The sequence below is a fragment of the Panthera uncia genome, assembly GCF_023721935.1.
Source record: "Panthera uncia isolate 11264 chromosome A1 unlocalized genomic scaffold, Puncia_PCG_1.0 HiC_scaffold_17, whole genome shotgun sequence".
Lineage (NCBI taxonomy): Eukaryota > Metazoa > Chordata > Mammalia > Carnivora > Felidae > Panthera > Panthera uncia.
This window is the reverse complement of record NW_026057577.1, coordinates 27,363,595-27,433,612: the sequence shown is the minus strand read 5'-3', so window position 1 is coordinate 27,433,612 and position 70,018 is coordinate 27,363,595. Positions and strand designations below refer to the sequence as shown.

The 70,018-nt window shown below is 50.4% G+C and overlaps 2 protein-coding genes across 9 annotated transcripts in view; one reads left to right on the top strand and one right to left on the bottom strand.

The window, feature by feature from the left end:
* SKP1 (S-phase kinase associated protein 1) overlaps positions 1–9,422 on the top strand; it is a 15,983-nt gene extending 6,561 nt beyond the window's left edge. For all 3 annotated transcript variants that reach the window (XM_049649180.1, XM_049649181.1, XM_049649183.1), the window contains exons 3-6: positions 2,338–2,411; positions 6,240–6,383; positions 7,856–7,996; positions 8,692–9,422. In XM_049649180.1, coding sequence (XP_049505137.1) covers positions 2,338–2,411; positions 6,240–6,383; positions 7,856–7,996; positions 8,692–8,727 — 395 coding nt within the window. In that variant the 3' untranslated portion in view covers positions 8,728–9,422. The remainder of the gene's footprint in view (positions 1–2,337; positions 2,412–6,239; positions 6,384–7,855; positions 7,997–8,691) is intronic.
* A 5,987-nt stretch (positions 9,423–15,409) lies between these two features.
* TCF7 (transcription factor 7) lies at positions 15,410–48,117 on the bottom strand. 6 transcript variants are annotated; one of them, XM_049649174.1, is made up of 12 exons: positions 47,718–48,112; positions 47,477–47,543; positions 46,847–46,971; positions 25,027–25,138; positions 24,088–24,178; positions 22,553–22,645; positions 21,140–21,259; positions 20,376–20,538; positions 20,170–20,277; positions 19,596–19,644; positions 18,729–18,801; positions 15,410–17,620 (listed from the first exon to the last, which is right to left on the bottom strand). In XM_049649174.1, the coding sequence occupies exons 1-12, from the start codon at positions 47,967–47,969 to the stop codon at positions 17,170–17,172; spliced, it is 1,704 nt and encodes a 567-aa protein (XP_049505131.1). In that variant the 5' UTR covers positions 47,970–48,112; the 3' UTR covers positions 15,410–17,169. The 6 variants fall into 6 exon arrangements, with proteins under 6 accessions (XP_049505131.1, XP_049505132.1, XP_049505133.1 ...); XM_049649175.1 differs by lacking the exon at positions 22,553–22,645 and having other exon boundaries at positions 47,718–48,115; XM_049649176.1 differs by lacking the exons at positions 47,477–47,543; positions 47,718–48,112 and adding an exon at positions 47,193–47,261.
* Between the last annotated feature and the right edge of the window lie 21,901 nt (positions 48,118–70,018).

The window sequence follows — 70,018 nt, the reverse complement described above, 5'->3', positions numbered from 1 at the left end:
ATCCATCTGTACAGGAAACTAAGATAATTTTTCAGTCTACTCTCATCTTTACCACTCCACTGGAACTGCTTGTTAAGCTCAGTGACTTCCATGTTGTCAAGTGCGTGATCTGTTTCATTTCTCATCTAGACCTGTTGACAGCATTTGATCATCCCCTTCTACATTTGACTTCCAGGATACTTTACTTAGTACTTACCTCACAGCTTTCTATCCTCTCATTTTTAAATATTGATTGATTGATTGATTGATTGAGACAGCATAAGTGGGGGAGAGGGAGAGAGAATCCTAAGCAGGCTCCGTATGGTGACTGCACAGAGCCTGATGTGTGGGGCTCGAACTTAAGAAACTGAGATCATGACCTAAGCTGAAACCAAGAGTTGGATGCTTAACTAACTGAGCCACCTAGGCACCCTTCTGTCTTCCCATTTTTAAAGTCTGTAGTTCCTCAAGCCTGGCTTAATCATTGGATCTTTTCATAATATATGTACTCCTTGATTCCCTTGGTCATCTCATCTAGTCTCATAGTGTTATATGCTGTCTGTACACCAGTTCCCCAAACTACCTATGATTCTGATCTCTCTTAATTTTTACACTTGACATATTTAACTGGTTGGTCTACGCTTGGAGATCTAATTGGTACCTCAAAGTTAGGGAACTAGACTAACTTTGTCTAGTTAGTTAGACAACTAACTAGATTGTTCTTATTCTTAATTCCCTGCCCTTCAGAATAACACTTCTCTGACATATCAGAGAACACTTCTCTGCTCATATCAGTTAATGGTAACTCCAGTGGCACTTTCATCCATCCAGTTCCTCATGTCATAAACTTTTGTCTTCCTTGACTCTTAACTCTACTTCCCATCTGTTGGCAAACCTTTTTGCCTCTACCATCAAAATACATACAGAATTGGGATCATTCTTCCATAGCTGTAAACCTGTACAAGCCACCAGCCTCATAGTTGTTTTCCTTCTTTCTCCTGGTCTCTGCCACCTATTCCCAATACAGTAGCCAAAATGCACAGTACCCAGTTACTATCAGGTCCTCTGTTGTTGGTCTCATCTGCTTTCACCCTTGCTAACCCTGCTCTAGTAATACTGGATCCCTTCTGTGTTATTAGAACATGCTAGACCTTCCTATCAGAAGACCTTTGCCTTTGCCATTTCCTCTGCTTAGGTGTTCTGTCTCCTTTAGGGTTTTACTCAGGTGTCATCTTTTAAATAAGACATGTTTGAGCAGTTCTATCTAAAATTGCAGCAATTCTTTGCATCCTCCTGTGTTCATTGCTGACTCTCCATTGCCTAGGACGCCTGTTAACTTATCAGGAACTGAAATGATTTGATTCACCACTGGCCATGTCAGCATAACTGATTCTTTGCTACAACCAGTATAGTGCTGAAGTAACTTTGGGACACTAATCTTGGTACTTGCTAACTAGTAAATAACTTTGGCCGTTCTTTTAGTCATGTAGAGACTGAAGGATGGACCCATTTGGCATGAAAAATACTCTTATTTAGAATCTTTAACGTAGGGATTTTATTTTTAAGGTTTTTCCGTGGAGTTCACCAACTACTTTGAGAATCTGAAAGTTAGGTGTTTTTACCAGGACAACCTGTAGATTCAAAATTGTAGGTAATATGTACGTGATGAATAACTCTTAACAGGTATACACTGAAACTGAGTCCCTCAACCCACATTCTTGTTAATTTCCCTACACAGAATATTGTTAATACTTCTGTATTCCTGTGAAGATATTTTAAATCTAAATATCTAAGTATATGCCCATTTTTATTCAGATAACACTTATTTTCTTACACCTGGCTTTTAAAAACTTTAATCCTGAGATCATACCAGTACATAAGGAGCTGCCTGCCTTATTTTTGTCAGTGGTTGCATGATTTGTGTGTGTATATATACATCTTTGGGCTTCAGATTTTAATAGATGGAGATTCTGTTACTTGAATACTTTTTCCTCTGTCTTTCTAAATGCAGCCCATCTAGAGAGTTTGGTATTAAGAGTAAGGCTAAGGGTCTGGCTTTAATTTTTTACTAAATGGCTGACCAGTCATCTCAGTCCCACTTATTAAGTGACTTTTCTTTCTCATTAAGGATCCTTTTTGTGTAATAATCCTAAAATTGTCAATTCCCACAACTTTTTATAGTTTTGGGTGGTTTATGGACCTGTTGGGAACCACTAACTTTAAATGCTCATAAGAGAACTATTTTTAGTAGAGTAGTTTGCATAGTCATAGACAGCGTCTTACAACTTACTCATTTGAGACATAGCCTCCTTGGTATAAATAATGGGAATAATGGCAACTCTCTTCTGGTTTTCTTAGATTTGGGAATGGATGACGAAGGAGATGATGACCCAGTTCCTCTACCAAATGTTAATGCAGCAATATTAAAAAAGGTAACAAACTATATATTTGTATATATGCTTTTGTTTTTTCATTGAACATCCTTGTGATCTTATTGTACTGCTACATAGATCGCTTCCTTACATCGACTGATTATGACTCTGAATATTTGTTATGTTTATTTAACTAGGTCCTGTGATTATTTGTTAGATGCGCTGCAAGGGGAGCTTGAGAATAAATATACCCACACCATTGACCACCTTACCTTGTGTCTAAGCATAAAAGGCTCTTCACACTGAGTAGAATTTTAGCATTTCAGGGTACATGGCTCCTTAACAGAGCCAGCCATTTAATTGGATGCTCATCTGAAGAAATAGCACTGAATTTTATAAAGTGGAGGAAACTAGTTAGGCTTAGAGATGAGAATGGTTGGTTCCAGTTGGCCTTTTGCTCAGAGATTTTCAGAAGTCATTGGCTATATGCAGTTTCATCTTAATGCTTTCTCTTGATCCTGGTGTGAGATACAGCTGTGCTGCGTATTTTTCCATATCCTACCACAATTAGTGATTAGCATTTCTTTTAATTGCCCTAGACTGGGTAAAAAGTGATTCTCTAAGCCTGAACATTTTTTGGCATGTATTATTGGCCATTTGTATTTTCTGCTTGGTCTGTTTTCCTTTGCGTGTCTTTCTGGTGGGCTTTTTAAAAATTGTTGTAGGAGCACCTCGGTGGCTCAGTTGGTTAAGTGTCTGACTTGATTTTGGCCCAGGTCATGATCTCATGGTTCATGGGATGTAGCCCTGTGTTGGGCTTTGTACTACCAGCACGGAGCCTGCTTGGGATTCTCTCTTCTCTGTCTCTCTGTCTTTCTGTCTCTCTTTCCCTCCCTCCCTCCCTCCCTCCCTCCCCTGCTAGCATACGTGCATGTGCTCTCCCTCTCTCAAAATAAACTTAAAAAAATTGTTATGAAATACACATAACAAAAATTACCCTTTTTGGATGCCTGGGTGGCTCAGTTGGTTAAGTGTCTGATTTTGGGTCAGGTCATAATCTCGCATTTGGTGAGTTTGAGCCCTGTGTTGGATTCTTTGCTGACAGGTCAGAGCCTGGAGCCTGCTTCAGATTCTGTTTCTCCCTCTCCCCCTGCCCCTCTCCCACTTGTTCTCTCTCAAGAATAAATAAATAGGGGCACCTGGGTGACTTAGTCGGTTAAGCGTCCAACTTCGGCTCAGGTCATAATCTCACGGTTCATGCATGAGTTTGAGCCCTGCGTCAGACTCTGTGCTGACAGCTCAGAGCCTGGAGCCTGCTTCGAATTTCGTGTCTTCCTCTCTTTGCCCCTCCCCCACTCGTGCTTGCTTGCTCTCTCTCTTTCAAAAATAAACATTAAAATTTCTTTTTAAAAATTGCCATTTTAACTTTTTTAACTGTACAGCTCAGTGGCGTTAAGTACATTTGCACTGTTGTACAGCCACCGCGACTCACCATCTCTAGGAATTTTTCCTCATTCCAAACTGAAACTCAGTACTTCTTAAACAATAACTCCTCAATAACCCCTTCCAGCCCGTTAACCACTGTTTTCTGTGTCTGTGAATTGGACTGTTGTGGGCACCTCATATAAATGGGATTATACAATATTTGTCTTTTTGTGTCTGGCTTTGCATAATGTTTTCAAGATTCATCCATTTTGTAATCTAGTGGACTTTTTATAGGAGTTGTTTATGTGGTGTTTCTATCACTTTGCATTGACTTAAGTCAGTTAATAGTGTTTTATGGTTTAGAAGCTTTATATTTTATCTAGTTAGATTTTTTTTTTCTGGGTATTGTCTTGCAATAAACATTCTGTTTTATCCTAATGTAAAATGCATCTAAAAGGACTTTATTCAAATGCCATTTTTTAGGTGTTGGAGTTATAGCAGTAACCAGAGACCAAATGTCTGCCCTTAGGGAATTAACATCCTAAAGGTGTGGGGGAAACATACAAGATAAATAAGTCAGATGAGAAAGTTGTGGAGCATAACTGGGTTGGTCGATGGAGAGTTAGCTATTTTTAAAATAAAGGTGGTTAGGAAATGCCTTACTGAGAAGTCGATCTTTGAACAAAGATATGATTATGTGGGGGAATAGAGTTCTGGGCATGGGGAGCAAGTGCAGTGACCCTAAGACAAGAGCATGTTCTACTATGAGGAAAGGTGGGAAGGCAGCAATTGTGATGACTAGAGCATAATGAACAAGGAAGGAGTTAGTACAGAAGATCAGAGTTAATGGTCTGGGTGATACGGGGCCACTTCAGAGAATAAGTTTTTTAAGCCTATTCTTAGGAATATTTGAACTTACATACTGAATAACTACTGCATGATCCAAAACTGCAAAAAAGTATATGGTAAAACCTCTCATCCTTGGCTCTGTCTAACCTGCAACCCCCTCAAGTAATACTAGTCAACATTAGTTTCTTACATATACTTACCAGTTTTTTTAATGCTTACGTAAGCAAATACTGCTGTTGTTTTCTTATACAACTGGAATACTTAAAAAACTATTGTTTCTTTCATTAAAACTCCATAGCTTGACTTTCCCTTCTAGAAATAGTTCTTTCCTTTTCTTACATCCTGGCAGTATAGTTTGTCAGTTCTGCCATTTTTTCTCAGCATTGCTTATTCCTCCAGTATTATACTGAATAAATTTTAATCATACAGAAAAGTGAAACTGTATAGCAAACACCCATTTACCACCTAGATTCTGTAGCCTATAACTCTTTCAGTGTTGATTTTGGTCTTTATGATGGTACATAGAGTCTAACCAACTCTCTGAAACTTTATATGTGTTTATTCCCCTTCTAAGGGAACATGTGGGTTTTTCTTGCTTTGTTCTTATGCCCAGTAGTCTTGTGCACATGTCACGGATGTTTAGAATTTCTTGGTGATAATGTGTGCACATCCTCATCCTCACTAGTATTTGATAGATTACTTTCCAAAGGATTTTTTTTTTAATTTTTTTTTTTATGTTTATTTAATTTTGAGAGACTGAGACAGAACACACGTGGGGGAGGGGCAGAGAGAGAGGGAGACAGAGAATCTGAAGCAGGCTCCAGGCTCTGAGCTGTCAGCACAGAGACAAGCGACGAGATCATGACCTGAGCCGAAGTCAGATGCTTAACTGACTGAGCCACCCAGGCACCCCTCAAAGGGGTTATTACCTCACTCTCCAGTATAAAGGTTCATGTTATCCTCACACTATTGCCAGAGATTAGTATCAAAATCCTGAGTTTTTTTTTTTTTTGTCAGCCTCAAGTAGTAACTGTAGTATTGGTTTTGCATCTAATAAGACTGAGCATTTTCTCCTGAGATTTCTTTTGTGAATAGCCTGTTCATATCTGTAGCTCATTTCTTTAGTGTTTTTTTTTTGTTTTTTTTTTTTTTTTGTTTTTTTTTTTCAAGTAAGCTCTATCCCCCGTGTGGGGCTCAAACTCACTATTCTGAGATCAAGAGAGAGACACATACTCTACTGACTGAGCTAGCCAGGTGCCCCACTTTGTAGTGATTTTTAAGATTTATATTCTAGAGGGTAATCCATTGCTGGTTGCTCATGTTGCTTGTATTTTTTAGTCATTGTCGTGTCTGACTTTATGTATTTTTTGCACAGGAACTTTTTAGTGTGGTCAAGTATAATTATCTACATGTTTGCTTTTAAGATCGTCTAACCCCTAGGGTTATGAAGATTCCTCAAGCTTCGGTTTTGCTTTTCAAGTTTGACTACTAACTTGGTTATTCAAGTCAACTTCTAGCTAGTTCTTAGCCCAGTGTAAAAATAACTTTGCCCCAGTAGTGGAATGAGTACCTTGTGATGTAATGCCACAGAGGAATAAACTGTCATTGTTACAGGTCATCCAATGGTGCACCCACCACAAGGATGACCCCCCTCCTCCTGAGGATGATGAGAACAAAGAAAAGCGAACAGATGATATCCCTGTTTGGGACCAAGAATTCCTGAAAGTTGACCAAGGAACACTTTTTGAACTTATTCTGGTATGTTCTTAATACATTCTTTAAGATATTTCTAGCACTTCTAATAGTTAAATTTGTTAAATTCATTGACACTGAATTTTAATTCTCTATATACTCCAGTGCAGTGCTATATTTGAATTTATATATTAAGAACCATATTAAATAAGTGATCAAATGTAAATGCAACAGAGGGTGGAGATGGTCACATTGAATTTTTAAGAAGCAAAATTCAGCTATGCTGTGTCCAAAACACCCACTTTAAAGAGACAGATTTAAAGGGTGGAAAAAGATTAAATTATGATAACAGTAATCAAAAAAAAACTGCAGTGACTATATTAAAGTAGACTTCAGAGCAAAGAATATCAACCAGGATTAAAGAGGGTTGCTACATAATGATGAAGGGATCAGTTCATTATTAGGGCATTATAGTCCTAAGTGTTTATTGCCTAAAAGAATTTCCAAAAAGTGAAACAAAAACCAGTAGAACTCAAAGAATGGATAGACAAATCCACAATCCTAGTGATTTTAACACGTGTCTCTACTTCATTGATAAAACAAGTAGAGTCAGTAAGGATGTAGAAGCCATGAACGACACTATTGACTGACTTATCCTGATGGACATTTCTAGTATGTTAAATATAATGACAGCAGAATACATACTCTTCTCGAAAGTATACTACTAAGATAGACCTGTTAATGGTAGGAAAAAAGTCCAAATTTTTGAAAGGAGTCAAGGCTTGAAAGGAGTCAAGGCACATACACTGTGTGATCTGATCACAGTGAAATTAAATGAGAAGTCTGTAACAAAGCTATCTGGAAAATCTAAATATTTGAAAACTTAACACTTCTTAGTAACCCATGAGTCAAAGAAGAAATCAAAAGAAAAATTAGAAAAGAATTAAAAATTGTATGCCAGAAAGTATTTTGATCTGAATGGAAATAAAACCCAACACACAAAAATCGCAGATGCAGCTAAAGTAGTATTCAGAGAAAAGTTGATAGCACTAAACCACCTGTATTGGAAAAGATCACTGATCTAAGCTTTTACCTTAAACTAATGAAAGATGAAATTAAAGCCAAAGAAAGGGAATATTGAAGGTAAGAGTAGAAAATAGAGAAAACCAAAGAAACCAAAGAAATTGTTTGAGATCAGTAAAATGTAATGCTATTACTGCTTTTGCCTCTTTAAATATTTTTGTCAAGATTTGACATATGCTTGTGCACCCATGAACACAAACATACACGCCCATAAGTAGCGGCTCTTCTCTAGCATTAGAGGTAGTGTAGTTCGCTTAAGGCAGCAGCAGGACTCCATATTATAGAAGGTATAACAGAAGAACTTACAAAAATATTTCACAAAAGAATCTGATTTATTTTCCCTTTAATTTCATAAAATTAGCATTTTAGTTAATTAGATATGGATTGGCAGTCACTACCTTTAGATTTAGGTTACAACCTCAAATAATTCTTTAATGAAAACAATCACTTTACAGGCTGCGAACTACTTAGACATTAAAGGTTTGCTTGATGTTACATGCAAGACTGTTGCCAATATGATCAAGGGGAAAACTCCTGAGGAGATTCGCAAGACCTTCAATATCAAAAATGATTTTACTGAAGAAGAGGAAGCCCAGGTAGGTTGCTCACAGCTTGTTCTTGATCACACACTTTTTAAAAAAGAATGAAATGCAGACATGCTCAGAAAAGATGTGTGTCTATCAGGGAATCTTGACTTTTACTTGAGGGTTAGTAGGTACCTTCTGTGTTATAAAAATACTCGTTTTGAGAGTGGTCTGTTAAGTCTAAACACTTGTACAATACCACTCTTGCCTAAGCATAAGAACGATTAGTTTTCAATCATAGGTGCTCTTTGATATTTACTCCTTTGCAGTTACTAGTTTTGGCACCTGGGACCTTACATGTAAGCAAGCCATAAATATTTGACTTCAGAAAAGCAACCCCTGTGGATGGTGTTAGGCCAGGACACTTATGAGCATCTTAGTGAGTGGGGGAAGAAATGAATGCAAAGATCAGAATGTTGACACAGCTACAAACTGAAATAATGTGCATGAACTGTTTGAATTTGTTGTCATGTCTGGTGACTGAAGCTTTAATGCCCATTGCCTTTGCTTTTTTGATAATTTCAGCAGGGTAGAATAAAAACCTGGGGAGGCAAAGAAGGATAACCAGGAAGTGTACTTGCAACCTGGTATTTTTCCAGTTTTTTGTCTGTCCCTTTCTGACCCTCTTCATAGTCTGTTGATGAATAATTAGGTAGTAGTCTGAGGAAAGACTTCTTAAGGTGCTTCCTTATATCTGTCTCTTCTAGGTACGCAAAGAGAACCAGTGGTGTGAAGAGAAGTGAAATGTTATGCCTGACACTGTAACACTGTAAGGATTGTTCCAAATACTAGTTGCACTGCTCTGTTTATAATTGTTAATATTAGACGAACCGTAGACAAACGCAGCAGCAAATCAGTTGTTTTAGCAGAATATTGTCCTCCTTGCATGTGTAGTTTGAGTACAGATTCCAAACTTATGGCTGAGTTTCTTCCAGTATGATCAAAAGTTTTTGTTTCTTCACTCTGAATAAAACTCAACTGTGGGTTCGCTATAGAAGGTGGCATTTTGGGATTTCCCTCTCTGTAAAATGTTTTCCACCTAGTTTATTGTCAGTTAACGTTAGTTTAATAACCTTTTAAAAGTTGGCATTGTAAATAAAACAAGTTGCAAAAAGTTTTCTGAACTAGAATTAACAACGTATTATCTTTATTCATGAGTTGGAAACTGGAAAAAGGCTACTTGAGGTAAATGTTTTGAGTGGGATTATTAGGATGTCTTCCAGCTTCCTGGAATCAAAGAGTGCCACTGGTATTGATGAGCCTGTATGTAGCAGGGCTCCTTTAATTGGATCTAAGGACTTGTTTTTGCATTTTTAATCCTCAGCTTTGACTATGTTGGCTAGAGAGTCAGTTACTCCTCAGTTTGTGGTTTTGGGGGAAATATAACTAGATGGTCTGTTAGCTTTTCAATTAAAAAGGACAAATAACCTGTGTGATATGTCATCTTTTTATAATCAGTGATCCCATGTGGGGGAAACGTCACACTACTTGCATGTAAAAATAATTTAACCTTTAACATTAAAATGTCTGGCAAAACCTAGAAGGTATCCATCATGAATGCAAGATACTTTCAATAAAAAGTAAGTTACATAGTAGATGGTAAATGGTTTGCTTTTGTGTACTTAACTGTGTCTCTTCACTTGTTATTAAATGAGTTAAATATACGAATGGTTTTGTAGCTGGAGACAGCTTATAGTCAGTTTGTGTCCTGACTCACTGGAGGCTGCTCACAAAACAATTGGGTTCTGGTAGGCTTGTGTCTTTTCTGATTGCCAATGACAGGGTTTGCTAGAGCCAATGCTTTATTTTTTATTTATTTTATTTTTTGCCAGTGCTTTAGTTCTTAATCTGTGTACATGGCCACACAGGACTGCATGTCCTGATCTTGTTGCCAGCCTCTGCCCTACAGTAGAATGTTTTCTTGATGGCTTGAGATGGCTCACAAATTGTTTTATCATCTTTTTTCTTTCTTCCCATGTGCTCCCTTTTTTCTTCCTTTCCCATTTAGCATCACCTGTATTCACATGTAATCTTCCTGCATTCTCTTCATGTTTACTGTGAGCTTTTTTGGCTCAGATTATTTGTTGACAGTAATTTGCCCTTATACTTCACCTCTCATTGCCCAAAGTCTGTCTTATTTAATAAAGTCCCGTATGCTGTGTTACATGAATTCCTGTTCGTTGCCTGTACCAGAGATTGCAAGCTACAATCCATGTGTGGGTGAAATCCATCCCACAGCCTGTTTTTGCAGTCTTTGAGTTGAAAATGTTTTTTATGTTTTTAGAGTATTGTTAAAAAATCAATATAGGAGACTGTATTTGACCAAAAAGCCTAAAAAGTTTATTCTCTGGCCCTTGAGAGAAAAAGTTTGCCAACCTTTGTGACTACTTCTGGCTCCCTGGCTCCCTTCATTCCAGGGATCAAACTTGTTTTCCATTTGTCCTAGTTTTAATTGGGAAGGTGGCAGAATTGAACCCTAGCTGCAGTGTCTCCTCTGCTAATTCCTGCCTGTCAGTTCTTGTAAAAAGCTTAATCCCACCCCCCATTCTATCCCTAGCAAGATTATGAAAAACAAAACTCTTGAAAGTTCAGGATTGTTAGCACATGTGCCATGTTTAGTTTGGGAAGGAAACATACCCGCTTCTGGGAAACAAAACCTGTTCTCAGTCTGTATAACCCCCAAGAATTGTTGGAATTACAGGACTAAATAATACCACTACCCATATTTAAAGGACACTAGGATCTTTGTGAATAGGTAAGACTCGAGTAGACAATATAGTAAAGATTTTTGCCGCCTTCCTGATTTTGTGTAGATTATGGCCCTAGGCTTTAAACAAAATATCCTGATAATGTTAAACTCTCAGGTTTAATAGAAGTCTGACAGCTCATCCAATAGAAAATAGGCCATTTGTGGACATTGCGTGCCCACAGAAGTCATAGGTATGGTGTTCAGAGGCACTTCAGGCTGGCTGCAGCACTCGGCCTACCTTACTCCTTCTAACCTGCTGTCCACTCAATAAATATTTCTTTAATATGCCTACTAAGAGTTTCTGTGCCCTTACCTTACGCAGGGAAAGTAAGTGGCCCTTTCTCCTTATCCACAGTAACCAAACCTATCTTCAGAGATACACTCTTTCCCACTCTCCCAGCTTTTCTAAACTAAAACTGTGGAATAAAGTCATACTGTGAGGCCGGACCCCGTTTCTGCCTCTTAGTGCCTACCTGTCCTTAGGTAAGTTCGAAATGGTAATTTCTTTGGCTTCTCAGCTTTTCATTGACCGTGTTACTTAGGATTGAGAGTAAACCAAACTACTTCTGAATGTTCGCTTACTCCTTTTTCCCTGACATAGCCATGGATTAAGGATATGCCTCCTCAAACAGATTCTAATAATTGTTGTATTGTAGAAGGAAGTTATGTCATTTGAAGTGCTGCTATATTTTATTAGCTTGCCTTCATAAATCTATCTTTAATACAAAAGGTAGGTGCTGCTTTGCAGTTTTTATGTTTTTCCAAAGATGCACAGAGACATCCTAACATTGTTACAGATTGAGTGGCATTATAGCTGTGATTTGTTTATTCTGCAACTGTTTGAACACATTAGCTCCTGGAATTAAGATTTATACTGTAATTTGGTGCACTGTTAGGACTGCAGCCCTGTAATATGAAGTTAATGGTAATGCTGAGCTTAGACTGGAACTAGCTGGAGGAGGAGGAGAGTAACAATGAATTCCTCTGAACATGTGACTCAGAGCGGGCAGATATTCCAAACCACATGGTCTCTTAGCTTACTTAAAAACTGGCCAGTCCTATAGCTGGCTGATCCAGGGTAAATTAAGAAATTAGGGGGTGCCTGGGTGGCTCAGTCGGTTAAGCATCCAACTCTTGGTTTTGATTCAGGTCATGGTCTCCTGGTTGTGGGATTGAGCCCCTCCACACCCAGTGTGGAGCCTGTTTGGGATATGTTCCCTCTCCCTCTCCCTCTCCCTCTCCCTCTCCCTCTCCCTCTCCCTCCCCCATCCCCTCCCCCTCCCCCCCTCTCCCTCTCCCTCTCCCTCTCCCTCTCCCTCCAACTTAAAAAAGAATATATACCATATCTGAAAAAAAATGAAATGAGGTATAGGTTGCCTAGACTCTTACTAGGGCAGTTTATACAGGGATAGGAAGTGGCTTGCAAGAGGAAAGAACTGAGAGAACAGCAGTACCCTCTACCATATCCATGGCCTAAGAAGCTTTCATCTTTCCAAGCTTAACTTGTGCCACCACTTCCATTTGAAGATCTTTCTAGTCTTTGTTGTTCTAAAGCTCATTATACATTTAAATGGAATGGAATCAAACAAATGTTCTCCCTAGAAGTTACTTGAGCTTTATAAAGATGGTAATCTTCAGTTATCTGGTTTGTATGAAAACTGATTTCACGCTAGGACAGAAGAGAGTAAGGGAGAAGACTGCAAGTAAAGGGAAAACATATGAAATGATTGAATCCCTGAAGTGTAGCCTCTGGCTTCTCTTTTGTAGGAAGTGTAAGAGATGGTTGCCCTCTTGGGAGCTTTTGGCGTAGCTCATGAGGCAAGGCATAAATACTGCTAGGAGGGGATGAGTAACTATTAAAAATGTTCCTGTACAGAACAATATTAATGAGTAAATGGGGGCCCCAGGGCTGGAAGAGTCTACGAAAGTGCTGTGAGAGAAACTAATTTGGTTTCAGAAGTTGTTTTGGTTGGGAGTGGAGTGATGCCAAGGTGAGGGGAAGGCAGTGTTCAGTGTGGGACTACCAGCAAAAGGTTGGGTGTCAGTAGGTCTGCTGGAGAATATAGGCTGAAAAGAGACATGAGGGCTGACAGAATTTTGTGATACTCTGGGAAGAGTAGTAATTAGACCCATGTCAGGCAGTGCAGTTCTTGAGTATTTGAACGAAAACATTTTTTTAGTATTGTACTAAAGGATTGTGAATTTGGGAGCTTGACAGTCCTACTTGATGCTTTGTTTACTGTTAAAAATGACTCTTTGCAAGGCAGAGTGAGAACGAGATGTGCATATCAAGACTGATGGTGTGGGAAGTTTAGAACATAATCCTTGGCCCAACATAGTGCCTTTTGGACATCTAAGCAGTATAGACTGAATGCTGTCCTTACTGTTGAGCTGTCAGTGGATATGAGCCTTATTGGTGGCATAAAAGAGTTGGTCAGGATGCTCTTATTGGATGGAATTCCAGTGTGGGACTTGATTTGAGTGATAGTTTATGTAACTCCTGGATGGTATACTTGTTGCCTTGTAGTATTTTACACCTTGGCTACATCTGATCTGTGTCCCAAAACCGAGAGGCATTTTGTGGGAAGCATATAGAGTATCTATTTCTACATTCTGTGGTTCCCATGAGTTTTTGACACTGCTTAACTTAAAAATTTCAGAAGTACTTACTGAGCACCTTTCTGTGCTGAGTGTGCTTTTCTACAACTTCTTTTACTTATTTCAATTGCTTTGCAGATAATTGTGTCCCAGGAGGCTGTTAGGATGGGTGGGAATACAGAGAGCTACACTGTCACAAAACTGTATTTAAGAGGAGTTTCCAGAGTGGCCTGCCTTTCCTTCTCTTCCTTCATTTCCTACTCTTTACTCCCCCTCCACATTTCTCCCTTTCCCTCACCCATACCCCAGAGATTGACTGTACATGCTCAAAAGAACAAGTCTTCAGATAAAGAAATGAAAGAACATCTGAATGGAGAAGAAAGACCTGGTCCTGAGCCCCAGGTGAACTTGAAAAATGTGTCAACTTGAACTAGTAACTATTTGCTATAGAATTCATAGCTGATGAGATACCTCTTACCTTGTATTGCCAGTGACTGAATTCTTGACAACTGCTAGTGATAGGATAGTTCCTACCCCTAGCACAGAATTTGCTTTTTCCAGTTACTTCTGTGCCTACACTAGCGTTAATTTCATAATCTGTCCTGCCTTGAGCTAGGCTTTTATTCTAGCAAACTGACTATGGGAATATCCCCTTCTAACGTCTCTCCACTGTCTTAATTACATCAGTTAGGGCTCCTCTCAGACCCCTCCTGCCCATTGTGTACAGGTAGACCAGTGAAGGTCCATTAGCTGCCCTGGGCCAGTAGAGAGCCCAAGAGCCTGAGTTAGAGATCTGGGGGAGTTCCTGGGAACCAGGGTCTCCTTGGGTGGTAAGCTCTGAGTAGACCTGAGAAAGTCCTGATAAAGTAGCCTTTCTAACTTGAAACAAAAGCCAGTCAGCTTTTTTTATTAAGGAATTAGTTTTTGGTCTCAAATCTTCCTTGATATATAGACCTGGCAGGTCTTTGTTACCTTTGCCCTTTCTATGCTGTTTTTTTTGTTTGTTTGTTTTTTTGTTTTTTTTCCTAGAAATGCATGCAGGAACCAATTTTATTTCTTCTTTGGAATAATGCACAGAATCAGTCTGCTGCCCGGCACTTGTGGCTTTCCTAGCCAGACTTCCTGTACACTGCATAGAGCAGGGCAGTAGTGCTTTGGGGACATTCAAAACACACAGCTAGAAGAGTATAGCCACAGGGCTTTCTCTATAAAAAGGGGAAACATGTTCAAACTGAGAGACTTGGGCAGGTCTTGCCAGCTTGCTGAGCTGAGCCTTCACCGTATTATGAGCACAGGAGGGGCAGCTGAAACATGGGAAGGGTCAGGATCTGTATGCCAAGCCCGCTTGCTTGTTTTCTGGGAAATGTGTAAGGGAGGTTGAGGTATCTTGTCTGAGGTCTTAAAAATGACTAGTTCTTGGCTCGCAGTGAGATGGAACTGGTATGCTATTTGAAGTTGAATTTAGGGCTTCACTCTCAAGTCACCTGTGGCCTCAGGAATTTGCTGGTGTGATCTGGGAGGATTTGTTTCCTCTTTGAAATCACTTCTTTTAAAAGGCTGGTTTGATTGTAACAAAGTTGCCAATGCCTCCCCTCTTCACCCTCACATACACAAAGGGTGCATTGTTCCTGTACCCAGTGTGCTCTAAATAAGACACCAAATCAGATGCAGCAACCCAGTCTTGCATAAGCCTTAAAATGTAGTTTTTGAAACAACTAGGCCATTAGCCAGAGTGGAATTCTTTAAATGGGACAGATGTCGAGAGAATGGTTTCTTCTAACTCTTTGGAGAAAAAAGCCCATCTGGGATTACAGCTTCCAGTGGCCTACTTTAAATAGACACTACTCTGGAAGATTACTTTATTTATAAATATTTTCAAACATAAAATCCCAAAAATAGAACTCAGTGAAAAGTACAATGCATGATCATGGCCCAGTGGCTGGCTGTTGTGATGTTCTTGTCCAGCATTTGTATCTAACAGTTGATTGACCTATTGAGGTGGCTTTATGACACCTTTTACATTCATATTGGGTTTTAGGAGTTAGCTGTATTCTTAAACATGATGGAAACTGCTGTATAAAAGTCTGTAGATTTAGCAAACTGGAGAGGCTTTGTATAAAAATACCAAGATATCTCAAGCACCTTAATAGTTTTGGGGAAGAAAGGGTGCTGTTAAAATGCCCTTTTGAAATTTCTGATCCCAAATTATAGAAGACTCCTGTTCTGGTTTTCCTTGAAATAGGATGTATACTTGTGTTCAGTCTTTGTGTGGAAGGAAAATGGAGGGGAAGATGGAGCCTGGTGGTCATGTGGGTCCGTGGTGGCAGTTTCCAGCGCAATCTCTTGTGCAGGCTAGCCTGCACCTGCATCACTTGTGAGGTCCGAGGATTGGGGAGTTAGGACCAAGGCTTGGATTAGTTAACACCTAGAATGAGCTTAGCTCTTGGGGTTGCAGCAGGGAGGTGAGGTGGACTGAAAGTCTTTAGAATGTGTGTAGCATAATAGAGAATAAACCCCAAGTTTTATGGCTGTGGGGAAGAAAAGTAGTCTGTATGCTCTGTTACTGAAACAGCATATTCCTCAGGGTCAACTTTGAAAAAGAAACCCAGTAAAAAGTATCTTTATTCTCATGTTAAAAAAAGTTTTTGTATGATGATGCATTAACAATACAAAAATATTTTGAACACTACAATAGTCCTTTTCTTTTTCTCAAGACTTCTTGCAACACTATACTAGAATATATGATCTTTGGATTCTGAGAAGCCAGTGGCTAAAGTAGGAACTATGAAGGCTTTTGTTGAGGGGTGTGTGGGTATAGGAACAGCCCTTTTTCTTTGGGTTCAGGCTATATACAGTGAGGAGGAGACAAAAAAGTTAAATTAAAAGTTTGTTTTTTAAGGCTCAGGCTTGAAGCTTGGCTCAGAAATGGGTTAAACTAGGTGGTGGTGAAAACCCACTGACCACCACTAGAGGTTCTCTGGGCTCCTTGCTTGGATGCTGATGGTCCTCCTTCCTGCAGCCCCTTTGGGAAAGTGAAGCTGAAGCTATTTCAGTGCTGTAAGGTGAGCATTGGGGGTCATGAGGTTTGGTTTGCCCTCTTAAAACTGCCCAAGAGCTGGCTAGACTGACCTGGACAAGCAGGAGCTAGAACTGTGACAGAGGCTCTTGGTGTAAGGGAGGGATGCATGCTGGATTTGGGGCCATAATTTCTTTTGAGTTCAGTCACTAGTAACAGGCATGGGACCTTGGTATCCGAGCTTCTTGGGAGGTTGAGTTGCTCTTGGAAACATATCCAAGTAATACGAACTAGAGCCAGATACCTCTCACTGCCCATACTTGCCTGATAAGGTAGTGTCAGGTTATTCCTACTGCCTGTGGTAATAGGCCTAAACTTAACCTGTTCCATTTCCTCCTAGTCTTGTAAGCTCTTGAGGACAAAAGGCTTACTCTGGTCCAGTTTATGAATAACTCCTTTTCTGTCAACAGGGCTTCTCCAGGTTAAGAGAAGCATTATTGTCTTGAGCATGTGGTTGTGACCATGCTCACATGTGGTTTTGTAAACCAGCTCATTCTTGGTCCTTGAAGTGTGTGGTATGGGGAGGGCGTGGCAGTGATGGGACCAAGGAGGTGTAGGGTGGGGAAAGCAGCTGGGCTTAGTCCAGCCTATCTGTGACCTATAGTAGAAAAGCAAGGGAGGCAGGGGCATCTGGGCAGCAAGATAGAGGGTAAAAGGAACAGATGCAGGCTGCTGTAGGCACAAGGGATGCCCTTAATTAGATGACACAATGCAGATCTGATTCCCACCATTTGGCGTAGTTTGAACTGATGGCCCCGGGGTTCAGGCAGAAGTTGTGCAGCCTCGGAAGTCTCCTGGGCCCGGTCCCTGAGAGGGAGGTAACAGGGCCTCTGGCCAGTTCCCACGTGCTTTGGGGCTCTGTCGCTTCCTCTCAGAGGATGAGCCCCTGGTGGCGGCCACGTGTCCTGTACATGCTAGGCTGCCTGTCTCTGAGATTCCTGTCGTTGCAGCTGTGTACTCTGCAGGACGCTGTGGGGGGCCTGTTGGGGTCCAGGGGGCTGGGAGGCTGAGAGCAGCCGAGAGACCTGGTGATGTAGGCGCCGGCTCCGCAGGGCTAGCAAGCAGTTCTGTGGGAAAGTGGGGTAGCAGGAGGTATGAGGGCGAGTCCTGGGGGGCTGGGGACCCGGGGCAGCCTAGAGCACTGTCATCGGAAGGAACTGGGCTGGGGCAGCGGCCTTCTCCGGGTAAGTACCGAATGCATTTCTTTTTCCTCCTAGGAATAGTGAAGAGAGTTATCTGTAAACAGAGGGTGAATTCATAGTCATACACCACAACCAGAAAATGCTGTCTTTGCACAGGCCTGACCTCTTGTCCCCTCTCCCCAGGACTTGGGTGATATGCCTGTGCCTTCACACCTAGTAGCACTGTGATTCTGCTGGGCCTGGCCCAAACCTGGAACAGGTGCAGTTCCCAGCGCAGCCACAAGGTGGCCCAGGAACCTTCTGTAGGCTAGCCCTGTGGGCTCCCTCCTGTTTTCCAGGGGAGCCATCTCCTAGTTTGGGCCTTTGAGCCCCTGCTTCACGTGTTTGTGGGGCTCATATCTGCATTAAGGCAAAGGACTGCAGTGCTCATAGTGGTGCTCAGGCAGAGCAACACAAATAGCCTCCCGACGTGTGTACATACACACACATACTCCCCAAATTCCTTTTTGCCCTTGGAGAGGAGCACGTAGGCACTTTGAGGGACTGGACAATATTTCTTAGAGTCCATGAGGAACTACCAGGCCTGGCCTCAACCAGGCAAACTTTTGCCATGTGGTAAGCATACCTTCTTTTCACACAGGCATTTCTCTGTTGTATGGCAAAACACACATTTAGTGCCCCAGAGCCTGGTATGGCCCTTTTGATAGGACAGCCCAGGTGTACCCCTGTTCCTGTCTCCCTGCCTCTCCCATCCTTTGGTCTCAGTACAAGCCAGGTGGTTCTCTACTATAGTCACCTTGATTTTCTTAGATTTAAGCGTTCCGGATAATACAAGCAGGAATCCCAATTTGAAGAAGTGAGGGAACTGGTGGACCATGGTGAGTTCTAGGCCTGGTAGCAGGGGCTTAGGTCACCTGAATGAGGTGGATGATAAGGCCTGCTGTGGATATGCTAAGCTTAGCGTCAGACCATCATTAACAGAGGACTCCAGGCACTAGGCACCAGAACTACCTTCTTGAATCTGTCTCTCCACCTCATCCTCCGGAGGGCAGGTGCTCCCCAGTGTGTGGTATGCGATGGGATGGGGTACCAAATGAGGGCTACAGGCCTAGCAGAACATGTGCAGAATCGGGGAAGCAGCTTGAAGCAAAGGGAGGATGGTGGTGGGGACAAACCCACCTGCACGGACCACACCAATCCGTCTGCTGGTTGAGGCCAAAGCGAGCACGGCATTTCTTAGGCGAGCCAGGGTCTGCTCACAGCCATGCCAGAGGGGCAGAGCAGGGCAGAGGGCGAGCAGGCAGGCAGCAGGGCAGAGCAGGGCCCAGAAAGAAGAGGTAACATCAGTGTCAGCCAGTCACAGATACCCCATAGGTCCCATGGGCACAGGGCCTTGCCATGGCACAGCCAGCCCCGGTGGGAGCCCCGAGACCCAGAGCCAAGGTATCAGGAAAGGTGGACACCTAGCTAGGCGGTAGAGGCAGTGGGAAGAATGGTGGAGGTGGGGGAAGGAGGGGATCCTATCATGTTGGCTCCTCTCAGGTTGCAGCACAGGAGCAGTGGGAGAGGAGCCCAGGGAGGCCCACGGTGATCCAGCCTCTTCTGCCTCACTGCCCCCTCCCCCAACTCCCTGCGCAATCTGCCTGACCCACATCCCCCTCCTGCTGTAGCTTAAACCTAGTCTACACACATTTTCAGATGGAAACTAAAGCTGTGTGACTTCTGGACCTAGACATGGCTGCACCTCCACCCATACAGACTGCTGCCCATTGTGGCAGAATCGTAGAGTCCATTTCTCCTAGCAGCGCTAGCAAAGGTAGGAGACGTGTGGCAAGGCAGTACACCAGTGTTAACTCTGGTCAAAGAACTCGGTACAGTTATTCTTCACAAGGGTATTTGACTTACGAGAAGTTGGCCTTGTTTCCAAAGGGCCCAGGCCTTTGAAGGTATGTGGCTCAGTACTCTGTCCCTCCCTCTGGGCCAGAGCAGGGTGCTCATGAAATGTGGGCCTGGAGGGGAGTGTGCACTGCTGAGGGAAAGCCTCACCTGTGTTGGACTCCTGGTGCTTTTCTCGTGACCGCCTCTTTTTCTTCCCCTGCAGGGAATAAAGGGAGGGATGCTTGGATCTGGCAGGTGGTCCTTTTATAACTCCATTGAGTGAGTGGTTGGAAGACCTGCAGCCTTGCTTGCCTGTTGCTGAGATTCTGGGTACATGATCCCTTCTACATGGAAGGCCTAGTATTTGACTGCAATTTTTACCAGGGTACCATGGGAGTTAGAGACGACTCCTCCCTCTCCCATGCTGGTCTCCATTTTGAATGGAGAAGACTTACAGGGCCCCATACGCCCCTCCTGCCTTTGTGGCCAAATGCTGTGCAACAGCCCTGAGGGGGAGTATGTCCTAGGTGGAAAAGAGGGCATGGGCCTGCCTTTTAGGGCAGCTTCCCTTGTTTAGCTGGCTTTGGAGCTGGCCAGGTGAGGCCTTGAGCCCTATACTGTACCTGCCCTCTGTATCTGTGCTTTCAGGACAGTGGTCTGCCTTTCCCCGTTGAGACTGTGGCCCGGGGCATGGCATCTTGAAGGTTCCCCTACCCATCCCTGTCTATCATCGGACACTCACATAGTTGTCCCGCGCCGACCAGCCTGGATAGAGCTGCATGTGCAGCTGCCTCTCTTTTCGGGCCAGCTCATAATACTTGGCCTGCTCTTCCCGAGACAGCGCGTGCCACTGCAGCGGGAAAGGAGGGGTAGAGATGGTGGTGCATCAGGGAGTCAACAGGCAGCACCAGGGGACAACCCTGCCAGCCCACCTGCCCGTGGCCTCACCCTGCGGCCCAGGATCTGGTTGATGGCAGCACTCTCCTTGAGTGTACACTCTGCAATGACCTTGGCTCTCATCTCCTTCATGTACAGCATGAAGGCGTTGAGTGGCTTCTTGATGGTTGGCTTCTTGGCCTCTTTCTCTGCCTTGGATTCTGCCTGTGTCTTCCTGAGAGGCACAAGTCCAGATCACACAGGAGCCCCCAGTATCCAGCTAAAGCTACTACCTTCTTCTAGCATGTGTCCAATGTGTGTGCCAGTGCATAGAAACTAGGGTTTTGTAAATGGTATCTTTGTTAGTTACTCCAAAATGGGTGATCAAAACTAACTTCCTTACAGAAATACTGCACCTAAGTGAGAAAAACCTGTTTAAGGACTTCACAACCCCTCCCCTGTTGGCTCAAACTAAATCTTTGTTCCACACCCCATCCATTCCCTCCTGCTTCTAAGGATCAAAAAACACTGGTCAGGGGCACCCGGTTGGCTCAGTTGGACGAGTGTGTGACTCTCGATCTCAGGGTTTTGAGTTCAAGCCCCACAATGGGTGTAGAGATGCTTAAATAAATAAACTGAAACAAAATAAAATTCTGGTCAGTGGCAAGAACAAGATGGCTTGACCAGAGGCCCTCTCTGGCAGTCCCTGGAGTTTCTAGGCAGCAGACATGGAGCCTGGCAGGAGGAATGTTTTCCCTGGCAGATCAACAGATGGGAGCCTGAGATCTGCTCGCGTGTTCCCCTCCCTCTTCCACACTGTGGGCCTTTTCACTCACAGGCTACGGTCATATGGCTGCAGCTCCTGCTTGCCTGAGGGAGGTACGATAGCCGGGTGGGGGATGGCTGCAGGGTGACCAGGCACACCGGAGCCTAGCATCAGGGATGGGTGGGTGAACCTACAGGCAGAAGGAGAGTTAAAATTGAGCCAGGAATGTAGAGTCCAGAGCTTTGGACACACGGAGCCGCCTGCACAGTACACGATGACAGATGAACAGACACCCCACCTCCAGTGGCTGGCACACGAGTACACAGATACACACCAACACAAACACCTGCTTCCAGAATGTTACAGACACCGCAGAAATCTGTATACATGTCATTCAGGTGGTTACTAAGTCCTAAATAGCTTTGAATCTGTTCCCTTACCTTGTGCTTTCACCAGCTCAACCTCCTGAACCTGTAGCTACCCCGAGAGCTTCCTTACTCTCCTGCTTGAGCCCTGCAGGCCTCCACACAACTCCCAGAGTGACCTTTTAAACACTTGAGTGCTCTTGGCCCCTCCTGCTGAAACTCCCCCCGTTGCTCACAGAATAAAACCCAGGCTCCTCCGAAGGACCTGCCCTGCCTTGAATGAACATCTCTGCTGACACTTCTTAGCTCCATCTTTTCCCCTGTTTTCCATCACTTTCCATTCCTAGCCATCCCCAACTAGTGCTGTTCCCTTTGTCCCCTGTGCTCAGATGTCATGAAGTTCTTCCAATCTGTGTCCCTGCCCTGGCTGGGGTCTGGTTAGGGTTTTCCCATCTCCCAGATAGCCCATTCAGCTGTCAGTGCTAGGTCCATACCTCCCACCCTGGGCTGTAAATTCCAATAGGGCTGGAACTGTCTGCTGAGTTCCTTATTCCACACCAGGTCTGAGTCTGTTACTGAGGGAGTGTGCAAAGTGAAGGGACACAAACGTATACACACATACCTTTTACTTCACTTTTTTGTTGTTCTGTGGAAACCACCCTGCCCTTGCTCCTTTCTCTGAGCAGGCAGTCCCCAAGGGCCTACTGTCGCAGACCCATGTAAAAGGTGATGCCTCAGCTTGGGCAGAGCTCACGGAATGCCCAGGAGAGTTGGCTTGTCCCGCCCTTCAGCAGGGATGCACAACACAGGTGAGTGCACACACACCTGCACATGGGCTGATTCACGCGTGCAGAGGCAGGAGCACAAGCATGGGTGTGCACTCACTGGCCCTGGCTGCTCTAGGGTGCTCGGCTGCATGGTCTGACCTGGGCTGAGGCCTCTGGCTCTCCCACCGGCTTCATTCTCAGGCACAGGGCAGCAGGGGGCTGCAGAATGACAGACGGACGGATGGACAGACAACTAGCACAGGGCAAGCACGGGCCTGGGCACGGCCTCATGTGGGCTCTGAAGCCTGGGCAACAGGAAGCAGGAGCCTGGCTGCAAGGTATGGGACTCACCTGGGGTAGGGGGCGCCAGGGGCTGCAGTGGGGGCAGGGAAGTGCTGTCTATATCCGCAGGAAGGGGACAGGGGGTAGAGAGGAGGGCTGGGCCTGTGGTTGGGAGAGACAGCTGTTAGCAGTCTGGCTACTGGCCAGATGTAGGGAAAGACTTCCCCACCTTGCTTGACCCATAGGGTATGGCAATTTGGCCTCCACTAGGACTCCTCCAGCATGTATATGAAGCATCTGCCACTAGAGGGCAACCTGTGCTGCCCGTACTTCCCTCTACAGACTTGTACTGGTGCTTAAAGGGCAGAAATGGCAGTATTCTCCTGGGCCCCAGCCCAGTACCCCCCCCCCCCCCCCGCCCCGCCACCTCCCCTACCTCCAGCTCACCTCCAGCCTTACTTCCTAAAATTTCCTCATCAGCACAGCATTGATACCTGTCCTAGGGCTTTTGCAGTCACTGTTGACACTGACTGTTCTGCCCGCTTTGTTCCCTTTCAATCCTGGTCTTTGTTCAGCTCTTGCTTGGCTAAATGACTTTTTTTCCTAAAAGCCCTGGAAATCCCAGGCTGGATGAGGCACCCCTCTGGGCTCTTACAGTCCCCAATAAAAGCACTGCTAATACTGCCCTGTAATTGTTGGGTCCCTGACCTGGGTAGTACACCCAAGGATTGGCAAACCCCAATCCTGGGAGTATCTGTGGGTATACTCCTGACTGGTACTGAGGATGGACCACTGTCCAAGGAGAATCTGGGAATAGAAGAGTGAGCTGAATATGGATAAAGAGCAAGTGGAAAAGGGCAGGTGGGCCTCAGGTTGGACCTCTGGGCTTCCCTACCTTCCCGGGAAACCAAGATTTCCTGCTGTGGGGTGCTGCCCCACCCTGGAGAGGCTAGAGACGCATCCAGAACACACTGTGGTTGATGAGCAAAGGACCAACCAGCCCGCCAAGACCTGGCTCCAGCTCCAGACCAGCCCTCTGGCCCACACCTAGGTCTACTGACTCGAGGTTCAGGCTGGCTTTTGCTGGCCCAGCCTTCACTGACCCTCTAAGCAAGCTTTTCAAGGAGCCGGCCAGGGGCTTGGAATCAGGCAGGCACCAGAGGGGGCAAAGAACACTGTTCCTCAGGAAGCTCAGCCAAGGGACCAGTCCCCAGTAGGCACTGGGATGAGTGTTGTATCCCCCCTGCCCACCAGGTGGCTGAGAGGCAACAGCCTCTTGGGACCATTCATAATGCCCCTCCCTGCTCAGGTGGGCCTGCCTTTTCTTCCTTACATACTCTCCTAACCCTGAGTGGCTTGGTGCTCCCCACCCCTACCAAGTCTCTCAGACATTGAGGCAGATGTTGAATGCAGGAGGTCTCGACCAGGAGCCAAGGGCAGCGTGCTGGGCTACATGGGCAATGAACAGAGCTGCCGGGCAGCTCCTGGTACAGACGCAAGATCTGGCAGCGGGGTGCTGTGAGAAGGACGGAGAAGGAAAAGGAAACGGCAGGTACGGGTTTCCCCAGCGCAAGGTGCCCTCTTCCCACTGGGTTCACACTCACCAGCTCACAGTGTGGGGAAGCTGTCCCATGCTGCCTGAGGTCAGAGAGTAGAAGCCAGAGAGGTCAGGGGTCTGCAGAGGCCTGTGAACTCCTACAGTGGAGAGGGGCCGAGTAAATGATCTATCCTGACCTGGAAGCCACTTCTGCTAGTTACTGCCTCCTAGGCCTTCCTGTGGGGCCTCTCCCACCTCCCATTAGCTAGAGGACCAGACATACTGGTTTGTTGAGGACTGTTCCAGTGTGATAATGGTACCCCGTTTATAGGCTAGGGAAGCAAGGGCAGAGTGGCAGGGTGACTAGCCTAAGGATACAGGCTGCCAGTGGGAGAGTGGGAGAGTGGGAGAACTGGAGTCACTCAGGAGTGGGATGGCTGGGCCTCATCATGCCCTGGCCCGCTGCTGGTCTTCAGCTGGAGCCTCTAAGCTGGGGGCTCTGGCCTGGCTTTCTGGGCAGGAGGCAGGCCCCCTGGCCCGGACAGCCAGGGTTCCACCCGCCCCCTTTGGCTCCCCAGAGTTGAGTCAGCAGGTTTCCCACAGCCGACAATGGCTGATTTCAGAATGACTTTCCCTGAGGCTGAGGTGAATCAGCCATCACAACCACCACTTTCCATTTTCTCATTGAGGGGGGTGGGCAGGGAGGGAAGGATACAGGTTTTACAGTCTTCAGTTTTACACAGATTCCTGCTCCCATATACTGGCACTGGGAGGTCATTCAGGATGTGGGCTCCTACCTCAACCCGAAACCTTCCAAGTTTGACCTAGTACCACCTGCTCTCAGGCTCCCAGGCCATCTTTCTGGCATTTTTCTTGGGGTTTTGAGTTTGCCCAGCCCCAGGCTTTCCAGTTGTTAAAAAGGGGCTAACCCCCCTGGATCCAGAAGCCTAGGACTTGGCCCCTAGGCTCTGGGACCGGCAGGCCCCTCCCCTTCCCAGATCCATACCTTGCTTCTGGCTGATGTCGGCTGGTGCAGGTGTAGGGTGTGGGCTGCTGAAATGTTCATAGAGAGGAGAGAGCTGTGGGACGCTGTGGGCTGGCTGACTGGCCTTGTTGTGCTGAAAAATGAGGAGGGAGGGTGTGAATGTGGGGAGACCCGAAGGAGGAAGGCACAGGGCTGGGGGCATACATATAAACAGAGCCCCTTTTAGCTGTGTGGGTAGCCCAAATGTCAAAGGAAAGTGGGGGTGGTTAAAACCACAGGCCTCAGGGGAAGGGGCACCACTCAAGACATCCTATGTCTAGTGGCCCTGCCCACAGCCCCCCAGACTTTGCTCAAGCAATCCCATCACCTACAGAGTCTCTTGGTTTCTGTATACTCAGTTCCAGGAGGTGCACCTCTCCTGTCCAGGAAATTTCCTGCCTCTAGGTCTGAGACCACCCCCCACCCCGCCACCATTTCTTTGAGGCCCTGTGGCTTGTATGGGGGCGCTTCTCATACCCTCCAGCCCCAGACACCAGGTAATGGTCTGAAGACCTGGCTTACCCCAAGACAGCCTGGAGTTCTTTTTCCTACTTCTCCACCCCCAGACTTGGGGGTCCTAAGTCTGACCCTCTGTTCCACCTCAAGCTTAACAGGATTTGTGGGCACAAGGAAGGTTCCCATTAGCACTCTAACTCAGAGCAGGTGGGTCAGGTGGGGCCAGGCTTCCTCCAGGGCCGACCCACCCAGCCCCCACACTTCCTGTCTCCTCAGCAATACAGGACTCTTACTTTTCTCACTAGTCACATGGATCTGTCAGGAGATGACTCATGCTGGGAAGGGGGCTCCCTGTACGACCCAGCCACAGGGAGGTGCTGCTTGGGGCCAAGGCACAGCTCTGCACATCCCCAGTGCACATCTGCACAGTCCAGGACCCTGGAAACATCATCTACAATTGAGGCTCAGCTTCCACTTGGAAAAGTTCACCTGGGGGGATTCTGCTGGCTAGGAGCACAGATAAGTGTCTTGACTCCTGGCACAGAAGAAACGGGACAGCTTTGGAGCACGACAGCCATGAGAGGTTGTGGCCTGGGCTCCTTCCCATCCTGTGGGTGAATTTAGCCAGACTCCTTAACATCTCTGGGCTTCAGTTTCCTCTCTTGTGTAATGGATGGGGTTCACGCTCCCTGCATCACTAGGTTTGGGGAAGCTTAGGGTAGCTTATGGTGAGGCACAGGTCCCTTGGGTTTGGCAGTCTGTGGTCCAGGGTGAGGTGAGAAAAGGCCAGGTATGAATTGTGACTCAGCCAAGGTGTGAGGCTTCAGGGGGATACAGGCTCCCACACTTCCTGGCAACTGCCCTGGCTGCCCTCTTCCCCACATTCCTGCCTCCAGGGGAGCTTGAGGCTGGGTTCCAAGCTGCAGCATCCCTCCCGGCAGGGCTTGGGGAAGTTACCAACACCGCCCACCTGTTCAATCCCGAGCTCGTTCATCTGCCCACTGAGAACCTTACATACCAGGACCTTCTGTCCTCAGACAGGGGTTGGTGTCCCAAAAGCAGTGGCAGCTTTGTGGTGGGCATGGATGTGTGGCACCACAACCCCTTCCTGAGCACCTCTCCCTGGAGCCTTCTCTTGGCTTCCTGGGGCAGCCTAGGAAGGAGTCCCCACTGTGAGCCTGAGGAGGAGTCAGCTGACCACGTTTAGATCCTGGTTCTAACGTGTGTGGCCTTTAAGAACTTACTGTAATACCGGAGCATCTGTTTTCTTGTCAAATGGAGATGATCATAGGGTTGTTGTAAGAGTAAAGCCACGGGATACCCAAGAGCTCTATTACCCAGGTGTAGAGTCATGAGGAAGGGACGTTCAGGAAGCCCCTTACCTGCACAAAGAAATGCTACTCACAGTCCTTCCCTGGCCCTGTGGTGCTAGCCTCACATGGGCCAGACGGTTTTGGTCTGAATCTACCGGAGGGGATTTGCCTGGGGACGGAAGACCCACCTGGTAGCCTACTTGGCAACATCACCCGGGGAGGCCATGGTGTCTCCAGGCCCTGGGTACTGGGACTTTACTGCTCCTGTTCTAAGGTTTCCTGAGCAAGCTGAGAGGCTCATGCCACACTCTGGCCTTCTTTATCCCCAGAAGTGACCGCAGAGTCAGAGTCAGAGTATGTGTAGGAATGGAAGGTAGAAAGTAGGATCCTCGGGCTGGCAAGAGTGGGTTCGAAAGGCTGTGGGGTATGTGGACACCTGTGGAATCCTTCACGTGTTGACTGCCTGCAACCTGTGAGGTACTGTGCCAAGCACTTTGCAAGCCCAGGCTCATTCCCACTAGGGTACCAACAGGCTGCCATTTCTCCCATCTGTAAATCTTCATCTTCCTCAGCCACCACCTCATGTCTTGCTCCCTTTTGTTGCAAACCTCAGGAGAGCCATCGCCATCCTCGGCTTCCTGTTCTTAGTCTTGTGCTCCTGTCAGCCTAGCCAATCCCCTGCCCCATCACTTCACCAAATGGCGCTTGTCAAGGTCCCCAGTGACTGCCACGCTGCTGAACTCAATGGTCAGTTCTCAGTCTTCCTCCTACCTGACCTCTCAGCAGCACTGGACACAACCGATTTCTCCCTCCTCCTTGAAAGACTTCCTTTGCTTGGCTTCCAGAATGCCACACTGACCTATTTTCTTCCAAGCTCAGAGGCCATTCTTTCTTGGGCTAATTTCTGGCTCCTCATCTTCTTCCTGACCCCACCCAAGATGGGCCCTTGGCTTTCCATGTACCATCCTTTCCAGAGTGTTCTCATCCAGAGTGGTAGCTTTAAATGTCCTCATCTGATTACTGACATTTCTATCTCAGCCCCTACTTCCCCTAGGGAACACCCCTCCCCGAATGCATACTCACCAAGTCTACCCAAAAGTCAGAAATGCTGCCCAAACCCATTATGGCCAAAGCAGAGCCTCTGGTGTGCTGCACCAAATGCTCCTCTCCGTCTTCCCCAGTTACTGGCAATGCTCTCCTTCCAGATGCTCAGACATCTTGGAGTAATCCTGGACTCTCTTCTCTCACACACGTCTCCAATTTGTCAGGCAATCCTAATGGCTCTACTTTCAAGATAATTGAGAGCCCACCACTTCTTCCTATCCCCAACTCAGTCCAAGCCCCAGTCGCTTCCCACTCAGACAACTCCAGTAGCCTCTTGCCCTTCGCCATTCTTCCATCCAGCAAACCCGTGCCTCAGATCACACCATTCCCCTGCCCAGAGCCAGAAACAGCCTTAGATGACCTACAAAACTGTGTGTGGTGAGGCCCACTCTCTCCCTAACCTGAATGCCTCCCTCTCTTCCCTGCTCACTATGCCCAGCATTTCCCATGTGTGCTTCAGCCTCCAGCCTCCAGCCTCCTTCTCCAGTTAGTGTAAGGATACGTATTTTTAATTTTTTTATTAGAGAACACATGCACATGCAAGTGGGGGGAGAGGGGCGGGGTGGGAGAGAAGGGAGGGAGGGTGAGAGAGAGGGGGAGGGTGAGAGAGGAAGGGAGGCAGGGAGGGAGAGACAGAACGAGAATGAATTAATCTTAAGCAAGCTCCAGGCTCAGCATGGAGCCTGATGTGGGGCTCAATCCAACGACCCTGGGATCATGACCTGAGCCCAAACCAAGAGTCGGATGCTCAATGGAGCCACCCAGGCACCCCAGTCTAGTGATAATTTTTAAGTGAGCCACAATGAAGTGGGCTGGGAAGCCTAGCTCTAAGGCTCCCTGACCTTTACATCAACTTCTTCACTACAGAATCCTGGGTCATTATGCCCCTTGAAAAGCGATGAGCAAATCAGCCCTGATTACCTCACTGATCACAGATGCAAAAACTATGTTAGAATTTTGGAGAGCAGCAGCCTAAGGCCTAGGAAGCTTCCTGGAAGCCTCTGGGACCAATTTATCCTGATAGGCAACCAGGACAGTAGTAGCCAGACAGCATCAGCCCTGACCAGGCCTTGGGACAGGGAGACAGGTCAGAGACCGTTCCCTCAAGAACCTGGGACTCTGGTAGAAGGCATTCCACCATTTGCCACGCCTGGAGCCCTGGCCCATTAGTTGAAATGAACTTCTTCCAAAGATCCCTCCGGCCTGGGGGCTTTTGAGTGTAAGTAAGCTCCTGCTTCAGAGAAGGCCTTGCCATCTAAGTCCCGGTTCTGGCTCTTTGGCCCCCAGGAATGTAAGCCTGGCTGGGGAGTGGGACCGTGGGAAGGAAGTCTTAGAACCGGAGCCTGGGGTCCAAGGTGCCAGCTACAGGAGGACAGTCCCACTCTGCCCAGGAAAAGGGTGGTGGGGGGGGGGCGGGTGGAGGGAAGCCTGCTTCCAGGCAGGAGAGGGTACCTCCACAGTACGTTTCTCAGCAAACCACCCTTCTTGGGGAGGGCTAGCTTTGGCCAAGAAACCATGGAGAGCCCCCTCACCTGAGGGAGGACCAGAGCTGACTCTCCTTGGCCAGGCTGGTTAAGCCCCAGGTTGCAGCACAGCCAGGCTTGGAAATCTCAGAATCCAGCTCAGCCTACGGTCTCTGGCCTGGGATGAAGGCGGACAACGGGTATGGAGGGGGTGGGAGGTAGGAGGCATTGCCCGATGGTCAGAGGGCTTATCCTGTCCACCAGCCTTCCCTGGGAACTGGGGAAAAGCCTCTAATTAAACAGGAGTCTGCAGCCAAACCCCAGGAGAGATGCCAGGTAGGCAGGGGTGGGGCAGAGAACATGCCAGCAGCTAGAGGCCCTGAGGTGGCCAGGGATCCAGGGGAGGGCACTGGCTCGGCCAGTCCTTCCCACGTTTATGCATGCTGCCCCCCAGCCTCACACTCCCTGGCCCCCTGTGTCTGTGGTGGTAGCCAGGGGGAATGTCGGGCATAGGGCCTGGTGCCCCACACCCCCCTCAGCCAGTGGAACGTCCCGCTCCACGGCCTCAGCACAAGGCTGTCCCGGGGCCAGGCTGCCCAGACAAGGTGGGGTTGCCTGGGGACTAGCATGTGCATGAGGAACCTGATGACTGGAGCTCCTCTCCTGTCCTCCCTCTGATGATACCTGCCTGGCAGGCCTGGGTTGACTGTCCCCATGGGGCCCTGAGCATCTCGACTATATAACCTCACCTCTCTTATGTGAGGGTAGAGGGCCAAGGATAGACCTAGGCACTCAGGAAGTATTCGCAGCATGGTGGAATGCATCAGCAAATCAAAGACTCAACAGCAGCCCATACTCCTTGGTGAGGACACTCCAGGATCCCCTTCTTTGCCTGTGTCTGCACCCTGTCCCCCCCCAAACACATAGCCAGACTGCAGCACTACAGAGCGGGGCCAGGACCCGGAGACCCTAGGGCTGGGAGGCTGTGTCTGCTATTCCTCCTGCTATTGCATTGCTTTGACTGCTCCTAGCCACTCCAACTCCCAATCTGTTGTCCCAAAGGTGACTCTCAGCCTTCCAGGACATTCTCATTAGCCCATGGCTAGAAATTCCTCTCGTTGAGTAGGCAGGAACCAGGAAAGGGGGGGGTCCAAAGGTAGGGTGGGACAGGAGGAGGGAGAAATAAGGGACTCCGGGATAGGTCTCTTCTGCTCTGAGGTTGAGCTTGGGCCCAGCTGGGCTGCCCTGCCTCACCCCCTCGCCCCCCTACTTCCTGCAGGCTCAGGTGAAAAATAAACACAGTCGGCATTTTCCCTGCAGACCGCAGCGGTCTGCTCACAGGCTGTGTGCACCCTGAGAGCCCTTGCCACCACCAGCAGAGAAACTCCCTCGCCTCTGACGGTTGACTCTGAAAACCCCCAAACGCTTGAGCCCCACAACACTTTCCCAGTGAAGAAAGTTGCTGCTTCCTCGGGCCTCACGCCTGGGGGTGGGGGAGTGTGTGAGACCTGAGTGCCCCCCCCCCCCCCCCCCCACCGCGCTGGCCACCTCCAGCAAGCCTCCCTGTGGCAGAGATGGTGCCAGAAGTTCCCGCCCTCCTGTTCCCCCACCCACTCACACACACACACACACACACACACACACACACACACACCCCCAGATTCTCTGTTGATTACAACTGGCAGACACATTCAGTCCGCTTTCATCACTGAGTGCCTGTGTGCCAGCCAAAAAAATGTTTCAGGCTGAGAGAAAAACATTTTCCAATGATAACTGAGTGGTTACCATGTCTCAGACACAGTTCTGAACACCTTACAGAGTTTAACTCCTATGCTTTTAAACAAACCTAGGATATAGGTATATTACACCCATTTGGTAGATGAGGAAACTGAGGCACTAAGAGGTCACACAGCTTGCCCAAGATCACACAATAAGTGGCAGAGCTGGGATTCTACCTACTGTGCTACAAAGGCCTTATGGTTGGTCATGGACAAAACCTGGGGGTAGAGGGGACGGCGTGCCAGTCCTCACCCCAGTTTCCTTTCTCCAGCCTGGTTGGTCAGAGTTCCCTGAACCAGTGCCTCCCTCCCTGACCCTAAAAATGCTTCAGTGGGTTCCGGGACCCCTGGGATTGGGAGTTCTGGCCACACCACCTGCCTACCTACCTGCCAGGGCTGCTGGCAACCAAGAGCCCGCCTGGTGGCAATAGCTGGACATGGCTCCCCGGCCTTAGTGCACGTGCGCCCCACTCATCCTCGACCAGCCACCATCCAGCCACGCTGGCTTGCCCTTCTCCCGCCCTGGTGCCTAGCTCCTCTCTGCCTCAGCGCCTTTACCCACCCCTCCTCCTCCCCTCATGACTTTCCATGCTTCTTCCGGCTCCTTGCGAGCCTCACTGCTCATTCTGACCTCAGTCTAAGGGTCAGACTTGCAAACGACTGGCAGAGGATCCACAGCCCAGCAGGCAGAGGTGCCCACATGGTGCAGAGGTGGGCCTGGGGGTGCCGGAGGGCAGCACTGGCTTGTTAGTCATCTCCACCTGTCCAGGTTCCGTACTCGGCAGAGGGAAGGCCTCTGGAGTCCCTGGTGCTCCAGAACCTCTTCGTGCCCCACCCACTCATCCGCCACGGAGCCGACTGCAGTCACCCAGTTCCTGGCTCCTTGTTCCCTATGCCTGTGTTGGAGCTGGAGAGAGGCCAGTGGGGACGAGCCCACAGGAGTGGCAGATCCACACCTCAAGCCTCATGCTCATTCCTGGGCAGAAGCTGACTGGACAGAAAGGTGGGCTACTGATACAGTATAGCCTGGGCTTCAGTTCCGTGGCCCAGCGGCCCTGCACAATTCCACACACTGGCCGTGCTCAGAGCCCCCTATAGCTCTCCCTTCTCTTCCTCACACTGTCAAGAGCCAGGCTCCAGCTAGGGCCTGGCCCTGAACATACACTCTGACCTCGATCAGTTCCTCCTGGTTCCTCTCCCAGCTCTAGGACCCACCAGGTAGCCCCACAGCTCCCTCAGACCTGTGTGTGGAGCTAGGGACCCACTGTCCAGCACCAGTGGTTGCTTAAGTCCCAAGGAGTCTGGCCAGTTGCTGGTGGGAAGCTCCCTCAAGGCCTGGGACCTGGAAGATGAGTGTCCCAGAAGAAAGCAAGCCCCCCAAGACTTTCCAGAGGAGACTTGTCTACGTATCAACTGAGCCCGTTGGATTTGTGGATTCCTGCAGACCCTCCCTCTACAGATACACCCCAGCAGGGCTCATGCGGTTTTATCCCCAGCCCCCGCTCTGGGCCCTAATGCCCAGGACATGGTGCTCTCCAGAGGACGGCCCACGAGCTCCCCGCCCACAGTGTGCCGGACGCCTTGTGCCAGACACCCGCCGCAGAGCACAGAGCCGTGGCCGTTTGGTCAGCTGAGCTGGAGGCCTGGGGGGTGGCTGGGCCACACCCTTGTGGACCAGGAGGCTTGGGTCCCACCTGCCAGCACGGTGCGTTGCCATGGTTGCACAGAGCCCTGCCAGGTGCGTGTGGCCAGTCTACCAGTCGCCCGGCCTCAACATCAGATAACAGGGCCTTGCCACAGCAGAGGTGGGGACCAGAGTCCCTGCATGAGGCCTTGGCAAACCACAGGCCTGCTCTAGACCTAGCCTGGCCCCAAGGCACCCTCAGAGCTAGCTGAACCTCACCGAGCTGAGTGGCCTGGCCCACAGCCTCCAGTGGTTTCTATGCATTCGTTTACTTGCGCTTTCCTTCTTCCTCTTTGAGGTGAACGCCCCTCAGGACAGGATGTTTTTAGAGGAAAATATAAGCTTCCGGGAGCTGCTGCAGCTGAGCTGCTAGTTGATGCTACCGACACACCGTATGTGGTGACTCTACAGCAGCCCTGGGGCTGGGCATCCCTGCCCCCTCAGCCCTCCCAGCCCCGGGGAGGTCTCTTAGCCAGCTCCTCTTCAGTGCCCAGCTGTTCAGGAGCCCACCGTGGGCCAAGGCAGGCCAGGACAATCTCAGAGCTCAGGCAGTAGGGAAAGCAAGGCTCTGCAGAAGGGGCACTAGAGTAGTTCAAGGATGTTTTTCCCCATAGGAGCAAAACCAACAGGCTGTGTAGGAAAGGTAGGAAGAAAAGAGCAGAGATGCTCATTTAGAGATGGCAGCCCTCACTAGGAACAGCCTGCTGTATGCCCAGCACACCGAGTTCTACTCCCTGACCAGCGTCTGACCAGTCTTCCCTTGTCACTTTAAGACACGTGCAGATCTTGCAGATGGGGAAAGGGAAGCCCAGAGAGGTTAAACAACTTGCCCAACGCCTCATGGCAAGTAGCGACAGATCTGGATTGGAATCCAGCCCTTTGGGATTCCTGGCCAGAGATCTTCACCACTCTGCAAGAGGCCTCACAGTCCAGGGGTAGTGTGCCAGCATGGAGACCACACATGTGAACCCAGTAGTCCCCAGATTCCCTTTCCCCCACTCGGTCTCCCCACGCAGACGTCCAGCCCATAGGGGCCTGGGATCTTTGACTTTGCCAGTTAACACCCTGCCAAGAAACTTTCTTGGCACAAGCCGACTAGTGGTATGGCTGTGACCTCCACCTAGCCTGTATGAAGGATGTCTTCACCCTGTCCTCACAGGAGGTGACTCAGTTTCTCAGTCATCAATGACTAAAGGAAATGTGAGAGGTCATCTCTCCACAGGGTCTGGCCTGTGCTCATCCCTCCACATGTGAAAGCAGGGGGTAAGGATAGCTGCTGGCAACTGAGGTGGCTCTCACGAGGGCCTGGCACTGCCCAGGAGGGAGAGGCCGGAGAGCCTAGGCAGAGCCCAGAAAGGCGGAGGGCGATGGTACCTCCTAGGCAGGCGGGGGTGGAGACTTGGAGATCTTGTCCCCAGCCTCAGCCCTGCATTTCTGACTCTGATGAATTCAAACCAGCTTCTGAGGAGCAAAGACAAGATGAGGTCTCTGGTCTGTACTAGCTCTCTGTACCAGCCCCAGGAGGACAGTCCTGCCCTGGGGCCATGGTCAGGAAGCTCATTTGGGTCTAACTTTTACAGCTACTGCCAATTAAGACCCTTGGGGCTCTGCCTGGACCGAATCCAGCGGTTTATCCAAAGGGAAACAAGGCACAGAGCGGAAAGGAGCTGCTGCAGGCTTCACTGCTCACACCCAAGCCCTGCAGGCCCAGGGTCCGCACAGGGAGGGAGGCAGGGCTGCTCCACCTGCCACAGCGGCCCTCTGAAGGCAGAGCCCCCTAATGAGATTAGTTAGGGGGTTCCAAAAACCACACCAAACAGTTCTTACAGATACTCACCTGGGTGTAACAGAATAAAAATACATGGGAGACAGGGAAATACCAAATTCCGAGGGGGTGAGGAGTGGGGAGGGAGGGGATAGGGGCAGCCAAGGGGACCCAGCTGGAGCTATAAAACCCATTTTTTTCAAAAAGGAGTGCACAGATATGTTGTCTAAGAGGCAAGGGAGCATGGAGGTAAGGGCAGGAAACACATGCCTGGGTTCAAATCACTCCACCAGCACTTCTAAGGTGCACGTCTCCCCATGCCTTGGCTCCCCATCTGTAGGCCGTCCACATCTCATGGGGTTGACGTTGGGATTAAATTAATAAGGAACAAAATAAAAGAAAAAAAGACCAAGGCTTTTCAGGAAAGCCAACTTTGTGCCAGGCTGGGGCCGCGGTCCTTGACTTCCTTTGGACTGCTGCCTGATTGCTATCAGGCCAGACTGCTGAGCTCCTGACCGGCCTTCAGTGACCAGAGCCAGGGGACTGGAGGCAAAGAAGGGCGGCGATCCAAGAAAAAACTGCTTTCAAAATGCCCCGGGAGGGCTTGCCCATGGTGCGGTGTGAGACGACACAATGACAACAGACACAACACACCCCCAGGGACACCTCAGCTTCCTCAGTCAGCCCATTCCCAGTGACTCAGGGCCTAGGACACCCTCCAGCCCAACCCCACGTCACAGAGAGGAGGGCACCTGATACAGACACACCCAACAGTGAGCTCCAACCTAAGCCAGGACCAGCAATGGAAGAGGGGGTCCACCAATGGACAGTTAAGCATCATCCTGCATCCTTTTGCCAGGCATCAAACCTGATCAATCTTAACTGTTATGTGGAAACATTTTCCAGGGCAATGTTTATTCTGGAAACCCTGGGCTCCTGCTTCCAACCAAGAAACACAACCCTTTTGGTCCTAAAAGCCCTGCCTTGTCAGACATCCAAGGAGGAAAGTATCCATCCCTGACCAGGCCCAGAGCTGTGATGTCATGCCCAGGAGGGGCACTGAGGGCCAAGTCTGTCCTTGGGGTCAGAGAATCCAGCTGGATTCAGCTCCTGAACACAACAGGAGTGGGAGTACCACTCAGCTTGGAGGCCTGCAGTGCCCCCATCACCACACACTTGAGAGCAAAGGAGCACAGCAATGGGGAACATGGGCTTTGAGGTAAAATAGACTAAGTCCAAGCCCTGATGCCAGGCACTAGCATGTTCTTAAACCTCTCTGAGCCTCAAATCCCCCATCTGTAAAATGAGAGCAGTAATAGCATCTATTTTCTCAGCTTCTTGCAAGGACCTTGATACTGGGATTGAAAGCCCCAGGCACAGACCTGGCACTCGGGAAGTTCTCAACACATACACAATTGTCGCCGTTGTTATTCTCCCAACAACTATTTACTGAGCACCTACTCTGTGTCACACCCTGTGTGGGGCACTGAGATCCCCGCAGCGAGGAGGCCAGATATGGGCCTGGCCCAGTACATCTTCCCCAGCCCTTTCTGATCCAAACCACCATCCCTGAAACCCCATCTCAACATGGCCATCACCCCTTGTGGGCTCAGCAATCCCAGCGTCGTCTGTCCCTACACCCTGTGGACTACAGTCCCCCCCAAGCCCCACCCATGGGGCTGCCCACCACAGCTGGGCGGCTCCCACCCGCACAATGCTTAAAGCTGGCCAGCACACTGTGGGGAGGCTGCCGCAGCCTGGCACACACGAAGCAGCCGCCCTGCCTGGACCCCGGCTATACCCAACAGAGACCTCATTGCTGCTGGCACAAATCTCTCCACAGGCTGCCTCTATGCATCCCTGAGGGCCCACCCACCCTCTGCCTGCCTGGCCACTGGGCCAGCCACAGAGCCATCTGATTTGAATGAAACTTCAAACTTAATGACTTTCATGCTGGTTATTTAAAACGCAATGTAATTTTCTTAAACACCCTATTATTTCCTTTGATAGCTACAAAGCTTCCCCCAATCCCATAAGCATGTTTATTTTTAGGGAAAAGAGTGGTTTGCAGTTGGTCATAGAGACCATAGGGAGAGGGAACCCACAGAAAGCAGGGCAAAGAGTCAACCATAGCAGCCTGGAGATCTACAGCCATCCTGCCTTCCTGCTGGGGTTGGCTCTCCACAGACACTACAGGGCCCTGGGTAGGCCCCTGACCTCCAAAATGCCAGCACATCAGCCAGCAGCCCTCCTGTCCACCACCTAACAGTGGCCAAGTCTGCCTTCCCGTGCTCCCCCTGCATGGGGCCCAGTGTTCTCATCTGTAAGACGGTTCTGCTGGCTTCCCAATGAGCCTCCCGCAGCCATTCCAGGCATGTGACAGGACTAGGAAAGGGGTCCCGGGGCCACCAACACAACCTCAGCTGCCTCCCTCCTGGCTCCTCCAGACATTCTGCCCCGGGTAAAGCCTCAGGGCCTAAAGCTTTGACCAGCTGGATCAGATCTGTGCCCAGATAAAGTGGCCCCAGGCAGTAGCTGCCCACACTGGGAGGGTGGGTGGGTGTGGCCCTGCCAGTCGGGGCTCCCTGGCAAGGAAGACGGCCCGGTGGTGGGTGTGCGTGCAGAGGTCAGCTGAGCCCCACCAATGCGGGGCGTCCTCTGGGAGTGGCTATTTTTAGATCCTAGGCTTTCATGTGGCCAAATGATGTAGAGTTTACAAAGCATCGGTAATGCGTTTCAGATGGCGGCCCAGCAGATCGGGAGGCTGGGCCTCTGCCACCAGAGCCAGGTCAGAGTTAGTCAGAATGCCTTCAGCCTGAACTCCCATCACCTGTCCCTCTGTCCCTCCCAACCTTCTTGCCTGATGGGGAAGCTGGCCCTGGAGCAGTCCTGGCAATGCCCAGCAAGCCCCACCTGATGCCCACCTGAGCAGCAAGTGTCTCCAGCCAACACTTATCTGAATGTCAGCAATCCTTCATGGCCAGGGATCCCCACTCCTGACTGAGAGAAGGAAACTGAGACCTAGAGAAATTAACAGATTTGTTGGAGATCACACACCAAGGAGAAAAGTTGGGCCTGCCTTCTGGCTTCCCTGCCCATCACAGTTCCCTGCCCTCACGGGCTAACTGGGCTTTCTGGGAGGGGGGAATCTGTCAGCCCCATGTGGGCCAGCCCGGATATGGTGGGCTGGGGCAGCTTAACTACGCAAACCCCCAAAGCTCACTGTTCTTGGGGCAGGCCACGTCCTGCCTGTCCACGCCTCAGCCACACACTCGTCATTGAGAAGATAGTGTAGGGCCCAGACAACTTTCCTGTCTCTGGACAGAGAAACAACTGGTTGTTTTAATGGGAGGGGTGAGGGGTAAGGCAAGCTTACTTGGCAGAACGTCTGCTTCCTCTGCCCTGCAGGGAACTCTGGCTGTGGATCGGCCGTGATGCCCATCTTCCTCAGGGCGGTAAAGCCGTGTGTACTGGCAAAGCCCAGGCAGTCGACCTCCATGGGACAAACTCCCATGGGCAGCTTCCCCACAGGAGAGGGCCAGACTCACACCCATCTTGGCTCTGCATCTGGCCATGACCCCTACCCAGCAGGGACCATCCCTCACATATGAGGGGACTGTGCCAAGGGGAGCCCAAGGTTCTAGCAGCACCAGGAAACAACGCTATGACCAAGACAAACCCACCCAGGCTGCAGTTCAGAGACTTTGTGTATGCTAAGGCTGGTGTGGGCCACATTTTTTTAGGGAGGGAGGTGATGACAGGTCCAAACCCCAGGCTTCGTGGACCTGTAAACAGGCATCAAACTGCCTGAAGGAAGAAGCTAACAATGTCCTGGATTCTCAGAGACCCTCCCTAGACTGCTGGGGCCTCACAGTCTTGCTAAAGACGATGCTGGTCGGGGCGCCTGGGTGGCTTGGTCGGTTAAGCGTCCAACTTCGGCTCAGGTCATGATCTCACGGTCTGTGAGTTCGAGCCCCACGTCGGGCTCTGTGCTGACAGCTCAGAGCCTGGAGCCTGTTTCAGATTCTGTGTCTCCCTCTCTCTCTGCCCCTCCCCTGTTCATGCTCTGTCTCTCTCTGTCTCAAAAATAAATAAACGTTAAAAAAAATTTTTTTAGAGGCGCTCTTTACATTGTGGCTACATCACCAATGTGCTGAGGGACCTGACCTCTGGGGTTCAGTTCCTCTCAGTAAACAGGGGGCCAAGACCCTGGACCCACGACTCTAGACAGAGACTGAAAGACAAATGAAATAACATGAAAATGGAAACTTCCACCCCTGAGTCTCTGTTGCCTTGCATGTGCCAGCATGCTGGGTCTCCCTTGCCCAAAGCCCACCCCCTGCCTTGGCCTTGCTCGCACTCCGCCTATCAGCTCTGGGCCTCCCAGCATCCACACTGCCCCAGCTGCTGGCTCTGCCTGCCTCCCCCTCCATGCCCAACTCAAACCATGCGCCAATGGTCACCACCTGGCTCTTCATTCTGCCAACACACGCATGTGCCTACCAGCCACTCCTAGGCTCTGGGACCAGAGCTGCCTGCATATCAAGGTCACCTGCTGGGTCCTCCCTGCTGGCTCTTCTCCAGCCTCACCTTGTAGTCTTCACAGACCCTGGGCTTTGGGCCACCCTTCCAATGACCAAGAACATACTGATTCCTGATCTGCTCTGCTCTGACCCTGCCCCGCAGAGCGTTCTCTCACTTCACCTATGCAGGTCCCGGCCAGCTGCAACCGTGACCTCTCAAAAAGCCTTCCGGGTTGCCCACCACTGGCCTCTCCCTCCTCACTGCCCTTCATCCAACTTGGGCAGAACCTCAAAGCCAGCTGTGAATGCCCCGGAGGGCATCTCTACCTCATTGGGACTGAGATCCTCTGGGAGGGTAGAGACTGCCACCCCTCTTGCTAAGCCAAGGCCAAGCATGCAGGGGCCCAGAAACTCCAGTAGGGGTCTGGAACCAGGGTTCTAGATACAGCAGGCACTCTGTCACCAGCCAGCTGAGGCCATGAGGCCAGACAGGCTGGACAGCTGTGCTCCACATTGCTGCAGGGGGGCTGGCTGCTGAGTTGAGGAAGAGCAAACGTGGGGGCTTCAGAAGTGCTCCACCCACCCGGCACGGCACCCTCTGCAAGAGCTGTTCACTCCAGTGCTTGCACTGACAACATCTGCCACATAGCAGGAACCCATATACAGTGAGTGCCTCCTTCCATGCCCCAGGAACCCAAGGAGGTCAGAACCCTCATTCTCCTCATTTCTAGATGGGGAAACTCAGCCTCCCGGTGGTTAAGTAACTTACTCAGGGCCTCTCGGCCAAAGAGTGGCAGATACGGTGTTCGAGGGTGGAACTTCCAGACAATGCCCTCCCTCTCCATGTCTCTAATTGGCCTTGGATAGATCTCTTCCCTGACCTGGCCTTCCTGTCCCCACCAGTAGAAGGAGGGTAGTAACCCAAAGATCTGTGCACTATACTGTTGGGGAAGGGGGAGCCCTGTGACCTGATAAAACACCTGTTTCCTCCACCAGAGTCTTGTTTGTACACAGCGGCAGGAAGCAGCCAGTCACAAGGCATGAGAGAGTGTGACTATGGCTTCAGGATCACAGCTGCCTGAGGAGGCTCACAGGGAGGCGGTGGCATCCCCCTATCCCTTCATGCAGCTGTACCCACCCTAATCCAGCCTGACCTCCGCAGGCATTTGACTTGCAACCAGGGCCCCTGCAGCCCCTTCTCAGAGCTCAGCTAAACCGCTTTTCCTGCACAGACAAGGGGTGGGGTATGGTCTTGTGAGACCAAGAGGCCACGAGCTGCTAGTCTCAGGGAAGGTACCACCAAGCCCTCCCCTCTTCAACCCCACTCACACCTGTCTTGGGGCACGTGGGGAGGTAGGCAGAGCTGGTAGGAACATCCCCATTTGTTGGCTATGGAAACTGGCGTGGTGAGACCCAGGTACAGTGGGATGAAGAATTCCTGGGCCTAGGTTGGTCACCTAGGGTTGGGTCAGTCCCTACGCCCCGCTGAGCTAGAGGAGTGGGCAGGCAGTCTTCTAACTCCAGCCCCTGGGGATAGAGTGGGGCGAGAGTCTCTGGGATGAGCCTCCTTGGTGCTGCTGTCTTGGACCTGAAAGGCAGCAAAAGGGCGCCCTGAAGGTAGTCACACCTTGGGTGCGACTGCAGATTTTCCAAACACCACAGCCAATACCACACAGCCTTCCAAGTCAGGAAGGAATGCAAGTCAAAAGAACTCTGAAGTCCCACTGCCCACCATGAACCTATTAAACGAACAACAACAAAGAAGAAACTCCATGTTGGGGTTTGCACACTTAGGCACTGCAAGGAACAAGCTGCAAACTGGGGTACAGAGGAGCAAAATGCTATGGTTCTTGCTACATTTTTTTTTTTTAAGATTTTATTTTTTTATGTAATCTCTACCCCCAGGGTGGGACTCGAACTCACAACCCTGAGATCAAGAGTTGCATGCTTTACCAACTGAGCCAGCCAGGTGCCCCTGATTCCTCTTCCTTTTTGACCCCATAACTCTCTTGAAATGTACTGCTCTAGGAAAAAAATCAAAAAATAACTAAGAAATGATTTGTACACATCATCGTTCCTGCTGTAATGAAGGCAAGCTCTGAGCAAACTAGAAGATACAGGAGGGATGACACAGATGCTATATGTGGGCACCGTCTGAGGGCCTGCAAACATGCACCCCCACACCAGGGGAAAGGGAAACACTGGGTCAAGACATGAGGGGGTGCATGCAGGGCTGACCGTGTGAGAAAAGGTCTGAGCGAGGCATGGAGGCTAAGAAACAAATGGGTCTTTTCCCTATTTTTCTGACAAAACAGCTTAAGCCCCAGACATCTTACATAAAGGGCTTTCACATGGCTGTGGGAGGGGGGACCTCTTTCAGATAAATCTCTAGAGGTGGCAGGAGAGGATCTCAGGACAGAGTGAGTAGTGAGAGCTCCCATCCCGGCTCCAAGAATGGTACTTCCCCTCCCAAGAATCCCTAGATGAGGTAGGGCAGCAAGCAATGGGCCTGTATACCTAAGTCCCCGCCCCAGAGCCGGCCCCCAGGGTTCAGACTCCTGGAGCTTTGTGGCCCAAAGTAGATACACGGCCCTCCAGACATGAGTCTATGTCCGGCCTACCAGTGAGCCACCACTAACCCAGAGGAGCCAGGAGAGCAAGAAGGGACCGCTCACAACCAAACCGCTACCTCTCAAGCCCAGGACACACTGGCACCTTCATGGGCACTTCCCTGGCACTGCTGCTTCCAGTCTACACTCCAACTCTGGGAAGAGGACTCGCCACCCCCATTGTGCAAATGAGGAAACTAAGGCTGAGAGATACTTTTGGCAGATGGGCTGCCTTTGGTCTAAGCATAACTAGCGAGTACATCATAAAGCAATGCCAACCACCACGGCCTGAAGACCTGCCAAGGTGGGCAAGGCAGCTGATGCCTGGGAGGATGAGAGAGGTCCCACTTGGATATTCACAGGGGGTGTCTCTGGTAAAGTGATATTTGAATTAGGCCCCAAATGAGGAATGAGAAGGTGGCAGCTACATGAGAGCTAGGGAAGAGAGTTCCAAGCTGAGGAAACAAGTGCAAAGGTCCTGAGGTGGGAAAGAACCTGACGGGTATAAAACAGGCCAGGACAGGGGCGCCTGGGTGGCTCAGTCGGTTAAGCGCCCGACTTCGGCTCAGGTCACGATCTCGCGGTATGTGAGTTCGAGCCCCGCGTCGGGCTCTGTGCTGACTGCTCAGAGCCTGGAGCCTGTTTCAGATTCTGTGTCTCCCTCTCTCTCTGACCCTCCCCCGTTCATGCTCTGTCTCTCTCTGTCTCAAAAATAAATAAACGTTAAAAAAAAAATTAAAAAAAAAAATAAATGAATAAAATAAAACAGGCCAGGACACTAAAGCTATCTATGGAGATAGAGTATGGCGATGAGAAGGAGGGGCTGTCAGCAGAGGCCGACCACCCAGGCACTCAGGCTGTGGTGTGAGGTTTGGATTTTACTCCAAGAGCAATGGGAAGCCACTACAGGGTCTCATCAGGCAAGAAATGAGATCTGATTGATGCCTGGCTGCTATGTGGAACCTGGACTGGGGGTGAGGGCATGGGTTCAGGTGGGGGCCAAGGTCGAGGCAGAGAGAGGCTGGAAGCAGCCATTACCGCCTTCTGGGTGAGTGACGGCGACAGTATGGGTTTTAGGGTGGCAACTGAGGTAGAGAAGTGGGAGATCTGGCATGTTTGGAAGGGAGCCCAAGTACCCTGTCCTTATCTGGTGGCCAACTCTGCACCTTCAGAAAGCTGCCCGGCAGATCCTTCTCCACAGCCCACCGCCCACGTCAGGGCCGGCTCCACCCAAGATGCCCCAGCAGGGCCTTCTGAGACAGCACTCCTCTGACCAGGGCCTGGTTCCAGTCTGTTCATCTGTCTCTTCTACTCAGTGAGGCATTCCCAGAGACAGAAAGGCTGGCTGTGACCTATGTGGTGCCCAGCCTGGTGCCAGACTCCTCCTAACAGGCTTCACTCCAATCAGGGCTGGTGATCAACCATCACTAACCCTCCCCAGCAAGGCCCACTGGCTCCCTCTCTCTGAGGCTATAGAGGGCTGGCTGAGTGTATCTCTGCAGAGCTTCACTGGACATAGTGGCCATGGGTCAGCAGCACTTCCTTCCCCTGCTCAAGTCTTGCTCAAACCTGCACCTCCTAATCCCCCCAGGGCTCATTAGCACAGCTTTCATCTAACCCCAAACCCTGGAGTCCAGAAATGTGAGCTCCACGGTCAGGAGTCCAAGCAAGAGTCCACTGCCTCCACTGGGCTCCCCAACATTGGAACGGATGCCTGACCCCTGGCTTGGGGCATGCTCAGACACCAGGATGGCCGTGGAGGTCAGGCACAGGGGAACAGCCCCCAGTCCCTGCAAGAGCCAAAAGGCTCAGCTGTTTTTTTGTTTTTTCAATTGACATCCAATTTGTATATCATAAAATTCAGCGTTTTAAAGTATACAGTTCAGTGGCTTTTAGCATATTCACAAGGTTGTATAACTTGCACCACTATCTAATTCCAGAACACATTCATTACCTCAAAGAGAAACGCTATAGCCATTAGCGGCCACTCCCCATTCCCCCCTTTCCTCAGTCCCTAGCAACCACTCATCTATGTTCCATCTCTATACATTTGCCTATTCTGGACACTTCACCTAAATGGCAAAAGGCTCAGCAATCTTCCAGGCCCAAGACTCCAAGTGGAGCCATGGAAGGGGCCACAAGAACAACGGGGCTTCCTATCCTTTTTGAGAAGAGGATTTGCACCAGACTGGCAGTCACGCACATTCAAGAATCTGAGTTTCCCTAGGGAGCGAAGCCTTACTCATCCCAGAATTCCCTTAAAGCCAGGCCCAGAGTTGGCCCTCCCACTTCCCCCTCCCAATCTCAGAGCAGAACAAAGCCAACAAAACAAAAACAAGCCGTGGCTACTGGTCTAGGCCAGGATCTGTCTACAAGCCTACATTAGATGCCTGCCAAACATCAGCCATGAAATAAACTTTGACCAATTCTCCTTTCCCAAAAGGAGAATTCACAAGAATTCACAAGAAGCCATGTACTAAAAAGAAGCACCCTTTTAGGTAAAAGATCCCCCTCTCCCCACTGGCAGTTGGCTGTGAGGTGGTCATTTGGTCCATCGCTCCTGGCAAGGTTTGAGTCTGCATGCTTTGAGGCATCCCACATGGTAGCTACTCACTCATGCGCAGAGGACGACCCCGGCATGGGCTCTTCCCACTGTCTGGGGAGGTTAAGCAACTGGCCTTAAAAGCTCTTTGGCACAACTGGTGACCACCTGGATTCCCTCAGAGGGGGCAAAGCTGGGAGGGGGCCTAGTTCTAAGGCTCAAGGGCAGGGGCTGGGCAGCGTGTCATCTGTCCCATGGGCTCAGGAAAGCAGAGCTTGGGAAGAAACCTCCCAAGGCAGTTCTTCCTCAGGGCCCCTACAATGGACTCCTGCCCCACTGTAAGGGTATCTTTTCTGATAAATGTGTTCCCAAAACATGGAGTCAATCAATTTTGCTTTTAAAACCAGCCCTAATTTAAATGTCCAACAACTTTTTGGGTAACACCAACAATTACTTCTATTTGCTATTCATTTTTAACTATCAGGTTTGCTTAAAAGAGGCTCCTCCCTTGTATTCACGTACATCTTCCTCACCCAGTGTGACCCCAACTTAGGCCCATGCCTCTGTCCTTGTTCCCAGCCCCATGGAACAGCTGATACCAGCACAAAGAAAGTCATCTCCAGACCTTGTCTTCCTCCTCCCGTGTTCCCGGAAGCCAGGCAGTGGGAGGCTGAGCTGGGTGGGGAGGAGGACAAGGGGACTTACCTCTACACGAGAGGGTATAACACACAGAAAAGCATCTGCTATAGCTAGAGAAAGATGCCGAGGTTGAAAAAACAAATGACCCAGGCTAGGGGAAGAGTGATGTGCCTGCTTCAGCAGCCCCTTCTCCCCCCCCCCCCCCCCCCACCAAGAATCCTGATTGCTGGAGTTGGCCATCCGTCCGCCTACACTCTGACCAGTGTGAGCTAAAGGAGACCAAATGGTCCCATCACCACACCCTTACAGAGAAGGGGGCCCTCCCACTCTGGGGTCTCTTGCACTCACGCAGGCCATGAAAGGAACACAGAAATCCAACCGCCTTCCTGAAGCACTGTGGAATCACAAGAGGCTGGAGGGCAGCCTGCCCTCCTAGGACTGTTCTTGGTCTTAGGTCTTTTGTCTAGTCATGGTTGTCACAGTGACCACAGCGCCCTGTCCAAGCAATTCACCTGCCGGTGGTTTGGCAGTGCTGTGTTATGTCAAGTTGGCCCCAAAACCTAAGAGTTTACCTGTTGTAGGAGACCCAAAAAGAATCTATGTTAAGCATCTGCTGGTGCAGGGTGGAGGTCTCTAGGAAGAGGTGTTGCCTGAGATGGTGAGGTCAAAGGGCAACCGCCTCCCTCACAGACGTGAAGGAAGCAAACACCTCAGAGACGGAGCCACCCTAGAGCAGAGAGACCATTCAACCATCACGCTCCTTCTGCATTTGAGAAAATGGGGAGTCCAAGGGCCAAGGAGCTCATTTCTAGAGTCAACAGTTTACCAGGTTTTCCATTCTGGGTTTCTGGGGAGAAGAATCTGTCTTCTCACCTCCCACCGGCTCCGGCATCAAAACAGCTTTCAGAACCAACTCTCCTCACTTCTGATCTGAAATGGCCCAGCAGTCACCCTCCTCCCTCAGGGTGACCCCCACTAGCCATGTGAGCCTCCTACCTGCCGGCCCCTCCTGCACGAGGCCTCCACTTGCAGCCCCAAGCCCCCAAACATTTAGTGTACTGTAGGACCTCTAATCTCACCCCTGATTTAGGCCAGCTGAGGACAGTCTGAAACACTAATCTCAATTTTTTTTTTTTTTTTTAAGTGCAGCTGTACTGCTCCAATGCACTCAGAATAGGCTCTTCTACCTTTCAGGTCATCTGTACCAATGAGGCAGAAAAGCATGGTTTGTAACGATCATGGAATCTTTCAAAGCGCTTAAATATATTTAATTAGCAAAATCATTCAAGAGGTCCCTTACCCACACCACTGATTTGAAACACCTCTGCAGGCCCTTCCTGGTGCATAGGAAAGCAAACCAGCCTCATAAAAACCTACTTTCTACACATTGCATTTGTGGTCTTTCTCTGGCAATAGTGCATTCATGGCAAGGACAGAGCGAGTTGAGTCTGTTTGTCCTGCACAGCCGGGAGCTCTGAAGCACACCAGCATTTCTGCCCATTCCTCCAAACACCCAGGCTTGGGGCTCAGGCTCCAGGAAAAGGCCAACTGCAAAGCTCACAGTTCAGACCACACCAGAACACCAGCACCTCAGGAGGGGAGGGAATGGTGTCAGCTCAAAAATTCTCGGAAAAGACTCTACCCTGGCATTACCTAGCATCAGGACAGGGCCTGCACCTGCTTGTGAGCAAGCTGGGAGGACAAAGGCCAACAGCTGGAGGGAAGGGGGTGCCTAGGGCGGTCTCTCCTTCCTTCAGCAAAGTTCTCCTGCTTCCCATCCCACTGGGTGTATATGGGAAAAGACACCAGAAAAGAGTTCTCACTTATCTATTTTGTTCTAGGCACAAGACACTTGTTGCCCATGCCTCACCTACCTGGTCAAGGAGGTAGCAGGCACAAGGCCTGCGGGATGCCGGGGCCACTTACCAGTGGGGGCTGCGGCTGGGGGTGCTGCCCTGCTCCCGAAGGGGGTGGGTAGTGCATGAGCAGATTGAAGGCCGAGTAGACGGTGTCTTTGTACATGCCGCTGGCGCACTCCGGGGCCTTCAGGCCTGGAAAAACCACAGCTGGGTCAGACGCGCCCGCCGGGGCTGTCAGGGCCGGTGGGGTCTGCTCTCCAGAGTAAGAATTGCCGAGGGGTCCCGTTCAAGTGGGACTTGAGAAAAAAAGCGCCGGGAGTGCCTCGGTACCGAGTTCCGACGAAGGACCCCGCGTCCAGGCCTCCCCTGGGCGGCCCCTACTTGACCCCCAGCCCGCCCGCCGGCCAAGGAACCTGGGCCAACGCTTTCTCCTCAAGACTGGGGATTAGTCAGTCACCTGGGCAGGAGGGGAGGCGGAGATGGCGGGGGTCTGTTTACTCCTATAAAGGTCAGGGCACCGGAAGTGACTCGAGCCCGGCGGCGCCCGGGAAACCCGCCCCCACCCCACCCCCCGGTTTTGCCGCCTCCTTTAGTTGCCGTGCGGGGTGCACCCCCCCCCCCGCCACCCTCGTCCTCCGTGCCACCCCCTTTCCCACCGGGGCCTTAGCGGCTGGAGGGGAACCGAGCGGTAACTCACCGTCTTCCAGAGACTCTGGAAGTTTGTCGGGGAAAAGTCTCTGCGAAGCGTGTTCCCGCCCGAGAGCCTGCGGGGAGATCCAGAGGGGGCGTGAGGGGCGTGAGGGGCGCGGGGCTCGCGGCCCGGGGCAGGAGGGGTCTGAGGGATGGGTACCCCAGGGGACCGGGAGGGCGGGGCGGGGCCAGCAGGGCACGGGGGGCGGCTGGCGAGCGAGAGGCGCAGGGCGAGGGCCGGCGCTCACCTCGGCCCCGACCTCCGCCTCGCCGCGGGCCCCGGCACCGGCCCCAGGGACCCCCGCGCCTCCCGCCGCGCCCTCGGACTCATTGACCAGCGACGACTTGAGCTCGGCCAGGTCGCGCTCGGGGCCCGCGGCGCTGTCGCGGCTCTTGTCGTCCTGCTCCTCGCCCTCGTCCTGGAAGGCCAGCAGCTCGTCGGGCGCGCCGAGGTCGTCGCCCCCGCCCGCGCCGCCCCCGCCCGAGTCCAACTGCGGCATGGTGCGCTCCGCCCGCGGGGGCGCGGGGCGCGGGAGTGCGGGGCGCGGAGCCGGCCCGGCAGGCGGCGAGCCCGGAGTCCGGACCTCCGAGCCCGAAGCGCGGCGGGCGGAGCGCGGGCTGACTCCGCCTGGGCGGGCTGCGGGCGCGGGGCGCGGGCGCCAGGCTGAGCGGCTCCGGGAGCTGGCGGGTCCGAACATCAAAGGCGCCGCCGGCTCAGTGCGGGGGGCGGGGCGGGGACGCCGGGGGCGGGCCCGGCCGGGGGCGTGGCCAGCCGCCCCGCCCCTCCTCTCCTCGGAGAGGCCGGGACGCGACCGGCGCGCGCAATCTTAAAGGGCTAGCTCTCGCGGGCGTAGCTGTGAGGCGTCCGACAGGCTTCACCCTTCTGAAACGCGGGGACCCTGAACGAGACTCTTGACCTTGCTTCCTCACCTACAATATGGGATTCCCCGCTCTGCGCCCAGGTTTCTCCACCTAGGCCGTGGGGGTGACCTGGAACGCAAGCCAAGGTGTGAATTGCGTCGGCCAGTACGTCAAGGGCTTGAAAATGGGGACTTCTAGAGGTTGAAGGCTGTTCGAAGCTGTTCTCCAACACCGGCTGGCAGGGTTAAGGTTCCTCAAAGTCCCATTCTCTGCCCTATTCTGCAACCCTAAACCAATCTGGCATTTCCTTCCAGGCTGCCCAAATACAGTGCGAACACAAGCATTATGCCCCTCACACGTTTACTGAGCGCCTGTTGCATGCGGTGCTAATGCATTACACCCTGTGACGTGCTTCTCAGCCCTGTGGCATCTCTGAGGCGTGGAACAGCCAAGAGGACGAGGAGGAAGGATCCCCCAAACCCGTTGCCGATCTTTCAGCCCCCCACCCCTCCCTCCCTCCAAACTAAGTTCCACGCCTAGAATCTGCAGCGCAGGGATGCGAGGCATTGGGCAGCCACGTGGGCCGCGGGATTCCGACGAGGGGTGGGTCGTCCGAAGCAACTCAACACCGGAAGTCGTATTCCCATGGGGCCAATTGACCCCGAGCCTGACGCAGGCGGACTCTCGCAAGATCCAAGCAGCAGGCTCTATTAGAGCCAGAGGAGCGCGGGAACGTGTGCCGGCTTCCATCGCATCTACAAGGCACCCGGGGTCATGTCCACTCGGGCCTCCACAGGACGCTTGGCCTTGGCTCGGCCACTGTATCTGGTTAAAACATAGATCCTTTAGGATCGTTGTGCAGTGAACCGCAGCCCCCATCAGGTTTCTGAGTTGGATTCAGTGTCGACTTTCCCACCTCTCCCGAGGGCACAGGGGCAGAGAGTATTAGGGAGGGACGGTGTCTTGGACGCCTCTCCCGCTCAGAGCCCCACAAGACCCCTGGCAGCAGCGCAAAGCGGGGCCGGAAGAGGGCCGCCCCGCCCCTCCCGGTCCAGGCCCAGCCTGGCTGGCTGCGGATCAAAGAGCCAGGGCCGTCCTTTTCGGCGTTCAGATTCTATCTGCGCCCGCTCAGCGGGGCGGCTCGGCCTCCTACCTCACGACTGGAGTGCCCACTTTTCCTCCCTTCCGGGAGTTGGGGGCTGGGGGTTCCTAGTGCTCAGTTTGGCACTGGAGTGCCCACTTTTCCTCCCTTCCGGGAGTTGGGGGCTGGGGGTTCCTAGTGCTCAGTTTGGCGACGGAGATGTGGAGAAGGTCCTGCCCATTATGTTCCCCCAGTCTCCGTTTCTGGATATGAGCTTGCTACTGTCTCACGTTGTCCCCATTGGGCGGTGGGGGTTGGGGGGAGGCTCCAGCAAGTCTTAGCCCAGTAGGGAGGGGAAAGGGTACAGGAGGAGGGGCCCATGCCCCCCCCCTCCCCCCACTTCAGCTTCTGAGATTATAGGATCTGGCTTGGATGAGCCTCCTTTGGGAAAGCTGTATGGGAAGATGAATCTGCCCAACTCAAAGGCTTTGGGGGTCCTCTTGCGTTTGAGAGTGATCCCAGCTTAGCAGGAGCCTCCTCCAGGACAAAAAGGTCCCCAGACCCATGAGTGAACATAGAACAGTGGGGGTTGTTATCTCCAGTCCATGGAGAAAGGAGAGAAGTCAGGGCAACAGTGAGGTGGTTTGTTTTTCTCAATAAGGCTGAATTTTTTCAGCTTAAAGTATTAACTTTTAATCAGAGATTATGGATTTTCTGCTTTCTTGGTGTAAAAAACAGCTTTTCTTTGCTAAAATAATTGTGAAAATTGATTTTTTAAAATGTTCTTATTTGGCAAAAGAAATACTTGGCCGTTCTATTCGCTCCCCCACCCCAGATCTCTTTGGACATTTTATAGAGCTGTGAAATCCCAAAGTCTGGGAACCACTGCTGTACAAGGTCATGGCTTTAACCTCTTGCCCTGTGGTGTGGAACCAGGGGAGGAGGCAGGAGAGCGGGGAGAATAGGGAAGTGAGGAGGAGAAGTAAGGCAGGGACAAACCAGCTGAGTATCAGACATCTACAGCTACACTGAAATTAGGTTGAATGCCTTCTAGGGAGAATCGACTGTGTGTGTACCTAATCCGGACTCAAGCTGTGGAGAGGGGAGAGACAGTGGAGGGGGTCCTGTTCTCCAGGGGTCACTGCTTGAGAAGCTGAGAAGTTATTAGAGCCAAGCTTGTTGGTGATTCATCTACACAGACCATGAGCAGAAGGAGCTCAGATATGGTGAAATCAATGTGGCTGGGGTGGTGAGGTGGGCTTCCTGGAGGAGGCAGACTTCATCTGGACCTGGAAGGCTCTCTAGGGCTCAGAGCAGTAGAGAGTTAAAGGAGTTCAGGCTTGTCCACAAAGGGAAGAAGGCAGGTGTGGCCCTCAGCAGCCCCTTGTCTGGTTGGCACTGATTGCATCATCATCATCATTATTATCATCTTCTCAATGACTTCATCTTACTGAGTGATTGCTGTGTGTCAGGCATCATGTCAAGAGCTTCACACACATTATCTCATTTAATCATCATACAAATCCTATGACATAGGAGCTATTATCCTCATTCATGAACAAGGAAAGCAAAGCTCAGACAGGTTGAATAAGCCACCTAGGATCTCAGAGCTTGGAAGTGAGAGTATCAGAATTCCAAACCTTGACAGTGACAGGATCCTGAGCCCACACTCTAACTACCACACTCTAGTGTTCTGTCATGACCTCTAAAGTCCCGGGGCGGGGGGGGGGGGGGCGGTTCTTATCTGCTCTGTGGTTTCTGCAAATGCTGATGAATGAGCTGCTACTAATAGAGTCCTGGCTTTCTGGGTGGCTCATGGTGCATGAGGATTGGGGAATCTCCCTGCTTGGTCCATATAAGATGGCTCAAGCCCTTTGCTAGGTAGGAGGGCCCAGAGCATCTCCCTTGAATCACACTTCAGTCTGTACCATCTCTCCTCTGGGCCCACACACAGTGACTATGGGCTTCTTCCACAGAATGGGGGGTGAGCTCTGCTGCGGCTGCCCCTCTGGGGGTGACCAGGGAGTTTCCGGAGGAGGGCCAGAGTCTTCTGGAGGGAGGACCCAGACTCTTCTGGACTCATGATGTTCAGGTCAGAGCTGAAGATAGCATGAGTCTTCATCTTCATGCAATCAAACCAGGTGGACGTGTGCTCTCCTCAGAGGCTGGAGATAGGACAAAGTCAGAGCTCACAAGGGTTGAGGGTCTGAGTACAAGAGCGCCAGCTTGGATTTAGGCAGGCCTATCTGAGTTTCCCTGCCCTACTCTTTACCAGCTGGGGGATTTCAGACAAATCACTGACCTTCTCTGGGCCTCAGCTTCCTCTTGGGTAAAATGAGTATCACATCCAAGGCTGCCGCGCACTGAGTGAGATTGAGATGATTTCCGCACCCTGGAAAAGAGCTGAGTACAAGGCCGGGCACATTCCATGCACTCTAATAAATGGGTGCTCTTGAGCTAGACAGTTTTCGGAAGTTGTTAGGCTAATTGGCTCTTCATGTAACATCATGTAAGTCATCTAAGTGTTCTCATGGCCCGGGCCCACCTCATCACAGCTAAGGCTAAAAATGTACTTTTCCTTTCCTTTTCTTTTAAGTTCCTTAACATGAAAGGCCTGTGTGAACTCTATGACCTTTTCTAACAGGGAGACCCTTGAAATGTGGTGTTTCCAGAAAACAACTCAAAGGAGCCCAGATGGGTTTGGTCAATTACAACGGGGAGAGGTTCGGAGCAGCGTGTTTTCCTGCCTGCCAGCCCTCCTGGCATCCTGCTGGGGCTTACCGAGTGCAGCCTGGAGGCCTGGCTGCTGGCTCTGGGCGGGAACACTTTCTGTGCAAGCCTCCTCTCTCAGGGCAAAGCCTGGCCACACGTCCTAGAGGCAGACTGTGGTTTGTTACTAGAAACACAGTTTGCTCTCTGGAAACTGTGTAGTTTCACTGTATGTTTGTGTTTGTGTGTGTGTTTGTGTGTGTGTGTGTGTGTGTGTGTGTGTGTGTTCTTAGGTAGGTGGCTGTGGCCTGCAGAATGGCAAAAACACACAATTCTGTGGTGCGACTGCTCTGGATCAGGTACTAGGCAGCTGCCTTTAAAATGAAGCAAGGGGGTATCTTACTGGCTCAGTTGGTAGAGCCTGCAACTTTGGATCTCAGGGTTGTAAGTGGGAGCCCCACGTTGGGTGCAGAGGTTATGTAAAAATAAAATCTTAAAAAAAGAGAGAGAGAAAGAAAAAGAAAAGAAAATTAAGCAAGGGGGCACCCGGCTGCCTTAGTTGGTAGAGCATGCGACTCTTAATCTTGGGATCTTGAGTTCAAGCCCCACGTTGGGTGGAGAGATTACTTAAATAAATAAATTTTTAAAAATAAAATAAAAATCATTTTTAAAAATAAAATAAAATGAAGCAAGAAGGGTTTGGGGTCATTTCTTCCTTCTTTATAACCTTCTCTGGGTTCTCCCCCCACCCCAATCCCTAGACTTTATGCAATAACTGAGAATTGCTCTTAAAATAAAAATTTAATGAAAAAAATTTAATGATAAACCTGGATATTAGCTAATCCTGATGACACCCCAGGGAAGTTTGGTGAAATTGGCTTGAGGGGTGGTGGTGCTATTACAGAGAGCTGCCCCTCAGCTTTAGAGGGCTTGTTACAGCAGTTTCCTGCAGGCTAATGTCCCACAGTGTGCCAGCCACTGTTCCCAGCGAGTGGCGATGGTATTCACTCACCAGGAGGAATAAATCATCCTGGGTTTCCACAGGAAAGGGTCTGGACTCAGAGGCGCCAATGTGTCAGCAGCAAAGGCAAGCCAGGAGTGGCTGTCATATGCCAGGCTCTGTGCTATCAGTGAATGGGTCTTCAAAGAGCTTGGTAGTGGGAGGTCTGTGTCCTGGTCACTGTACCACCCCCTGACCTGCTGGGTGAACTCTGGTAAGTCCTCTGCCTTCTCTGGGCTCAGTGCCCCTTACCTAGTTTCAGGGATGCAGTGAGGAGCCCACAACAATGAGACCAGAGGCGAGAAAAGCAGCCTCACAAATGCAGCAGGAAGTGGGGGACACTGAGGCCCAGTGTCCATGTGGGAGTTGCCTGCAGTTTCACAGAGGAATGTATCCATATTAACTTGTGTTTGGATTGTAGGAACAGCCCTAGCCACAGTGACATAGGAATGTCTTACTAGGAAAATACCATTAGATATCTAGTTTTGAGACAGGGTTGTAAGGGCTTTGTTGCTTATTCCCTGGGCCTGTTACAGAGCTGACAAATTGCTGTGCTTGGAAACTTTTGGACTGGATGGATGGATGGATGGATGGATAGATGGATGAATCATTCACAGCAACGATCACTTAAAATCCGGAGAGGAGGCACTAGGCTGAGTACCTGCTTTCAAGGAATTCTTGTGGGAGACATCAAGCCAGACAGAGTTTCTAGGAGCCAGGGGCTCAGAAATATGGCTATTGTGTATATGTCTTGCCACATACCTGGCGGTCAGGGAGGGCTTCCTGGAGGAGGAAGGTCAAGCTAGGAGGCAAGTAGAATTAAAGAGAACAGGGCTAGGGTACCTGGCTGGTTCAGTTGGTGGAGCCTGTGACTCTTGATCTGGGGGTTGTAAATTCAGGCCCCATGTTGGGTGTAGAGCCTACTTAAAAAAAAATAAAAGAGGACATAGCCTTGATAAAGCAAGGCGGTAGCATATGCTGGGTTATGATGGACTTTGACCCCATAGGGTCTCTGGAGCTTAGGTGAGCCAGGATTCTGGGGGAGAGTTCGGCCATCTATTGGCACCTTACCCAGAATGTCACATCTTCATGTTCCAGGTCTCATGGTCTCCCCACCCCCGCCACCTGGGACAATTCCTCCCAAGTAGCCCCTCCCCAGACACTAGCTCTCCTTGGTTGTCCTCTCTTGTAGAACACACTCCTGGGAGCATAATCTGCCATCTTCCACTTGGAGAGTACCCCCTTTATTCCTAGAACCTGGGGTGTTGCTAGAAAGACCGAAGGGACACGGTGGGCATGGAGGACTTGAGGAGAGCCTACGCCAGATCCTCAGTCACTGCCAGTCCCAATGTGCACAGCCAGTAAAGATTCTGAGAGGCCATGCACCAGCAATGTCCTGCCTAGCCTCCTTTAGCCAAGTGTCTCCCAAACTGATTTAACCATAAAACTATTTTTTGATGTATAATTTTCCCAAGAACTTAATTCCTCTGGAAGTCTTTTCAAAAATGTATATATTTTAAGTTTTTAAATTTATTTTGAGAGTGGGGGGAGGGGCAGAGAGAGAATAGAGAGAATCCCAAGTAGGCTCCATGCTGTCAGCACAGAGCCCAACGTGGGGCTCAATTCCACGAACAGTGAGACCATGACCTGAGCCGAGATCAAGAGTGGGATGCTTAACCAACTGAGGCACCCATGTGCCCCCCTCCTCTGGAAGTCTTTTGGGGAATGCTGGTATCCCTGGTTTCAGAAGGCAGGGAAGAGCACTCCCTATCCAAAACAGACTCCAACTTGTGTCCCCGATATGGAAGAAATTAGCCATAGTGGAGTCCCACACTGGTCATCACACTCTAACCGGGCTTCACTCCTGCCCTACTGGGTTCATTCTCAGCTTCTTGAGATCATGAACCCTTCATCTGTGTCCTTGCTGAGGGCTCACATGGACCAAGCATGCTGTGGTGCTTAATAAATGCTTGCTGCTCATGAGGTGGAGCTGTTGTGGAAAGGTCCAACCCAACTTGGTTCCTCAAGCTGGGGGGGGCGGGTGGTGGGGAGGGGAGGCGGCTGGCAGGGGGAGGTGGCTATTCCTATTGGTTTGTTCTTTGGGAATTCCAAAGGGGCTGGATGCTTCATTTTTTCAGGGCTCGTTTCTGGTCTCTCCCTCATTTGGCAAACTTTCCCACCTGCTCCTGTCCACAGGGATCTCTATCCCTTCCAGAGTCCCATCATCTTTAGAATTGGAGTCTTTCAACTTCTCTTGAGTTTTTCCATCTCTGTTTCCTGGGAGTGAGTCTCCTGTTTTTCCACTGCTATCTGTCTTTGTCGTCTGGTAGTCAAGAGCTGGACTTGAGGCTCACAGCCTGTGTGTAAGCTTGGGATCCTCCACCTTCTCATTGTGGTTGGGAACTTGAGCCAGTCACCTCCCTCTTAGAGCCCTTGTTTGCTCATCTGTTCAGTGGGGGCAATAATAATACTTGAGTCAAAGTGCCGGGAAGATGGGATGAGTTCTTGCTTGCAGACTACTCAGCACAGGATCTAGTGAAGAGTAGGTACTTTCTAAGTGGTGTGCAATGTCATTTATTATTATCGCTCCCACCCAGAAGTGCTGTGCTCAGGACCAGACCCTTAGAAGGGACTGTCCCTCAACCCTACAGTCTTGCTATGTGTGAGAAAGTGGGGACCAGGGTGGGGGAAGGCACCAGGAACCTTGCCTTCTGAGGCCAGCCTGAAGCTGCCTAGTGTTCAGCTCCAGAGGAGGCTCCTCCTGCCAAAAGATGGCCATCTCCAGATGTCTACAGGCTGGAGGGAGCCGGCTGGCCTGCGCGGCCTGAGGGCAGAGACAGGACTAATGGGAGGAAATTACATGGAGAGATTTCATCTCAGCTTGAGGAAACACGTCTACCAGTCACAGCTGGCCAACCATGGCCTGCTCAGGCTGCCAACAGAGGCAGTGAGCTCCCTGTCACCAGAGGTGTGTGAGCAGAGGCTGGGAGTTCCCAAGGGAGAGAAGCTGCTGAGGAGGGTTTCTACCCTTGAGGCTCCTCCGAGGCTGTGGTCAGTCCCTTATACTTCCATGTAGCTTTGGTCCTCACTTGGCTCGGTGGAGCCCACAGCAGGCATCCAAGCTATGGCAGCCTCTGAGGTGAATGTGAGAGCAGAGCTTGGACATCTCCGGCTCCAAATTGGGGCTGGAGGCTGGAGGCTGGAGGCTGGAGGCTGGAGGCTGCAGGGGAGTGTTGTTGTAGGGGTCTGATCTCAAGGGAGGGTAATAACAACATCATTTTTTGCAGGAGGCAACTTAATGCTAGTGGCTGACAGCACGGAGCCAGAGCCCAATCTGTGCCAAGGCTCCCCCTAGGCCTACTGAGGTCTAGGAAGACAGAGATTGGTGATGAGGAGGGGGCTTGTTCTTAAATAAGTTTTCCCTCACTTGCTTCAACTTCTAAAACCATGGGCTGGAAGGAGAAAGATGGGAAGAAGCAGAGGAGAGGAGAGCCTGGGTTTCAGTTTCCGCTCTGCTACTAGCTAGCTCTGTGATTTTGGGCGAGTCACTTAACCTCTCTGTGCTTCAGTTTTCGTGTGTGTGCCTGTGCGCACACTTCAGTTTTCTTATCTGTAAGATGGAATGATAATAATACCTATCTCACTAGGTTCTTGTAAAGATTAAGCGAGTTATTGTTTGTAAAGTACTTGAAATAGTTTGTGGTCCATATTAAGTACCATGTAAATATTTGTTAAACGGTAAAAATTAATTGAGCAACTCATGTATGCCTAGCCTAGTTATATGCACAGAGATTTACAGCAATCGTCTTGTTTAGCCTTTACAAAATGCTAATGAAGTTGAAAATACTATTATTAGGGAAAGTAAATCTGAGTAGGTCAAGTTCTTCGCCCAAGGTCACATAGCTAGTGAGAAGCAAAGCTAAGATTTAAAGTCAGGATGGTCTGACTCCTGGACCTGGGCTCTCAACCACTCACTCAGCTCAACTGCACCAAGGGTTTGTAGCCATTCTAAGGTAGGTTTAATGACCTCCGGAGCAGGTCAACATATCGGCTGGCAGGAGGGGGTCAGAGAAGCCCCCTGCCCCTTCTTAGGCGGGAAGTCCCCTCTCCTTGCTGCTGCCCAGGAGAGATTTCTCGGACTAATTTGTGGCAACATTGCTGGGTGACTCTAATTACAAATTGCAACCCTGCTTCCTCCAGCTGAGTAATCTCCATCATGGGGTTCTGGAAGCCGCTGGAGCTCCAGACTGGTAGTGTTTGCTTTCGCGATGATCTTGCTGAGGGGGGATGGACCACCCCAGACAGCCTTCAGACACAGGGACAGGAGCTGGGAGGCCTGGGTTCCCTATACAATCTCTCTGGGTGTGGGTGAGGCTATCGTTCTAGGGTATCCTGCTCACTCCCATTCTCTCTGCTGTATTAGTAGGACCCCTCTGTCTTACTCAAGACCACATCCCGTGGGCTGAGCCAGGATCTGGCAGAAAGCAGATGTCCAATAAATATGCGTTAGACCCAAGAATGTCTCCATACATTTGCATGGCACTCTACTGTTTACAGAACTCTTTCCTATCTGTTATCTCATCTGATCCTCACAACAGCCCTGAGAGGTAGGTCTTTTAACCCCATTTTACAGATGAGGAAACTGCGGCTCCCAGAGAGGAAGTGACTCGCCCAAGGTCACATAGCTCAAACCCTGGTCTCGGTCTCGGGGCTCCAAATTAACTTTAGCTCTGCAACGCACAGAGATGTCTTCCCCTTCCTTGTGTGAGGACAGTGACGGGACAGAAGGAACCCCAAGTTGGTGTTGGCTCCTTCAGAAGACTCTTCAGAAATGGAAAATGGCTACCAAGGGGACAGAGTCACAGCCTCCAGGGCTTCAGGAGGGGGAGGGCGCTGCTCAGGTAGCCCGGGGTCATTTTCTCACGTACCACGGTCTTCCCCAGCCTCTCCTGGGTGCCAGAACAGACAGGTCCATGCCCTCAGGCTTTCTATCAGGGAGGTGGGTCCAAGTCACTGTCCCAAAGGTGGATCACCTGTCTCTCTGGAGACAGAGCACCAGAGAACCTTTTGGGATCCCCCTTCTCGTGCTTCCGGCCGCTGGAGCTGTGCTAGGACCTGGGGGTGGCTCCCGAAGTCAGTCTCCATTCTGCAGGGGTGAAAGTGCCTCTCTTCACCTTTGGGTCACTGGTGGACCTCTGCTGACTACTGCGGTTTTCCTTGTCAGCTTTGCTGTTTTTACTTTTCGTTTGACGCTCTATTATTACTGACATCTTTTAAAGGGTTTCCCCTTCTGGTCAAGCTTGGTCTTTGTTCTTACCATTTGAGAACTTCTCTCTTCTCCCTCTTTTCTTTCTCTTCTTAACCCATGGTTTTGGAAGATGCTGAAGCAGGAGGTAGGCAGGGGGCTGGGTTATTTTATTTATTTATTTTTAAAGATTTATTTTATTTTTTGAGAGACAGAGTGCAATGGTGTGGGGGGGGGAGAGAAAAAGAGAGAGAGAGAGAGAGAGAGAGAGAGAGAGAGAGAGAGAGAATTTTAAGCAGGCTCTAAGCTCAGCACAGAGCCCAGCACAGGGCCAGATCCCACAGCCCTAAGATCATGACCCGAGCCAAAATTGAGTTGGATGCTCAACCGACTGAGCCCCCCAGGTACCCCAGGGCGTGCTGGTTCCAAAGCAACTTACTCTTATAGCCCTCATTTCCTTGCCCCTGCTACCAGCAGACCTAACGGGCCCCCAGGATGGACCCTCCTCTTTGAACTGGGGACTCTTTTTCCTTTTCTGAGTGGGAGTTCTGGTGCCTCTAGCCCACATTGTGCCCTGACCCATTCATTCTCTTTCCAACATTCTTCCCTCTCAGGGCTGCCCTCCCTGCTTGGAGAAGTTTCTGGCACAGCTGAGCCTGCTGACCAAAAACAAGTCACCTTGCTTCTTGGGGTCTATAGTGCCCTGGGAAAAAGGGCACATGACAAACTGGGTGATAAGAAAAGGCTTTCACGGGGCTCTTCTCATCCTGATTCAGAGTAGGACTAGGTCTGTGGCCAAAAACTCCCCTTCTGGAATTCACAGCCCCTCTGGTTTGAGTGGGGGTTTCTTCAGTTGCAGCAGGTTGGGCCACAGCAACAGACCTGATGCAATGGATTTCTAGGTATAGGCCCGGGGCTGAGACAGCTTTTCCCTCCTGACTGTGGGGCTAGTGCTTGGCAGTTGGTTTCTGGGAGTCCAGGCCTGCAGACCTGAGAACCACCAGTCTACGTTAGCCTTGGAGTCAAAGAAATGCTCCCTGCTTCCTGCTAAGCCCTGTACCCAGGACCCCAAAGTGTGGTCCCAAAGCTTTTTGATCCTGCTCCTACACAATGGTAGGGGTGGGGCCTGGCTTGTCCCTGAACTACTCCAGCTAGGTTTGCTGGGGGAAAGCTCTTAAAACCCCTTTGGTTGCTGGGACTTGTACACGAGACAAAGCCACGGCATGCCTGCACCCCGGCATGGAAAATGCTGTCTTGGCCTTTCCTTTGCACCCGTAGAAAGTACCAAACGTACCCTGGGTGCCAGCTCGCAATGCTAGTCAGGGAGCTGGGCTCTGATGCCTGCGCAGGCGAGGCTAGACCTGTCTTGTTCACTTCTGGGGCCAGAACTCCCAGAGAATGAACAGGCATCTGTGGGAAGTTAGAGATTATACCGTATGGACAAGGTGCCCCGGATGACAGAGTCAAGGTCGTGCAGCCCCTCAGAGGGGAGGAGAACAGCACAGCCCAGAGTGGTCAGGAGGGTCCGCCAAGGAGGGGCCGGAACTGCACAATGAAGAGGAAGTGAGTTGGGAGGCAGATAGTTGGGGGCCCTGTAGAGAAAGGTTGAGGGGTGAGCCTCCCCTGTCCCACCTTCCCCAGACCAGCCCTGAACACTGAGGAAGGCCGGCCTGCTAGAGCTCAGAGAAATGTGAGCCAGCACCCCCAAACGTGCAGACAGGGGAAACTGAGGCCTAGAGGGGCCAGGGATCTGCCTGGGTCTCACAGGCCGCTGGAGCTCCCCTTCCTCTGCTTCATAGCCCAAGAATTTAGGAGCCATCTGCCCTAAGCTCAGGAAATCTTCAAACATGCAGCAACACAAGACAAAAATTCAAAACCCATTTAGCATGTTAAGCATTAGTTACTTTTATTGGAAACAAAAACAAAAACAAACAAAAAATGCCCAAAATACATAACGTTATTTAAAAATGCTGGTGGAAATTAAAATGTTAGGGGTAGGTTGGGGGCTTGGGACTCGTTCCATCACAAGCAGTTCACTTGCTCACTGCCTCAGCCCAGTGTTACCAGGTGGCTCCTTCCACAGCCTCTAGGGCTCTGGAACCCCGGGAGATTGTGATTCCGCTGGAGAGCACCCCCTGGTGGCTAGCTCTGAAGAGGCTGTGTCTGAACTGCAGGGCAGGAAAGTAAGGAGGCTGACAGTTGAAAACGGGGCCCCTGCCTCCCCCACAGCTGTCACCACTGCACGGAGGATGGCACTGGACTGATTGGCAGAATTCATCTTCCTCATGAAGGAGCTGTGACAGGGTTCTCATCTGGGCTCTGGAGGAGGCCTGGTGACCAGATGTTCTGGTTCAAGTGAGTCGCCAAAGGGGGTCTTTATTTATTTTATTTAAAAAATGTTTTTAAGTTTATTTATTTATTTTGAGAGAGAGAGAGAAAGAGAACATCCCACGCAGGCTCCACGCCGTTGTCAGTGAAGAGCCCTACTCGGGGCTCGAACTCACGAACTGGGAGACCATGACCTGAGCTAAAATTAAGTCAGATGCTGAAGCAACTGAGTCACCCAGGCTCCCCCTGAAGGGGGTCTTTTAGAACAGAGTTGCTCACACGGGGCATAGGGGGGTAACACCTCATGATTGAGCCCCGCCTTCAGTGTTGGTGACAGAGCCCTGGCACACAGCTGGTGAGGCTTCATAGTGACAGGCAGGGCGAGGTGTCATTGGGAGTGACGGGGTTCAGGAGCACTGACTGTACCCTGGCTCACCTTCTCAGGCTGGCAGGACAGTGACAAGGATAACGGTAGCCACAACGGTAGCTCACGTTTACTAGGTGCTTCCTGGGGCCGGCACCGGGGAGGCCTCACCACAGCTCCGTGAGTCAGGCGGTCTTTTTTTTGTTGTTAACGAAGAATCTCACAGGCAGAGAGAATAGATCCACATAAATCACATCATCCCAACTGCACAACTGTCAAGATTTTGCCACACATGTTTGGCTCATTTCTTTCTTTCTTTTAAATTAAGTATATTAAAGGGGCACCTGGGTGGCTCGGTCGGTTAAGCATCCAAGTTCAGCTCAGGTCATGATCTCGTAGTACCTGAGTTCAAACTCCGCATCGGGCTCTGTGCTGAAAGCTCAGAGCCTGGAGCCTACTGTGGATTCTGTGTCTCCCTCTCTCTGCCTCTCCCCTGCTCACTCACACTGTCTCTCAAAAATGAATGAACATTAAAAAAAATTTTTTTTAGTTAAATACATCAAAGCAAATCCCAGACATCATGTCATTTCACCCTTGTGTGCTTCAGTATATATTTCTAAAAATAAGAATACTTTCTTACATAACCACAAAGCCATTATCACTTCCTCAAAAAGTGAATGATAATTCCTTGGTGTTATTCTAATACGTGGCCCGTGATGTGGGCAGCCTTATTGCCCCATTTCTTGGAGGAGGAAACAGAGACTCTGGGGGGACAAGTACCTTGATCCAAGGTTACACAGCTTCATGGTGATGGGGATGAGATTTGAACCCAGGGAGCCTGACTTGGGAGCCCACCACTAACCCACTCTCTCTGGATCTTAGTTTCCCTCCTTGTGAAGTGGGGAATAATAAGGGCTGCTTTGCTACTTCACAGGATAATGCTTGAGAACACCATGTTGTTCTTGCTTCTAACGATAACAATGAAAATAATAATGAGAGGACACTATCAGAAAAATCACTAGTGGGGCACCTGGGTGGCTCAGTTGGTTGAGCGCCCAACTTTGGCTCAGGTCATGCTCTCACGGTTCGTGAGTTTGGGCCATGTGTCGGGCTCTGTGCTGACAGCTCAGAGCCTGGAACCTGCTTCGGGTTCTGTGTCTCTCTCTGTCTCTCTGCCCCTCCCCTGCTCCTACTCTGCCTCTCTCTCTCTCTCTCTCTCTCTCTCAAAAAGAAACATTACAAATTTTTTTAATAAAAAAAAAGAGATATGATATTTAAAGGAAATCAAATGCTGCGTTCCCACTGATATGTCAGCTGTCTATCATCTCATTTAATCTTTAGAGTTTCTTCATGACCAGCTTCCTTACAGGTGAGGGAACCAGGGACTTAGAGGGGGAGGAAGGGCCTCCCCAAGGTCCGGCCACTGTTCGCTGACAGGAGCAAGGTTTGGGCCAGGCTGGTCTACTGAGGGTGGCAGAAAAGCCTCAGGCATGTCAGGAGCTGAAGGTGGCCTTTGCTAACGGCTTTGGAGCATCCTGCATTCATGGGCCATGAGATGACTGCGCGCAAGCAACAGAAATCCCCTTCAGGGGTCTTAGCAGAAGTGCAGTTTACTGCAAGGATAAGGAAGGGGTGGCTCACAGAATGGATCATGAGGAGGAAGTCAGGCTGGGAACACGATGGAGCAGCCCTGCCTGGGACTTGCAAGGCACAACTGCTCAGGAGGGCCCATCTGGGCTCCCCCCTGGGGACCCATCCACTTCCCACTATTTCTCTGTTTCCACGTATTTCCCAAGACCTTAGAACCCTGGGGGAGAACATCGAGGAAGTCAGCCTGGATGGCATGGCCCCTGCCCAGTATGGCTGGGAGAATGTGGCACTTTCCTGGAGGGTTCGAGTGCTGGGCCATGCCAGGGTTTTTTTAAAGGAGTGAAATGGGGAGGAAACTTGAGGGGATTCCCCTGAGAAGACTCAGGCGGCTCTGGTTTTCACACGTCATTTTGCTTCTGGTCCTAGGGAGTGTGAGTCACATGTGAAAGTCTCTTGTTTTGCGAGGCCTGTGTCTGCTGCTGCCACCACCTTCACAGCAGCTGCCACCTCAAGGCAGGAGGCCCAGAGAATGGGCAGGACTCCCCATCTGCCAGCCAGTGCTGCAGCTATGGGAGGAAGGCATTATGGACGATAATTTTCGGGCCCAGTGCTGAGGGGGATTTTCCATCCTATGCATTACATGAAAGCAGAATGCAAATGACATAGCAATGAGCCTATGCCCTAGAAGCCCTTCTGCTGGGTCAAATGTGAAGGGGATGTGAGTCTGGTTAGCCTGTGCCTTCCAGAAAACGCTCCGTCCACTTGGCTGCAGGGAGAGCCACAGCCTCTGGCCTATCCACTGCCACCTACTCCTCCTCCTGCAGGAAGCCTGCCTGGGTCTGTACCCCTGGGCACTCAGTACTCTCCAGGGGCCTCAAATCTTTATGAGAAGTAGGTAGGGCTTAAAGTCTAAATGACCAAATAAAAAGGATCCTGATGCTTCTGTTTTCTCCACTTGTGGCCTATGCACAGGGCTGGGCACACAGGGCCTACTGGATGGACAGGGCCAGCCAAAGGGCCAGGATGTCCCAGCAAAGCTTGGGAGATGTGGGATGGCCCTCTTCCCATGCAGCCTCAAACCCTGGACCGGACCCACAGATTCTGGTGAGACAAGGAAGGAGGGTGGGAAAAGCTGACTCCAGGGAGGGGGTATGGGGGCTGTCTAGCAACTGGCAGAGACCCAGCAAACTCCCCGCACATCATATCCTGCTCTACCAAGGCTGTCCCAGGCTGTTCAGACAGGGGTGGTGGGGTGGGCAGTGCAGGGAAGATAAGCCAATAGGGAATGTGGAGAAGAAGGGGGTGAAAAAGACCCCTGGGCCTTGGCCTCCTCACCATATATCTGAAGGGGACCTTCGGGGCCCAGAGAACCAGACAAGCTTTAACTTCTGGGAAGTTAAGGAGCAGGTCTCATCAAAGGGTAATTCTGTGGCAACCAAAGGGCAGGTCAAAATATAGTCTGTCCCCCAAACCAGGCCCAGCCAGATATTGGCTTTTTCTAGTGGCCCAAATTTTATTCCTCCAAACAGCTTTCCTTCTCAGAGTCTGGGCTCTACTTGAAGCACACTCAGCCCTGAGCTGGTGAGTTTTAAGGAGTTCTGTCTTTCCTGCCTGTCTGCTTCTCCCCTCCTCCTTTCTCTTCCTTCCCGCCATCTTCTCTCCACGAGGGTCTGTTTCTCCTGCCTCAGAGTTCCCCACCCTACCCCCACCCCCACCGCCACCCTGCCTTCCTGCTCCAACTCAGGCAGCCCCAGAGCGCCTGACCTTGTTTATTTATCAGGCTGCAGGATCAGAGCCTATGGTCCGGCCTGGCCTGCTCACTCCTGCTACATAGACACCAACATCACAACTTTAAATCCAGGGCAGTTTTTACTTCCAACCTGGCTGGATTATTCTCCTGCCCCTTATGGACTAAAACATGCCCCGTTTGGACTTTGCCCCCTCCCCAGTGCCCCAGTCTTTCTATTTGAACTTCCAGGGGTTAGGGTGGGCACCGGGCTGGGCTGGCGCTGGTTATCATGACCTTAACCCGCTACTCGTGCTGGCTGCAGACAGCTCGGATGACACAGTCAGGCCAAGCTCATGCAGAAAGCTTCAGGAGCCTGGAGCCAAGGATCATTTTGTGACAAGGATGGGGCTCGTGGTCAGGCCCACACAGGGCATCACCATCTGTCCAGGCACAGAGGGCTGGAGGGTGAAAGGGGAGCGCTGGCAGAAGCTGGCAAAGGATTGGTCTAAGAGAAAAGAATGCTGGGGTTGGCCAGACCTGTCCTGTTCGGGTCCCCATGGGAAAGTCCCTAGGACTCTGGACCACAGTTGCAGGGAAAATGCAGCCATCGTCTCCAGAGGCTGTTGGCCTCATTCTGGACAAACACACTATTGCTCCTGTCCTCTCCCTCAGCCCTGAGGAGCGCCTTGAGGCCCAATCGCTGTCAGCCTCTCCACCATAGATGGGCGTGTAAAGAGCAGCCACTGGACTGACCTCTCCAGGGTGCACCTAGAGGGCTTCTAGGAAGAGGCGGCTTCCCTATGCCTGTGCCCAGCTGCAACTGGAAACACACCCTCACCATTTCATCATTTGAAGATTTATTTAAAAGAGTTTTGTGTTGTGGCTGCTCTGGGTGAAGTTCTTGGTGATCTGAGTTTAAAAGCCTTCCTCTCCCCCCCCCCCCCCCCCCCCCCCCCCACCACCCCCACTCTCTGTGAGTTACCATAGAGATACTTTAGAGGCAAAGCAAAGTTAATGAGCTCGATTGGGCCTTTTTGTGTTCCTGAATGTTTTCCATTTCTGAGCCCTTAACATATAATTAGAGAGATTATTTAGCATGGACGTTTTCTTTTATTGTAAATTAATTTCAAAACCAAGTTCTGAGGTTAAATAATGATTGTATTTGTTAATCAATCCAACCTGGGTTTCTTTCCCAAAGAAAACAGGATGTCATTGTCAAAATGTTGGGAACAGGATGTTTGAGAACTTGGGGGTTTCATTGATTGCGATGATGTTAAGGGTCCTGGCAGTCAGTACTAATGTGTGGTGACATCTTTTTATTAGACAGGGATGAGCTCTGGGAGGAGGTGAAACTCGAGAGGCTTTGGGGAAGGGGTGCTGGGGGGCTGTGACCTTCCAGCTATGGGCGAGGCCCCAGGAGATTCACAGCTTCCTGACAGGGGGCTGCCAGCCCCTTTGCCAGGCCTCGGTTTGCCTGCTGGAGAGCCCATGAAACATCTAACTAAACAAGGTGAGGTGGATGAGAAGCTGGCCGCTTAGGCAGTCGGATGGGCTAAATCACTTGAAGGCTTCTTGCCTCTCCAGCTCTGTTTGTCCGTCAGGGTAAGTTCTGCTGTTTTTCTCAGGGTTTCTCAATCTTGGCACTATTGACATTTTTGGCCAGATAATCCTTTGTTGTGGGGACAGGCCTGTGTGTTGTAGGATGTTTAGCAACATTACTGACCTCTACCCACTAGACGCCAGTAGCACACATGTACCCCTTCCCTCACTGTTGTGATACCCAAACTATCTCCACATGTTGTCAAATGTCCCTTTGGGGACAGATGTACCCCCCAGTTAAGAACCACTGAGTTAAAAAATGATACATATTTAGGGGCACCTGGGTGGATCAGTCGGTGAAATGTCCGACTTCAGCTCAGGTCATGAGCTCACGGTCCGTAGGTTTGAGCGCCGTGTTGGGCTCTGTGCCGACAGCTCACAGCCTAGAGCCTGCTCCCTCCCTCTCTCTGCTCCTCACCTGCTCACGCTCTGCCTCTCTCTCTCTCAAAAATAAATAAGCTTAAAAAATAATAATAATATGTATTTATTGTCGAAACTAAGACGTAATCTGTAATTCCAGTATCCAGAGTTGACCCCTGTTAAGATTTTGACGTACTTCTTTCCAGACTTTCTCTTCCACACATGTATGTGTTTTTGCCTTTTTGTGAAACTGAGGCCACAGAGTGTGCTGTTTTCTAACTTGCCAAGGCACAGGGTACGCGGTGGATAGCTCCCCTCATTGCCAGAGCTTCCTTGCTGCACCTTCTTTTCAAGCTCTGTTGAAAGCTCCCCTCTTCAGTAACGGCTGGCTGGGGGGCCTGGAAGGGTGGTACGGAGGTCAGTGGGATCTCATCGTAAGCTTTAAGGGTCCAAGGACCGGTGTGATCACCCAGAGCTGATCTGCGGGGAGTGACACATATACACACTAGTGCACTGCTTACAATCACATCACCCCAGCTCCGTTTCCACCTGGCCCAGAGCCCTGGCTGTGCTCTGCATGGCCTTGGGTTTTGCTGGTCAGGCCTGGCAGAGAGCCCACATCACAAGGAGGGGGTGCAGGGTGGGCCAAGGCAGCCAGGAGCTCTCAGGTGCCAGGTAGCAGGGGAAGGAGGGCTCTGACCATGCGATGGGTTGCGGGCCCTCTGAGTGTCTCAGGGAGGCAGGAGCCTTTCTCAGGGAAAACACCCACATCTGCCCAGCTGTGCGTTCAATTCCACAGACCCCAAGTTAGGAACTTCAGAGGGCAGGGATTTTTCTGGGGACTTGTGGTGACCTAGAGTCTTACCCTCTCTCTTCCAGGAATATCTGTCAAGACCCTGGGAAGGCTCTGACCTCACATAGGACAGTGCCTCCCTCACAATACAGCAACGTCAGTAGAGGATGGGTGCCAGATGCCTGCATCCTGAGAAGCGGGACTGAGAGCTGAGCTTCTAGCATGAGAATGCTGAACAAAGCCCGCCCTGGCTGGTCCTGTACTATGGGCTGGGCTACTCACCTACTGTGCTCTGCATCACCCAACCCGATGGAGAGAAAGGTACCATTATCTGAGCGAGTTGCCATTTTACTGGGCTGGAAACAGGCTGAGACTTGCCCAAGGACATACAGCCTTGTGAGTGGAAAGCCGGAATGTGCACACTCTCAACCCTGAAGCTATGACTGTCTCTAAAGGAGGGCAGGGTGAGTTTGCCTGTGTGTGAAGGACGGGTGCATACTCTGCGAGGACCCCCTGGGACCTTTGGTCCTGGGCCCATCTTCCCAGCTGGGATCGAGAGTGCTTCTGGCACAGAAGCCCAATGGAAGAAGGTGGATGCCAAGGGCTAGAGGAATGAGGAGGGGAATCAGTGTTTTGTGGGCATAGAGTTTCAGTGTGGAAAGATGAAAAAGCCTTAGAGATCTGTTGCACAATGACGTGAATATACCGAACACTTCTGACCTGTACAATTAAAATGCTTAATATAGTCAATTTTGTGTTATGTGGGGTTTTTTAAAGTTGTTTTTTTGTTTTATGTGTTGGTTTTTTTTTTTTTTTTTTTTTTTTTGTGAGAGAGTGCACAAGCGAGGGAGGGGCAGAGAGAGGGGGTCAGAAGATCTGAAGCAGGCTCCATGCTGACAGCAGTGAGCCTGATGTGGGGTTCGAACTCATAGAACTCACGGACTGTGAGATCATGACCTGAACCAAAGTCAGACGCTCAATCGACTGAGCCACCTAAGCACCCCAGTATGCTATGCTTTTTTTTTTTTAACCACAATAAAAAAAATGTGAAGAGAAAACAGTCAATTATGGAGGTCTGAAAGGTGCAAGAGAAGAAAAAAGGATGCTTTTGGCTCTGGCCTGGCCTCTTTTTCCTGAAGTTGGGTAACACCACACACACCCCTCCACCTGACCCCCCACCCAGTGCCTTGCGGGGTGTCCAGGTGCTGTGGAAAGACCGATGTTCCAAGTCACTGGCAAGGGTCTTCCAGGGACCAGACAGAAACAGACAGCCTGGGGGGCACCTGGGTGGCTCAGTTGGTTAAGCATCTGGCTTTGGCCCAGGTCATGATCTCATGGTTCTCGAGTTCGGGTCCCACGTCGGGCTCTGTGCTGACAACTCGGAGCCTGGAGCCTGCATCAGTCAGATTCTATGTCTCCCTCTCTCTCTGACCCTCCCTGCTCGCTCTCTCTCTCTCTCTCTCTCAAAAATAAATAAACATTAAAAAAAAAAACAAAAAATAAAATGAAAAGAAACAGTCTGGGGGAAATCTATGAGAGGGTGGAGCTTGGACCAGCCTGGGGGCTGGAAAATGGGAAATGTGTGCCTCAAAGGAGTTTTTCTTGCATTTTATTTCATTTATCTTACAAGAAGGCGACATAGGTAAGGGACAAACTTCAAAAGGTACAAAAAAGAAGGTACAAACAATTATGCAGTGAAAACTATTTCCTTTCTACCCCTTACCCCCGCCCCACCTCTTCCCTGAGGCTGCCGCTCTTTCTGCTTTCCTGTATATCTTTTCAGAGATAGTTCATGCACCTACAAGCATATGCGTTTGCATTGTGTGCAATCTTCTTTTCCTGCCACAAATAGCGTATTAAACATACTGTCCTGCACTTTGGTTTTTTTTCACTTAACAACACATCGTGGAAATCATGCCCTTATCAGTCTGCAGAGACGACAGTCGATCTGCTCCAGGAGTGGCGGATCATTCCATTGTGTCCGTGAACTTTCCGTTAATGACTCAGGACTCTTTGGATCATCATGTAGGTTGTTTCCATATTTGTGGTGACAAGCAGTGCTGGCCGTGGATCGTGTTGTCCACTCAGCACTTCCCACACATGCAAGTATATCTGGAGATGAATTCCCAGCTGTGGAAATGCCAGGTCACAGAGACTGTGTGCTTCGCCTCCTCCTCCTCCTCCTTCTTCCTTTAAAAAAAAAAAATTTTTTTTAATGTTTATTTTTTTTGAGAGGAGACAGAGCACAAGCACAGGAGGGGCGGAGAGACGGAGACAATGTGAAGGAGGCTCCAGGCTCCATGCTGTCAGCCCAGAGCCCGACACGGGGCTCAAACCCACAAACCCTGAGATCATGACCTGAGCCGAAGTCGGACGCTTAACTGACTGAGCCACGCTGGCACCCCAGCAGTTGAGTGCTTCTGACTGTAATGGCAATGGTCAAGTTGCCTCCAGATGGGCAGTTCCCCCTTAGGATGGTCCCGGCTCCCCACTGCCTCACCAACGCTTACTTTTATAACATGTTTTGGTCATTTCGGTTCTGACAGTGGAAAGACAGCGTTGTGCTATATTTACATTTCTCTCATGTACCGAAGGTAAGAATCTTCTCGTATGTTTAAGAACCATTTTTTAATTCCTTATCTGTGAATCACCAACCCCCCCCCCCATATCCTTTGCCTATTTTTGGGGCGGTTGGCAGACTTCTTATGAGTTCATAAGAGTGCTTATTGAAATACAGGAATATGCCTATGATTAAAATGCTTTTTTAGAGAAAGAGCCACAGGGCATGAGTTTCCAGGCCTGTGCCCTGCCCTTCATCCTCTACTGAAGGCCTCTGCTAAGGGCCCAATGAGGAACTGGGTGAGGCCCTGAGAGGAGGCCCTGGGACTGC

What these genes read in the sequence shown, in the direction of transcription:
- TCF7 (XM_049649174.1), bottom strand. Translation starts at nt 47,969, where the DNA reads ATGCCGCAGTTGGACTCGGGCGGGGGCGGCGCGGGCGGGGGCGACGAC. An exon ending in CCCAGCCGCAGCCCCCACTG is followed by an intron (nt 25,139 to 46,846) that starts GTAAGTGGCCCC and finishes CTCATTTTTCAG; the next exon opens with CACAACAAGGCCAGTCAGCC. An exon ending in GCACCAGGAGTCCAACACAG is followed by an intron (nt 18,802 to 19,595) that starts GTGAGGCTTTCC and finishes GGCTGTGAGCAG; the next exon opens with ACCCTGGCTCGCCTAAGAAA.